The sequence below is a fragment of the Hyalella azteca genome, unplaced genomic scaffold, assembly GCF_000764305.2.
Source record: "Hyalella azteca isolate HAZT.00-mixed unplaced genomic scaffold, Hazt_2.0.2 contig3349, whole genome shotgun sequence".
Lineage (NCBI taxonomy): Eukaryota > Metazoa > Arthropoda > Malacostraca > Amphipoda > Hyalellidae > Hyalella > Hyalella azteca.
Window position 1 is genome coordinate 177836 of NW_025933600.1, and position 72089 is coordinate 249924.

Sequence of the window (72089 nt, forward strand, 5' to 3'; positions counted from 1 at the left end):
CAAAACCTACCTATTTACAATTTCAAGCGGGTAAGAGCTAAAAGCTAAATTCAAACTAGGCCTCTGTTTAAAAATATACAAAGATTCTAAAATACGCAAATCAGAAACACCGGAACTGGAAGCTGACACTTTGAAGTCACTGTCAGAAACTGAAACATCACACTGCTCGGCATGAGCCCGCACAGCCGAATGAGGTGGGCGCGACAGTAAGTTACCAGTTCTACAACTCCTGCCCCTATGTTCTGCGACCCTAGAATAAAGATTGCGAGACGTCATCCCGACGTACGCAGATGCACATCGCGCACAACTGATGATGGAGCTGGACTCCGAAACGTTTTCTTTAAAGATACTATGAATTTTTGTGGAGTTTTCCTTGCTTATAAGTTTTTAGTGAATTTGCGATTCAAGCAAACGAGTGACATTATTAGTAAAATTCTGTTTGGGTTGTGACCAATCAATTCCTGGTTTTTAGCATACGAAGCTTTACATGCAAATGATGTTATAGTTTTGAGTAGTCAGTGGTGAAAAACTTTTCTTCGTCTACAATTTAACTTGAAAGTTCACTACAAAGTTAATCTAATAAGATATTTGGTAATTGGGGTATTCTTGTTTATAAGTGTCCATTTTAAAATTACTCCACAGAAAATCAGCATAAATAAAAACAAAAATGTATGATATTACGCGTGATATTCTCCTAATTAAAATGATGGAAAAGCTGAATTCAAGTTCAAACAGATGTCCCCACTCCACATAACCCCTTCGAGTTTGAGTTATCCCATGAATCAATTTTAAAACACTTCTCTTTAACTTCACTTCTTGTTTGTTTGTTTGTCTGTGCTACAAATCTTATAATCGATATTTAGCACACTTCTAACTCTCCAATCGATCTGAAATTTTGCACACTTCTGTAAAGTTGGAGACAATGCCTTAATCAATCGACAAAATATCTAATTTTAAAATTAGTTTTTTTTGTAATTTAAAAAATTGAAAAATATTTTTTTTTCTTCTACAAATCTTATAATCGATATTCAACACACTTCTACCTGTCCAATCGATCTGAAATTTTGCACACTTGCGCAAAGTCGGAGACAATGCATGAATCAATTGACAGAATAAAGAATTTTGAAAATTTAAGTTTTTTCTTCCATAATTAGAAAAAAAAATTTAAAATTAATTTTTATTTATGTATGGAAATAAAATTAAAAATTCATTGTAGATATGTAACATCGGAGACAGTGTATTCTTTAGAAGTGTTGTCTTTAAAAAGTAATTTTTAAACGCATATTATTTAAACTTTAGCACACCAACTTCCAGATACGCAATGTCGCACTCAGAATACGTTACGGAGTTTTTTTATAGCTGAACTTAAGGCGTCTCCGGTATTTTATTTTTGGAATTGATGATACGAATTTGAATTAATTAATAGCTATTTAAAAATGTTAACAATAAGATATAAAAATGGTGTCTGCAAGTCTTGCACTCGGTCTTTTTTGGATAATTGCAAACATTTTTCAAAATTGTGTTTTGATGCCAATTAATGTGTTTAGATACCAATTAATGTTTGTTATGGTAGTAATAGAGCCAACGTGTAAAGGTCGTCAGACGTCAGGTTGATGAATTTTACATTTAGACATGACTTTGCATGAGAAAGTTGTCCAGTCCTTCGTTGAGCCAACAATTGGGCACTCACGGAAGGCGGCTCAGGTAACGGGCGAAAGGAAATAAAAAGCAAACGGACGAGTGATGATCTCACCTTTGACGTGACGTAACGTACCGCAACGTAATGGCGGTTTGTGAAGGAAGGCTATGAAAACTAGCAGGGATCATTTCAGGCCTTCTTTAGCGTCCCGATGCTTTGAGCCGATGGTGCTCATGAAGCTAGATTGACAGTTTGGCTGTTTTTTTTGTTCGCACTGCACAGTGTTTGCGCTGCAATCATCACTGCAAGTTTAGCTCCCAGAAAGCGATCGAAGGTCGTTAGTGTACTTTTTTGGCAGACTTTGATTCACTGCAGGAGTTTTTTTTACTTAGTGGCCTCTTCGTTTCTGCATAGGAGCCGGTCGACTCAATGACATTTTGCTTAAAAGTAGACATGAAGTGACCGAAATGGGATGGACGAGTGGGTTTCGCGCGTCTTTCCCCATGTGAAGTTAAAAGTTTCGGAAAAGAAGTGCAATGGGCCTGAAGAAAGCTGACAAGGAACTTCAAGGTGGGTAAGAATGCAAGGTCATGGTCGATAGCTCGATAGATGGGTGGTTGTCGGAGGTCATCTCTCGGTTGCGTGGTAATCTTGAGTGTCGAGGTTAGAATAATTTTACTCTCATTATTTATTTATTCATGAAAGATAAACATGAAAGTAAATTAGATAGGATATAAAAGTAATCTAAACAACTGAGTACAGGAGCGGCGGAAGAGGTACTGGTCTTCAACAAGAGAAGATCTTCACAAAAAAAGAAGTTATCCCGATGAGGTCCAATAGTAACTCTGAATTTGTATTTTTACACCTATCTCAATCATATTGTAGCAGAACAACAATACAGGACATCAAAACATTCTCGTCATATTACAGCAGAACAATATGTGAACTATACCTCTGCGGGTGCCAGCTTTTGTTACACAAAACCATGCAGTCAAGCCCAGAGCTAAGCAGCAGAACGACTAACGCTGATAGGGGATTATCAACTACACCACCAATACTGGAGTAATAACACTAGACAAGATGTTATACTTTCTTTTTCTTCTTCGTCTCATGAAAAAAAACACAATATTCTAACAATATTCAGACCATTCAGAGTTTTGAATGGTCTGTAGATCAATGACTGCGGTGTGAGAGGCGATTTGAAACTAGATGACCAGGTGTATAGTCTAGTATTGGGCATATGTGATGGTGCTGTTGGTGGCCGTTGCATCCTTTTTGAAGAAACTACAGTATTTTATGGCAAAACATTCAGCATGCTCAAGATTTCAGTTACCTTCATGGGTGTGGCTTTGATGTGATCTCCAACGAGATTACTCGAGCCTCGTTGGAGGGCAACGAAGAAATGCCCGATTGGAGTCCCGTATAGGATCTGACGAATACCTCACGCTCGTCATAGCCCTTCTAGAGTAGATTTATTCGGTTATGTCACCGGCACAATATCCACTTTCGGACTGTTTCTTTTTTTTTAATCATTTAAGTTTATCTTAGGATATTATCCATGCACTTTTTTAGGCTAAGCAAGTTCTCTTGACCTTATTGGCTTTCGGAGACCTCCGATTCTTTCTAGTATGGTTGATTATAAGCTTTATATAAGTCATCCTCGATTCAGAAGGATTTTTCCTTCTAAGCGGAGGAAATGTTTTTATGAGCTTGAACAAAATGATATACCCTAAGATAAGACAGCGGGTGAAAGAAAGCAGTCAAAAAATATAGCAAAATCTCCCCTATCTTCCAAGAAGTTATGCACTGGCCGTAGGCTGTGGCAACTGACGCCTTGGTCTCTTCCATGGTCCATGCTTTTAGGATTTGTCGATGCGCTTTGTTACAACACGACGACTAGGAGGCATGTAACATCGGTATGGGTACTAGCGTAAGAGAGCAATAAGTCACAGATTTTTTTAAATCAACAATGATATTAAATATTTTGAAATATTTTAGTCTGTAATTTACTATAATAATTTAATGGAGACAGACATTGGAATAAAACGAGATACTCAATCAAGCATTTTCAAACATTGCATCAAGCAATTCTGATAATACCAACAATGTCAGTTCAATGTCCACCTAACTTACCAGCGAGATTCTATTGTACCCCAAGAACTTCTCGACACCTGTGACTGCATGAATTCAAATTTGGACGACATTTGTCCTGGATGAATCACAATGGAAAATTTCTTTACCAGAATTTGCTGCATTTCTTATATTATCATATCAGTCACGGAATTGAAAATTATGATTATTGTAAATGCATTTTTCATTGGATGTAAAGCGAATTTTAAAAAGGAGGCAAACATGGGACAAGATTTTAAAAATAAACAAACTTATAATTCGATAGACCTAAGGTCCAAAAAATTATTACTACAGGATTCATTTATAACAGAAAACTAAGCAAACTTTCAACTATATATAAGTATAATTAAACATTACAAATGCTTTATTCTATACAAATTGTCCTGGTTGTCATAACTAAATAGTTGTTCTAAGTTTGTACGCGTCTGTTATTGCAGAGCATTGTTTTATTGAAACTGCGTGTTGCACGGAAAACAAATCAGTGTGGTGGACACGATTTAGAGAGATGATAAAATATCACTGGTTGTTAAATCTTGCCCTGCATCGTCCGTTTCGACTAATCTAGATTTGGACACGCGTTCACAGCTCGCTGCTGGCAGTTTCTTCGTAGAGCGGGAGCTCCATTTCCGCAACAGGAATTTTGTTGAGCTCATTGGTCTGTTGGATAGATAAAAATAATAATTAATTTTAGTTAATATACACAAGCACATAAAACTACACAATAATCATTACGCAGTTTATTTTAGCAGTTTTTTACTCGTAATGATTAGAATTTCCGAACAGAGCTGTTTAATATTACGTCGAAGTTGAAGGCCACCACGCTTGATGTTCGCAACTTCAAATCATTTAACGGTTGAACTCGAATTAATTCACTTCCTGTTTACCTTCAAGATGGTGATATTCTTTGTTCAGTCATGTGAGATACATATTCATAATATTAGCACCGACCTAGGGCGTTACAACATCAAGTAACTCCAGTTGTGATATTCATTTGCATATCTGCAATACAGTGTGTAATCTGATCTCCTAACCTAGTTTCAGTAAGGCTGGTTAACCCCTACCGTGTTTCATTCCCCAGTACGAAACACGATTGTACGACGCTAGCACAGTCTGGTCACTGACTTACAAAATGCTGTGCACGCTAAGGTTGTTTCATAGACGTGGCCTTCCTTGACACCATGCCCGGCGCAACGCTGAATCTCCTACCCTGACACTGGTCAGCCCAGCTGTTTCAACTGACTCGCACGCAGGACTGCTGGCAACCGATGTCCGACGCACCGTCTGTATCGGCAGTCGCACTGAAGCTTCCGCGAATATGGAGCCTTGGAGGCAGGGCCCGCTGTCCTGGTTTTCATACGCCATGACAAATTTCAGCCGACACGGCACCACACGAAGCCGTAGCATATATAACCATTTAGCGTCTGCTCTTCCGTACGAAGCAATAGCAGAAGTACATGATATTTTGTGCTCAACCGATGTTGAAGACCCGTATGGTTTAATAAAACAAGCCATAATCGATCGTACCGCGATTTCCGAACGAGAACGATTTCGGCAGCTCTTTTCTAAAGAAGACCTTGGCGATCGTAAGCCATCGCAGCTTCTACGTTATATGCAGAGCCTATTCCAGCATGACAGCAAAAATTTCGACAAGAAATCACTACGGGAGCTTTGTACACAGATGCTTTCCATCTCGATCCAGTCTGTTTTGCGATGATACCAACGGATACGGCACAGAAGACCTTGGCAAGAATCGCAGACCGCGTTATATAAGTCGACAAGCACTGCTAATGTAGTACAAACATCGCTTCATCCAAATCCATAACTACTCGACTTTGAGAAGAAAGTATTTGACCTCACGGATCATGTTCGAAATCACTCACCATAGTAAAGAAAAACGATGGCGGATCACGCTCCCCTTCAAGAGGAGGATCAGAGAGGGGATCAAGAGGGGATTCAATAGAGGGGATTTCGCTCCCCTACACTGCAGCCCACAGCGACTAAACAATTCTGCAGCCTCAGGTCAGCAGTGCTACTGCCGCAAGTGTTTCGGAACGGCAGCAAGAAAATACGTTTCTCCTTGCAACTATAAGAGGAATCGAGAGCCGGGAGTGATGACGACGACCACCACTCACAAACGCCGTGTTTTACGACTCCCTGATCGTCACACTAATTTAAACCTTTTGATTGACACCGGTGCAATGTTAGCATACTTACTTACAGCGTCTACGACCGACCGTCTGAAGCCACAAACGTAACAGCGATTGGATCAGCCATACCTGCCTTTGGAGAAAAGTCGCTCACCTTGGATTTTGGCTTAGGACGGAGATTTATAGGTTGGTATTTTTGATTGCAAATGTGAAACAACCATACAACCATAAGGTCATGAGGTAAGGTCATAAGTAGACGGTTCCATTAAGTTGGAAACGACCGGTCACCCTGTTAATAGTGTTCAATGTAGAATTTCGATTATTAACAGTACAAGTGTCAGTAATTGAGATAATATTGCAATTCCAACCTCTACATAAGCCTTTGAACGCCGATATTCACCTGAAACACTCAGTGTGACCCATATTGAAACTACCGATCCTCCAGTGCATAGCAAAGCACGCCCGTTTTCACCGGATCGCTTGCGAGCAGCAAAACAAAAATTTGAGCACATATGTGAGCGAGGCATAGTGAGACGTTCTACCTTTGCTGGTCGTCAGCCCTCCACATGGTTACCACGAGCAACGGGATTGGCGTCCATGGGGCGACTACAGAACACTTAACTCTTGAACTGTTCCTGACTGTTGCTCACTACCATTCATACAGGACATAGCATTGTCTCTCGCGGATAGCACGATCTTCAGAAAAATTGATCTATCATGTTTGATCTATCATGCATAGTGCGCGCCTACAATCGAATTCCGATTTACTAAGCGGAAATTCTGAAGACAGCAATCACAACTCCTTTCGGCCGTCTTGAATTTCTTCGTATGCCTTTCGGACTACGCAATGCCGCGCGTTTTGGCGTTTTACAGACGAAATACCAAGGGGCCTCCACTTAGCTTATCCGTACCTTGACGATGTATTGATTGCAAGTCTCAATGGAGAAGCTCACTACAAACACCTTAAAGCCGTTTTTGAGCTATTAGAGTCATTTGGCATTTCAATTAACAGAGACAGATGTATTTTAGGAAAATCATCCATAGATTTTCTTGGCTGTAATATTGGCATCTCCCCTGAAACAAAAATACGAGTTTATCAAGCTGTTCCCTCGGCCTGAAGACTAACAGTCACTTCGCTGTTACATGGGGATGATAAATTTTTACAGGCAATTTATCCCTAACTGTGCTGCTTTACTTGCATTTCTCCACGGGATGTTGACCCCTTGGAAGCGAGGATTGTCGATAAAACTTACCGGAACGGATGCTCAGCAAGAGACAATTGAGACATACGAACAATCCTTGTCGGGTGCTCAGGTGTTATCCCATCCTCGGCCTGACGCAGAATTGAACCTTGCAGTCGACGCATCTGATTTTGCAATCGGTGGAGTTCTACAACAGACGATCGATCGGCGATCACTGGCAACCTATTTCTTTCTACTCACGAAAACTCTCGGCACCAGAAAAAACTACAGTGCCTTTGGAAGAGAATTACTAGCAATTTTCGCAGCAATCAAACATTTCGAACACCTGATCGAAAGTCGATCATTCCACATTTTAAACTTGCATAAGCAATAATTATCGTTCGTTTTTAATGCCAATAAAACGTCTCGCCCACCTCGTGCGCTGCGCCAACTAGAGTTCATATCACAATTCACCATAGGCATTCGACAGTGCTATACCCTAGCTGATGCACTCTCCCGCATCCAGGCAGTGTCTACTCCTCAAATTCTCGAAGATATCGCAGCCGCGCAGTCTAAAATCTAGATGCGTCGAATTTGCTTCTGTGGAAAAAAGCACATCTCTGGTTCTCCGCCAAAACAGACTTTCAGGATTGCCGACTGAAATCTGGTGTGGAGTAAACGGTACTCGAATACGCCCTTTTGTGCCAATAGATCTGCGTTACCAGGTTTTATCGTCGCTCCGCAACCTCTCTCACCCGGGTATAAGGGCAACTCAACATTCGATATCTCAGAGATACGCCCGGCCTTCAATTAATTAGAACGTACGATCGTGAGCTCTTAACTGTTTACAATGCCAACGATCGAAAGTTCACCGACACACCCGATCTCCTCTAGGTACCTTTGCCCTTTCTTCGTGTTGTTTCGACCAAGTCCACGTCTATATTCACGTCGTTATCGTGGGTCCACGTCCGGTAAGCTAGGGATATCGATACCTATTGACATGTATAGACCGGTTCACACGATGGCCAGAAGTTATTCCCATCATCGACATTTCTGCCGCCACTGTAGCACAAGCTTTTCTTGACGGTTGGATTAGTCGATTCGGCGTGCCCTCCACGGTAACCACAGAGTGTGGACGCCAATTTGAGTCGTCCCTCTGGCGCGAACTGCAACAGTACCTTGAAACTCATAATATCCACACTATAGCATATCATCCGCAAGCTAACGGGGTTGTAGAACTCTTCCACATACAAATAAAAGCATCCATAATGGCTCACGTAACATCACCCAACTGGATGGTTTCTCTGCCACTTGTTCTGCTCGGTAAAAGTCGGTGTTTAAAAAGCAGATTTATCTTGCACTGCTGCATAATTGTTATACCGAACAAGTCTATCCCGGGCGAAATTTTCGTCACTACTTCTACACCTATCGATCATCAACAGCTCATTGGACAGCTCCGTGAACGAATGACAGAACTTCGGCCAACAGCTCCACGTAACGAACATCAACGAAACCCTTGGTATCGGATGATTTAAAAACTTGCACTCATATTTTCTGCGTCGCGATATGATTTGCTCACCATTGCAGCATCCTTTTAAAGGTCACTATAAAGTTTTATAGCGTCAATAAAACTTTTGTGATGATTGTAAAGGAAAGCATGAAACTTTATCCATCGATCGCTTGAAACCTGTATTTTTAGCCAACGAAACCAGATCTATTGGCTACCAAACGCGTTCAAATCGCTTTGTCAAACCTAGTCGTAAGGTAACGATCGAACCTGTTTCAATCTAGAGGGGGGGATATCTGTAGCGACCATGCATATACACATTTCCTCCATTTACCCCCGCAATTAATTTTCTAGGAATGTTGCTAGTCTATTATAATTTAGCGGCGTTACCCATCAACTCTAACTCATTATTATCATTAATATGTATTCATCATTTATATGTATCGTCATTAATATGTATCAACTGCAATTGGAATACTGTCATAAATAAGTTAGCTACATATTTGTAATATTATCACCGACCGAGGGCGTTACAACATCAAGTAACTCCATTGTGATATTCATTTGCATGTCTGTAATACAGTGTAATTTGGTCTCCAAACCTTGATTCAATAAGGCTGGAGAACTGCTACCGCGATTCATTCCCCAGTACAAAACACGTTTGTAAAATACAAGCACTGTTTGGTCGCTGACTAACAAGCTTTAGCCGAACCTATAAGGCGTTTTGTACAGCCCAACGTTTGACACGAGTTTGACCTTAAGGGATTCATACCGTGCTGCTGGCATTCCCACGTCTTACAAAGTCTTCGACTTCTTTAACATTTGCTCGCCATCTCGTGCAGTAAATGATCGTCGGAATGAGGATGAGCAGCAAGACCCCGGCCAACGCTCCAACGACGATGTAAACTGAAAAAAAAGTTAAGTGATTTTGGAAATTCTGGGGTAAAAATATTCGAGAGCCGTTGAATGGAATGCTAGAGTGTGAAAATACTACGATTATGTTCATTTGATAACAGCTATGTGCAAATTGAATGCGAGTTACGTGAACGACATCTGTATTTTAACTCATATGAAATTTCTTAATTTACGATCAAAGCTGAATCTAATGAAACAGTTTTTATAAATGCTCGTTAGTAAATTTATGTAAAATGATTTAATTAAATTACTTAATTAAAAATGTTATTTCATTGAATTAAATTTGAATTTATTAAAACTGATTAAATTTCAAGTTTGGAAGCGAACTGAACAGACACTGTCAAATCAAAATCAAAGAGTATCATGTTTGCGTAGTAGTAGAAAATATGCAGCATTTTCATAGAAAACATTTTCAATGGGAATATGGTAAATTTTCTATGCATTTTCATAGCCTTCGTTTTCTTACTTGATTTATAATATTTCCTTTTATTAAAAGCTTCCCTCTGCAATAATATATCCCAAGCCAGCATAAATATTGCGAACGTAATCGATATCAGATTATGTAATTTGCAATCGAACATATCAAGTAACAGTTTAAACTCACACATTATGTTATCGTCAGTACACCAGACGTCTTCATGAATGTAGTAGACCTCGTAGAATTCCGCTTCGTTTAAACGGACATACCAGAACTCTTTCTCACATTTCCCAGTGTCGTCTGTTGCTTTACACGAGCTTTTGTCTTTCAGTTCATTGATATCCTCGCCTACGGGAGCAAGGCATTGCATTAGTGATAAGAAAATTCAACAGCTGTTATAAGATCTTTTAGAGTGATTTACGAAGTGCGAGAAAAATATATCAGTATTGATGCAATAAGATTTTTTGTCCAATAGGTTATACAAGAGAAGTAAATGACATTTTTCTGTGACCTCGTTTCAAATATTTGATGACAACAAACAAATTTCACAACGTTTCAATTTAAATTTTATAGCTGGAGGAAAATATTTCTTTTTAATCAGAGCACATTACCAATGATGTTACTACATAAACGTTAGCAAATTTATGAAGGCGTAATCAACGATAACAAGACTGTACACTGGTATTGCCAGGACTGCCAACAACCTGCACTTAGCGCTGTAAAAAGCGAAAAAATGGTGGAAGCGAAGTGCTCATCTATGTTTTCTGTCTTTAACACGTTGACTAAGTATTGGTACATATGCGTACGACGAAATGTATTTCTCCAGGAGGTAGTGGTTAATAATTCAGGTTGCCTAAAATCGGCCAAATCCGAGAACAAAAAAGGCCGATAATTCAATGTATACTAGTTTATTTGTAGGTTCCGCTATAAAAATTCCATTTATTTTCTTTTTGCAGTATTTAAAATTTAATTAGGAAGTACCCCTATCATAAATTTTAGCCGGCCAACGCAATTGAGAAAAACTAAATCACGGAATTTGTCCGGAAAAAATGACCGTCTGGCAACCCTGCTTAAAAAAGTACAAAAAATGAAATAACCACAAGAAAGAGAACCACAAGAAAGAATTGAGCTTGTTGCGAAGCGAATTACACTCGTTACGTAACGAGCTGGTGGAAATGAAAGATCATCTGCACAAAACAGAAAATACCGATAACACAGAGGGTAAAGACTGCAAAGAGGTCATCTCTGATCTCACCAGCGAGAGCACTCGTGAACTGCTGGATAGAGAGAGAAGAAGACTCAATCTTGTTTGGTTTAACGTTCCCGAAAGCAATGCTCCGGATGTTGAGTTTATTACTGATTGTTGTGCCAAGGCACTTAACGTCATTGTGAATATAACGGCATGCAAGAGGCTGCGATCGAAAGACGCTACCGCATGTAGACCGCTGCTGGTAACTGTTCAGGATACAGCCCAGGTCGAACATGTGCTTAAGGCTGCGAGAAAAGTAAGTGAATTCCCAGGGGGGAAAATTGTACCTGATGAGTTTCAGTTGCCAGATTTTGATTGTTTTCTTAACTTAAATGAAGAGCAGTGCAGTAAAGGTGTAGCTTTGTGGAAAAGAACCTCTTATGGGGCCCAGCAAATCAAGTTATCTGCCGAGCATCAATCAGCTAGAGAATTAGTGTGGAGCGAACTTTCTCTCAAAGGCAAAGATAGCCTCCTCATAGGCGTCGTGTATACTGTATATCACCAAACAGTTCTTCTGATAACGATAAATTTCTAAACAGTCTTCTACCGAGCATCGCTTTCCGTAGGTCACACACGTTGATCGTTGGTGATTTTAATCATCCAGAGCTAGACTGGACATATGGATCCTCTCCAAAGGATGAGAATCACCCAGCATCCTCGTTCATGGAGTCTGTGAGAGACTCCTTCCTAGTCCAGCACGTCACTAAGCCAACCCATTATTGAAGTAAACAGACTTCCAATATTCTAGACCTGGTGTTTACTAGTTATGAATCAATGTTAGATGAGCTTCGTCACGAGGCTCCATTGGCAAAAGCCATCACCAATCATTGTTTTTCAGTCTAAAGTGCTGTACAGAAGAGACGCCTCGAAAGCGTGAGCGTTTGAATTTTGCGAAAGGCGACTATGATAAACTCCGTGAAGCAGTGAATATTTCGAAATGTATTAAGGACATGAATGTGGCTGAGTCATAGTCATTTCTCAAGGACACGGTTATGTCTGCAGTTGATGCGTGTGTACCTAAAATTAAGCTTGGTGGAGCCAAAAAAAATTCAGTGGATGAACAGTACAGTTCTAGCTAAGCTGAAAACAAAGAAGGAAGCCTACCAGCGTTATTTACAGACTCGTAGCGATGCTGACTATAACCTATACGCAAGAGCTCGAAATCAAGCTAAAGAAAGCTGTCGTACCGCAGTAAAAACGCCCGAAAAAAAATATTACTAAAAATGCAAAGAAGAACCCGAAAGCCTTCTTTTTGTATTTTAGCTCTAAGTGCAAAATAAAGGACGGTTTTTCTGATTCGAAAGTAGATAAACGAAAGATATCCTCTGATGAGGGCAAGGCTAAAGTTCCTAACCAGTTTTTCAGTAGCATATTCACTGAAGAGGACTTGAACAGTATTCCAGCTATTAAGGTGCGCCCGCCCAGTCAGCTCTAAATTAGGAAGTTTTGATATACAAGAAGAAGAGGTTCTCAAGCGCCTTATCGCTGTAAATCCAAACAAGTCATGTGGACCGGACGGCTTCCACCCCAGATTACTCAAAGAGTTAGCAACTGTCCTAGCCGGCTCTTTGACGTCATTTTTTCGAAAAACTTTGAACAAAGGGATCTTGCCGGCTGACTGGAAACAAGCTCAAGTGACACCATTATTCAAAAAAGGTGACAAAAGCTGCCCGGGCAACTATCACCCTGTTAGTTTGACAAGTGTCGTTTGCAAGGTAATGGAATCTGTTGTGAGGGATCGACTGATCATTCGACTGCTAATAATATCCTATCAGACTATCAACATGGCTTTATTGCCGGGAGATCCTGCACCACTAACCACTTGTCTACTCTGAACGAATGGACTCGCCTGCTGGACGACAGGGAGCCAGTAGATGCAGTGTGCCTTGATTTTGCCAAGGCATTTGACAGTGTCCCACATGAGCGGCTGTTGCGTAAATTGCAGTCTTTGGAAATTGACAGCAATGTACTCAAATGGATCAGAGATTTTCTAGTAGGGAGACGACAACGTGTCAGTATTAATGTGTCCGTATCAGACTGGGTTTCAGTGCGCAGCGTCGTGCCACAAGGAAGAGTTCTCGGGCCTGTTTTATTCGTTGCGTTTATAAACGATCTGCCAGAAGCTGTGTCTAGCGTGTGCTCGATGTATGCTGACGACACAAAAATTTATAATACAGCGAAGAATGCTTCGCAAAAAGTACAGTTACAAGGGGATCTTAACAGGCTGGTTGACTGGGCTGATAAGTGGCAGCTGCGTTTTAATGCTGACAAATGTAAAGTAATCCACCTTAGCAATAATAATAATGAATAGCAAGATTACAGTATGAGATTATGAGAAGACACGATTGCAACGACAGAGTGATGATGTCGAAGTCGACAATGGAAAAAGATTTAGGAGTTCAAATCGACAATGAGTTGAAATTTTCTAATCATATTGAAGGTCAAGCTAATAAAGTCAATAAACGACTTGGACTGATCAGACGCTCTTTCGAGTTCCTAGATGCAGAAGCGATGAAGCAGTTGTTTGTTGCTGTCGTGCGCCCGAACCTAGAGTTTGGAAACGTCGTGTGGTCACCAAAACTTGAAAAGGACAAAAATTTAATAGAGAGTGATCAAAGACGTGCAACAAGGATAATTCCGGGCTTGAAAGGCAAGTCCTATGAGGAAAGATTAAAGATTATGAAGCTTCCAAGCCTCAGTTATCAACGGAGAGCTAGAACGAAGTATCTGAGATAATGAGTAGTAGCAAAGATATTGTTGGTATATAAAGCATAAAGTCTTACAATCACAAACTCACATTAATGGTATGGAAATCATTTAAGGAAGTAGTTCGGCAAGCCTGATAGTTAGATACACAGTACACGCGATACATTTAATAACATGTAATATTAAATTATTTAAAGTTGTATTTAAAACAATCAAATGAAATATTTTCCACTCACGTGTGACTATGTTATATTTAGTGACCAGTTGGCATTTTCTCGACTTGCAATATTGCTCTTTGTTCGTTTCTTTCACTTTGAAATTCTTGTATTTGTTGAACCACTCGCATTGCATGCACGGCATCAGACTGTATTCTCCGGTGCAGAAGTCTCCACAGTCCTGAAATTTTTTTGCAATATGTCATTTCCATTTTAAATGATTTGAAACAAATTTACAGATTAAATGCAAATACAACAGTCTTTTTCATTGTATATTATTCAAAATGCCGAAATCTATCGCTTGTAGAACATCAAAGCCTTCATGTTCTCTTAAAAAACATATCTGAAGAGGACACTTCTAATAACGAAGATTATTCAGCCAGCTTAAATAACATGAGACAATATATTTCTAAGTTTATGCGTTAAAATTTAGAAAATCTTAATCAAGTCCCGTAATATTACAATAAAAATATTTTGTCTCAGAGCTCTAAAAATATCTGCATGGTATATGGTTTGAATGATTTTGCCGAGTGAATTCTGAATTAATTATGCGGAGATTGGTTATGAGAAATGATTGCTAACCTTGCAGTACTGGCAAGTGTCGCCAAAGAACCAAAAGTTGCCATCTTTTCTGTCGCACACGCACTCGTTGCACTCACAACGTCCTCTGCCAGAGCACATGTCTCCTGATCCACCTGAAAACATTCGAGCGACGCTCATTCATTTGGTTTAAAATGAAATGTATCAAAAGGAAATGAAAGGTTATCGATTAATTTTATAAACCATCTAAAATTTGATTAAATTTGATATTTTTAGAAAAAAAAATCAAAATAATATCACATTATGGCCGATGTATTATGAACGAATAGAGATGCATTGCATTCCAGAGAAATTGCAACAAAAATAAGAAACCTGATACGAACAAGTAAAACTGGATCTGACGACTTAAATCCGAAATAAGATCTCTGAAATAGATATTGTAATACATTTTCTGATTTAGTAAACGTATATACCTAGCTCTTATCAAGAACATCTAAAAAAATATGTTACAAAAGAATTTCAGAAGGTTCAAAAAGAATTTCTGTCGAGTTAACATTCGATAACACTAAAAAATGTCGGCAATGCAAAATTACAAACAATTAACAGTAATAGATTGTCCGAGCTAAATCAGGTATTGCAACGAATAAACTAGATCTAAAAGTAGTGGTTCCACTAATTGTCAAGTCAAGTGGCTTTTGAGAATGCTTTGCTCGTTGAAAAGTCGCCGTAGTAGTCTGGATGAGTCGCAAGTCTCGCAAGACTAATTGCATTAAACAAATGCATTGCTGACGATTCAATAAAATAATAAATTTAATGATTTAATGCCAATAAGACACGCCTATCCATAGATTTTGTATATTGCCATTTTTGCTGTAATTGGAACCTTGTTTGGCACCGATAATTCCTTTTTATTGCCTTAAGGTCGATTTTACTTGTTACATTCCTGGTTGTTTTCAGATGATGCATGTCATTTATCCGAGTTTTAACCTGGAATTACCCTAACAAAATTTAGAGGCGTGTGAGACCCTGCATTTAGGACGCCCAGGACTCGGGGAGCACACGAATCAGATTCAGGAGGTCGCCGGGGAGCTGAAGCATGTCCGCTTCAGCTCAGGGTTCGAAGGGCAGCATCTGGACAGCTGGCGAGCTCGGTATGACCCGGCGCGACCAACTTTTGTTTGTCCTACTCTCGGGCGACTATAAAGTACGATAGGAAATTCTGACTAGAAACTGATTTCAATCGGGTGGCCAAGCAGACCCAGATTAACGTTGCGCCGAGTGTAATGACAATTCAGCCGAAGATTAGGCGGTCCCCGAATTTTGTTAGGGCATGGGTTTCTCATCGTATGCTACGTGTTTGCCGTTCGTGGGAGTTTGGTAAAACATCTCATGCGAAATTTTCGAATGGCTTGCATGTTTTTGAGTGATTTTCTCACTTGGATCACATCTTTCCGTGGCTGTAGGACAGTCGCAAAACTCCCCCGTGTGCGTCGGGTGGCATATGCAGTTGCCGCACCGGCAGTCGCCGTGATTGTAGCACAAATTGTCATTCGTTGGGCCGCAAGAAAAGTCGCTCTCCGAGCACAAACTTTCGCTGCAGTACGAGTGCTGTCAGATAATTAAGAAATCAAAATGTTAATGCAACATTTCGAGTCCTTCAATTGATATTTCACTTCTAATATCGGGAAAATTTATGATGGAAAACTGAAAAGGAATGTTCTTATTTGTATCTTCGTCCTCTTCACATAAGTATTCAAAATTTGTCTCATTTTTCAATTTTAACCCACTCATCGCAAACTTTCACGTTTAGTGCTCTCTTGTACTCTACCGTGCTTCCGCTCTCTTCAAACTGATCACACAAGCACTCTCCGTTGACGCAGCTCCCCCTGCCGCTGCAGACAGCGCCGGAGCTGTCCGTTATGCACATCTCGTTGCTCTGCTCCGAGTCCATCGAGCAGCTGCAGTTCGCTCCGGAGAAGATCCCTTCGCAAGCACACGTTCCGCACTCCAGAGTACCACGACCGCTGCAGCGTGCAGAACTCGCTTGTGGCTCCTGGTAGAGATTTTATAGTTAAGTCGATTACACCTATAATTTCAGAATCTCACTTGTCCTTTCGTTAAGAGCTATATAACCTAGTCACGCAGAAGGCTAAAAATCTTTGTGATGTAGGCCTATAGCAAATATGATAACTAGATTATGATGAATAGTTGAATTTATGTTAGTATGGTTCATTACCAGAACAATACTAACTCGATAATAATAATAAAAATCTCCACTAATGTATATAGACATTTTAATTTATTTGTTCTCTTCTTTATCCTGGCCAGTTCGTTCACCGGATTATTTTGGTACTGGGTTTCTGCGCCGTGACAGGCTGGCTACCCGGGGCTGTAACGCCGGGCTACTTTGCTGTGCCCAGGGAAACTTGTCGCTTCGGTTTATCTTTATACAATTTATTATCCTGTTAATAAGTCTACTCTTATGCGCTGGCTTGCTTTCCTATGCCGGTTTAACAGGCCATTTTGACCAGTCACGCTTGGTTAACCAACCGTGCTAATTCGCTGACTTGTGGTACATAGCTCTCGAGCAGAGCAGAGTTTGCAAAAATTTTTTTAGAACATTCGTAAATATAATTTTACAATTACCAAGAAAATCTGGCTAGTGTTGTCATATAAACGACAATTAAGAGGCTAGTCACAAAGTTCTATCCCATTCAGTATAAGGAAGAAAATTTCTTCCCTGTGAGTCCACATTCTTCATCATAAAATATGCGGCAGATAAATTAGTTACCTCACACTGGCATGTACACAGGAAATTCACGGTGATGGTGGCGTTGATTTTGGCATTGTTCTTGGGGTGGATGGTCAACATTGTCTCCTTGGGTTTATCGGGAGGCGGACATCTCTTCAACTGCAATTATTAAAATCAAATTCTATGTATTAAAACTATCGGACACCGGACATTGCGTTGCTCGGCATGAACGCGTACTGCTGAACAAGGGGGATGCGCAAGCAGGTTTCCTGTTCTAAAACTCCTCCCTTTCTGCTCCGCCAGCCTAGTATAAAAATTGCGAGATGTCATACCGACATACGCAGATGCGCACAGCGCACAACTATGTTGATAAATTAGGGACGATCGCATAGGAAAAGGAACAACTTTTTACCTGAAACTCAGTAGTACTCACTGCAGTGAGTGACAGAAAGCGCATTTTCTCGTCGACGAAGACGTGAAGTCACGGACGGACAGACAGACGGACGGACGGACAGACGGACATGGCGAGAACAATAGTGCATTTTTTCATAAATGAGAAAAGGCGCTAAAAAGAACTGATTTTAAAATTATTCACCAACAATACATGAAGATTGGAGAACAACCTTTTAACTCCCTAGACATAGGCCCGTATGCTAAATAAGGCACTAGCACTACGAATTAGCACTACGCACTACAAGCCGTAGTGTCTACTATAGTGCGACATGGAACACTACGGTTGGCATGCTAAATAGGGCACTAGCACTATGAAGTAGCACTATACGCACTAAAAGCCATAGTGCGGCATAGAACACTACGGTTGGTATGCTAAATAGGGCCCAAAGCATAACGCGCACTACCATTTTTTGAATTTTTTTTTTTTTCTGGAATCATTTTGAATTCTTCTGCAAGAACTTTCCATGCTTCTCTCTTTTGTTCGATGTCTTTGGGAAGCGTGACCTTTGAATATATGATGGGAAAGGTGCGCAGACGCATTGCGAATTTCAGCTCACCATCACAATTTTCACTAGTACCATTATATACCATCACAATTAGACATTTTACATCAATCTTCTGCAAAGAATAAGAATTAATTAGAGATTAATTTATTATTTGAGCACTTAACTACCATTCTTCAATAGACTCATAGCGTAGTGCGCCACTATAAAGTACTCTGACTGCGAAGTAGCACTTCAAAGTCTTTCTGCATACGAATCAGTAGTGCGACACTAAGCGACACTAAACATTGTAGAGCTACTTCGAAGTGCTTAGTGTCTGTGACGTATTTAGCATACCAACAGGACACTTCGTAGTGCATAGTGCTACTTCGTAGTGCTAGTGCCCTATTTAGCATACGGGCCATAGACTCTTATAAGCGGGACCAAAGTAAGGAAATGAACAATAAACAGCATTCCTATTGTCACGTTCGGGAAACCTCAGAATATTGTTTAGACAAAAATTTCTTAACTTGAGTACATACCAATTGCAACGGAAACCCATTGAGTGAAAACGTACTGCATAAAAATTCAAATTCAGAGTGCATATAGTAGAGGAAGTAGAGCAAATATGAAAGCCACGGTTTAGTAACGTTTGAATCTCATTTAATATGTAAAGAAAAGAACAAAAGCTAAAAATGCTGGCACTTACGCTGGTAAACAGATGTCTGAAAACGGCCATTTGATTTTGTGACATTGCAATCAAGAAAAGATAGAATATTGTTGGATTCAAGCTCCATGGTAAATTTGATGGACTTGTGTTGGAGATTAAGATAATAAAGAAAAGGCCAACATGAGAGGGATGCTCGAAAATTAAAAAAGTGTCATCGACATATCTGTTATAGAATAGTGGCTTAAAATCAAGAGGACAACTGGCCAGCGATGTAGCTTCGTGAAAACACACGAAAATATTAGCAAAAGTAGAGCCGAGAGGAAGACCCATGCCAAACCATTAATTTGTCTATAAAATTTGCCAGCAATTGCAAAAAATAAGTTTAAAACTGATAATTCAAGGAGAGTTTTAAAAAAGTTGCGGTTCAAACCCTTGACACAGTCATTGACACTTTCCAACAAAGAATTGAGGCAGAAATGAATAGTTTCACGAAGGGGTATACATATTGGTAAACAAGTTTTCTACATCAAATGATGCCATGGTCAAGTCCTGAACATTAGTAAAATTCTTTAAACGACTCACAAACATGTAAGTATGGTTTACCAATACTAACATGTTACAGTAAGTATTGTATTGTTTGTTACAGTGAGTATTGTATTGTAAATTGATGGTTTGGGCATGGGTCTTCTCGGTCCTACTTTTGCTAACATTTTAATGTGTTTTCACGAGGCTACAATGCTTGCCAGTTGTCCTCTTGATTTTAAGCCTATATTTTCTATAACCGGTATGTCGATGATACTTTTTTAATTTTCAAGCATCCCTCTCATGTACGCATTTTCTTTGGCTACCTTATTCTTCAACACAAGTCCATCAAATTTACCACGGCGCTTGAATCCAAAAATTATAATTGATCTTTTGTTGATTGCAATTACACAAAATTGAAAGGCCGTTTTCAGACATCTGTTTACCTAAAATAGACGTTTACCTACTTAATTGCACCGCTTTTTAAGCTCTCGTTCTTTTCGTTTCAAATTAAATGGGATGCAAACATTAATAAACCGTGGCTTTCGTATTTGCTAAACCATCCATATTATGCACTCTGAATTTGAATTTTTACGCAGTACGTTTTCACTCAATGGGTTTTCGTCGTTATTAGTATATACTCAAATTAAGAAATTTTTATCTAAGCAATATTCTGAGGTTGTTCCCGAACGTGACAATAGGTATGCTGTTTATTGTCCATTTCCTTATTTTGGTCCCGCTTCTGAGGTTGAAACACCACATCGGTGTTTCTGATCTGCGAATTTTAGAGTCCCTGTATATTTTTAAACAAAAGCGTAGTTTAAATGCCGCCTACAGTTCATTTCTCTAGAAATTGTAAATAGATGAGTTTGTCGGCTAATATTTACATCATTTGTTTTCATTGGACGATTCAGGTTTCAAGATCTTCAATGTGAATTTAGTAATGGTAATGGTAAAGTTTTGTAATTGTTTGTACTTCTGTTTTAGGTTTTGAACTGACGATGGAGCTGGCCTCCAAAAAGTTTTCCTACATAAGAAATGGTGGATTTTTTGGCTGTTTTCTTTGCTTATAAATTTTTGATAATCTTGCGATTTAAGCAATCAAGTGATCTTAATAGAAAGAGAACATAACTGAGGGACAAGAAACCCAAATTGTTCTAAATAAAAGCTTTTGGGATTTTATTGTTGAATGAATATCATGTCTAATGATTGTATCGGTATTGACAGCCGTAACGGTATCGCTCACCTTGATGCTGACAGTAATGTCTCCAGAATCGCCAAGCTCCAATCCAGCGCAGGTAGACCCGCTGCCTTTAGGACACTCGGCGGTCAGAGTTACCTCCATGTCTTCCTCCGGGTACCCAGTCGCTACCATGTGGTAAGTAGTCGTGATTCCCTGAAAATTTAAAATTGTTTGCTGAATTAATATAAATTAAATAAATTCGTTAATAAATTACTTGTTTTAATTGGAACTGCGTATTTTGAAATATATTTTTTATCCTGTAAAATAATAGATTGCAAATATCTAAGTCGTTGAGATTAGATTTTAGCTCATTTTCCAATATTTTCAAACTATTCCATTCGAATTATTCATTTTTAAATAGAGTGATATTTATTTTTAGTGGTACAAAGAATTTAAACTTTATTATTCTCAAAACCTATAGGATTACCAATATTTCTTGGATGATGAGATCCACTATGTTGGATGAATCATCCTCAATAAGAACGGTGCTCGATAGCTCAATTTGCTTGCTCAGTGCATCGTACAGAGCTTTTGCCCTCTCAACTACAGCAAAAACCACGTGTACTTCGCTCGCGTTCGCGGCTCTCGAAATCTGGGTTGTGAGAAATTATTCGCACAATCACTCCAAATTCAAGTCATAAAATGTCTAGTCTAGTCTAATCTATTCATAAAATAAAATATGTACGCATACTTTGGTCTGATTTAGGATTGATTTAGAGTAGAGACAATCAAATGACAAAAATTCTTATTAATCAGAGCTTGTTCATAATATTGATTGGGATATTATCCAAAACAAATTATTCGCTAGCCTTCTTCCATTACATACAGTATATACAACCGAATAATGTAATAAAATAGTCGAAAACGAGTTAAAAATTCGGCATTTACTTGATTACTAAATGGAATTGATTTTGAAGATCTGGCTATCCTTTTTTCTCATTTAAATTCGTTCAGCATCTTATCTGCTAGAGTAGCTAGACCAATAAAGGAAAAAAATCCTCAAAACATCGCAATTGCAGTTTTAGTTCATAAGTAGCGGCAGCATCAAATTCGTCTAGACCGTACCAACACTTTTTGACTAACTCGGGATGAGTTTTGAGACGCATTGCGAATGACTAGGCGAAATGTACTCTTTCAATTCAGAACCATCCCGATGAAATAGAAACACTTCTCAGATCGTTGGAAGAAAACATAAATTACATATAAAAACAATAGAAACAGAAAAGAAAAAACAAAAACAGATCGAATAGAAACATGGCAACGTGCCGTGGCAAGCATAGTCAAAATTTTTATACATAGATCGTTTTCGATTCAAGCGAAATTTTCAAGTGGTTAGGTTAGTGCAGTGGTTCCCAAACTTTTTCAGGCTGGCGCCCCCTTTGGCTCCCTAGTGAATTTCTAGCGCCCCCCACAGACACATATAAAAACAAACGCCTCTTTCTTGAATTTAGTACGATGCAATTTTAAAGGATAAAGCTTAAACACAAATGTGTATTTCACAAATAGAACCGCATTTAGTGAACCAATATGTTTTTCAGCTGTTTTAACTGTTTCAGCACTAGAAACCTAGGACGTCTTGGGCAAATTACGGCCGGACTCGTGGCCGGTCTCACGACCAATCTCCAAATTCAATTATCAAGTAATATCTCCCTAACTAATGAACGCAGCTCAATGAAACTTGCAACATGTATTCATCGGAACATAACGGTGATATTTAGCACGTGAAATTTTTTTAAATTTCACCTTCTTTCGGGAGTTATATTGCGATACTGGCCGAAATTCGCAGTGATCAAAGAATTTCTTCCGACCTACTGAACAGATTTGAACGAAAATTTGAATATACATTCCAAACTACGAAACGGTGATTTTTTAGCTACTAAAAATTTTTTTATTTTACCTTCGTTTGCGAGTTTTTTTTCATTTCACCGTCATTCTTAATTTTACAATTCCTTATATTCGGCCCGTATCGCCGGGTAATTTGTTGCTTAAATTCGCGGGTATCAAAAAATTTCTTCTAAACTACTGAACAGATTTCAACGAAACTTTGTATATAAATACCTAACCTCCCATCGGTGATGTTTAGCTCGTGACAATTTTTCTATTTTGCTTTCGTTCGCGAGTTCACAGATGTTGGAGAAACGACCAGCTTTTCTACCGGCCGGTTTAGTTACGTATAGCCGTATAACTCGCAAACGAAGGTAAAATCGAAAAAATTGTAACGAGCTAAACATTACCGTTGCTGAGGTTTCTACTACTACTATTACTACTACATTTTCTACTACTAAATACTAAGTTTCGTTCACGAGCTAAACATTGTCGTTCGGTCCTAATAAATACGTGTACCATTCATCGTGTTAAGTCCATTAGTTTGAGAGATATTCCTTGATCATTGAATGTGGAAATTAGCTGTGAGACCGGCCGGGAGTCCGGCCGTTAAGTTGTCCGAAACATAAACCCAGTAGAGATGAAAAAAAAAACAGATCTGGGTAAAAAAACCATCCCTGGGAGTCATGTGCTGCACGTGTTGCGTACAAATCGCCAAACAAACGTCTGAACTTCTGACTTCTACTTCGGACTGTCGCCCCCCCCCCTACCGCCCCCCTACCGCCCTTTTTTTTCCTTACCGCCCCCAAAAATCTTTCCACCGCCCCTAGGGGGGCGACATCACCCACTTTGGGAACCACTGGGTAAGTGTTTGTTAGGTTATGAGTCTAGTTATTCAGTATCTAATTATTCGTTTGGGACTTGCGCAAAATTTTTGAGCCCGTAATTTTGAAAAAAAAAACTTGTCCCAAATTATGGCTAACAGATGTCGAGGAGGTGACCCAAATAATTAGTTAATATTGATCTAAATAATCCATAGAATTTTGTATAAGAAGCTCATTATACATTTTCCAGCAAAATTATACCAATCTGACCGAATTGTTTATCATCAATTTGTTTAAAATATTGGATTCATCATCAACATGAAATTTCAGTTATATTAAGCCAGCACAGTCTTATTGAAATTGAACTAGGATTAAGCTAGACTTGTGTTGATTATCTGCACAAATCCCGTAATTATAAAGTTTAATCTTGCATGTTTAATTTTTCCTTCGAGTAGCTGGGCAGCCAAACAACCCGGAAGAGGATATTTCTTTTGAAAAGCCACTTTATTTTGTTCTCAAGGATATTTTCATAAACTCAAAGTGCATCGCACAAAAACAAGCTGAATCTTGTATCTGATAATCACCTGATAAACGCTGGGGTAGTCCAATGTGAGCGCCTCCGTGTAGACTTTCCCTTCTCGGTCCATGTGACAAGCTCCGTCGTGAGGTGCCGCGATTCCGGCCAACTGAAGAAAAAGTTAATGTAATGTAATATTGATATTTTGAAAGAACCAAAACGAAATTTCGTCGTATATATAGATTCAACTTGAGACAAATTTTCACATTTTAACTTGAACCAAATTTCAACGTTTAACAAATTTTAACGTACTATTTAAGACGTTTTCATTTACGGTCTAATTTTGTACATCAATTGTCTTCCCGCGCAAATTCCTAAATTGTTTGGTAAATTTTAATTTAAGACGTTTATTTCATTCTGTCGATTTAATGTCGCATTTGTGTATTTTTAACATGAATCTTTTTACGAATTATGAAATAGTTTTGAAATCTTCTAATAATGAACGTTACAATCATTCCTATACAACGATTTTTTACGCAGGGCTGAAATAAGGCAGGCTTCCTTCTTGACAATCACAATCATGGCACACCTTGCTTGGAGTATAGGTATTGAAGGATGCACTGTCTGTCATCTTTCGTTATTAAGCTTTCCCTATAAATCAGTAACCCGTCACTGAATTTACGGGATAGGTGAGGGAGAGTTACCGTCACGACTTGAATACCAGGAAAGCCTATATTGATATACGAAAATTCTCCACCATGCAAATTATTGCGAGTTCTTCTTACCTCCTGATGATTTCAGTTCTGACACTGAGCAGTACGGGATTAAGTATAGACTAACTATCTCAAATGTTGCAGACTATAAAATTTATTAAACCTATAGCGGTAGGTTCTGCTTATACAGCCATGCCGCTCCCAACAGACGTCGGGAGATTATAGTTTATCAAATGGTTAGGTATAATTATGTCACTTGCGCTAAAAGGTATGAAATATATGATCCTATTTAACTGAATTTGAATACTTATTGAAATATTTGACAACCTTGCCATCACCAGCGTAGTGGAAAACAGCGTCGGTTGAGTAGAGGAGAATCTTGGCCGCCTCATCCCTCCATCGAATTTGTTCTTTGCATGCCAGGGCCTGCAGCAGAGCGTCGAAACCTCCCTCTGGCGAGTCGTCGTTCGCCAACACGTGAGTATCACCCACTACTGCCTGTCAAACACGCGGTTAAACATGCAAATCTTAGAACCATCAAGCAGCAGAAATGTTGTTAGAAAAATCTGAAAATTAACTGATTCTAACGTCATGTCCTAAATATTCAGGACTATCCGAACAAACATAAACGATAAAGTGAACCTTTTTAGGTGTATTTTCTCGAGCTTCCTACATCCAATCTCATATATTGAACTATAGCAATGCTATCAATAAAATTCTGGAAGTAGCACCTTTTTTGGTAGAATCAACGTAAAAAATCCAGCTTGAAATAACATTATACAGCTTACAGTTTGGAATTTTTACATCATATGAAATCCTTGTATTTTCTTATATGTATCAACCTCAATGTATTACGATTAAAAAGACTTAGAGTTCAAATATCTAGAAATAGCATTGGGAATCTATGCTCATTGAACAACCTGATGTAGTTCAAATCAAGGCCGACTGGACGAGTAACTTCAAAACATCGATTTGTATTGAATGGTGTCATGGTCAATCAGTGTTATTTTTAAATGAATACAGATCTCTCTCTGTCATTCCAATTTGAGGATTTAGAAACCATTGCATATTTCCAAAAAAACCTTGTCTAAACATCCTTGTGCGGTATCGTACATCAATGTTGTGTATTAGTGCCTTAAATGTAGCGGTATCGTACCTCAAATGTTGCAGTATCGGACGTCTGCAGCGCCATGGCGTTGCAGAAAGTCATGGAGCCCATGGACCCATTACAGTGTTTGTTGGTAGGGCTGTGATGGCTATGCCACCGAAATACAAATTTGTTCATTAAAACCATGTGCAGAAAAGTCAGAATATTTAATCAAATGAGCGTATACCGGTATACGTAATTTTCGGCAAAACGAAAGAAATATTTTGAAGTAGAGTGATTTAGATGATCAAAATGAATTCAGTATGGAGTCATTATAGTTAGCGAACAGTTGTAGTTAGATTAACAAGCAGTAAATACATCACCTAATGAAATACGTCAATCTCCTAAGTTTTAAATCCTTATATCAGTTTTAACGACTTTTGTTTTAAAGATTTTCGTATCGTTTTCAACAAATTTACCCACATAAAAGTGCACTTGCTTTACACACATTCTCGTATCACTTACCCTCTGATTGTTACCATTGCATCTATGTAAGGCAACGTGTCTTTGTCCACGAAAGTCCCGAAACCAACGTTGAAGCTGTAAAGATGTTTCGTATGACCTCTCATTAATAGTATGAAGAATCATTTTTTTTTGAAAAAATGATATACTTTACTTCATTTCAATTAATATTAATATTGGAATTAATATCTAAGTGCTTCAATAATCACTAGTGACAAAAATCAATATGGGCCCTGAATTTTATTTTTTTTTGGGCGCAATTATCAGCATAAAGGATTATCGGCAATGAAGATTATCTGCACAAATGATTTTCTACTCAAACAATTATCTGCTATCATCAGTTTAATTTGTGATGAACTTATCTGAAAAATATTTCAGTGTACGTTGATGGAGATGCATGTTCGTATGGAAGAATTTTTCACTGTAAGTGGCTTGCAGCCCGTCTGTCTGAAAATTATCTTACTCGCTCGTGTGATTTTTGATCTTCTCTCCTAGTGTGCTTGCCAGATTTTTGATACTTTCCAAATCATCTCTCATGCTCGAGGAGATGTCCATCAGGTAATATAAATCCACCTTAGGTTCCGAGGTCATAGTCAGGATCAGAGGAACCTCCACGGTGTCGCCTGCACGGAAACAGCGGGTTTAGGAAGAGGAGGATGGACAACTATAAATAAGGAAGGACTCTCATACAGGCGTCTGACGGCCAAAGAAGTACAATAATTTAAAGATACTTTGGAAATCAGTCGACTCTTGAACTTGTACAATGTAGAACTATGTATGTCTGTTGACTACATAGAATGTCAGTACAGAATGTTTTAAGTTTGGTTCAAATGGATTAAGACTAATGACTGGAAATTTCTGAAAAATCAAAATAAAGAAATAAATTGATTAGGTTTGACTAAATATAATAAATTTCCGTGTATTTATTTGACGCAACGGCAGGTCCCATTTGCAGGAACTTACTTGTCCAACACAGAGGCAAGCAGAATAAATTTATTTTAATATATAATAATACAAGAATAATTATAAAAAAAACTCTATTCGATCAACATCGAAAACAAGTTAAGTAGAGAATCACTCGTTTTAAGGCCGGAAAAATTCATGAACGATTGAAAAATATATTAAATTATTAAAATTAATGAATTGATCTCCACGTAATACGAGGACATCCTGTGCACTGGCGATTTCCTCACCGCTTCTGATGTCAACACTTGTACTGTGAGGCGTCAGCGTGGCTCGTACGTATTTGTTGGCCGGGATTAATTTTCTATCGCTCCGGTATCCGCTCTTTAGTTCTTGCAGTTTGCCATCCGTGCATTTGTGGAGCTCGTCAGGTCCGAGGCAAGCACTCTGCACCAGCGATAAAATAATTAAAAAAAATATAATCATACAACGAAATGACCGACATGGGAACTTGTTTATTGAATAAATAGAGAAATTACGCATATCAAATATGATACATTGACTAATTTTACAAAAATGATAGAAATACATAGCAATCCGACCATCTGATTATGTATATATATATACTCTAATTAACAGGGACAACTAAAACACCGGGCGAAAATACCCGTGAAAAAAAATGCTTAACAAGGCCAAATGATAAAGCTAAGAGCCGCTTTGGCAGTTCGACAGGGATGCAGAATTGAATTTTCGCGCGAAAGACAACGATAATTAAACTCTTATTGCATCAATAGAAGCAACGTTATATGCACCATAAAAATTATTTACTAGCTGTGGACAATAGTACGCAAGATAAATTATGTGTTTTCAACAAAATTTGCCGCTGTTATGGACTATTTTTTCTGCTTGCAGTGCATTGATCGAATTTATTGGGTAACTAACTGACAAATAAATGACCATATTCAGTTGCGAACGCTTTAATGGGCGTTATTATGGAAGAAATCTTTAAAATGACGATGTACTACATAAAAACAGTTTATAAAACCAAAATGGACAACTAAAGTTCTTACGTATACGACAACTATTACAAAACAACTTGAAAATGAGTTATCAACAGAACCTGGATATTCCCACCTTGGGCACAGCGTCTCTGAGGCACCAGTTACAGGTGGGAGCCTCGATGCACTTGTTGCAAGTCTCGTACTTGTTGCACACACTTGACGATTTGCTGGAATCAATCAACAACAACGAGCAAAAAACTAGAAAACTTATTCGATAGCCGTGCGAGCTTCTCTTGGTCACCATGGCACCACAGATTGTGCGTCGAATTATCAAATTGGAAATTTTTAGAATAAAGTTTTGATACAAATCTGAAAAGTGGGAAACTTAATACAAATAATGGTTTTCTCTCACGCTTTAGGCAATTGATTCTTCACTTTGAGCTGTAATTGACTCAAATCAATAATTTTGATTGAAGATAATTTATTAAAATTTATTAGATTTTGGGACTTGTTAGATTTTTGTAATTTTTTGGGTGAATTAAATGTTGTTAGTGAAATGAAACATCACAAGCAAATAACTTGCTTGAATGAAACAAAATTCACTTAATTCAAAGTAAGTTCGTTGTAGAGCGAAACAAATTCTTTGTGATATTGCAGTAGTTGAACATGAGGCAGATCACTCTCCAGCGAAACATTTTTCAACCTAAACCTAGAGACAACGACACGCGAGCCAACTCGATCTGTTTTATAAATGAAAATTGCTCCTGCAAACAAAACTTGTTTAAGAAGGAGACTGGAAATAATTGCAACTAACTTTCGTTGAAACGAAATTAAATTCTTCAGTAGAGACACCACGGCACTGTTTCTTGTGCGAATGAATGTTCCTTTTCAGTGGAAATCTAGGAGCTTTCTGACGGATGTATTCTTTTTAAGTTAAGGCTCTCAGTGTTATCAGGCTCTACGAGATAAGAAGTCAAGCTAACTGATTAAGATGTTGCGAGTTTGCAAGTTTATAGTTCCGTTTTCGCATCACAGACATATATTTTGATAATTTACATGCAAAAATTTTTTGATGATTTAATAATTATTTAATAATATTATAATAATCAATCATTTAATAATTTTATACAATTTTGATAATTAGACAATCTGAAAAATATTTTACACTAGATTTCCGTTACATAATGCAAATGCTGAATAATTTTAGTTTAGGTTGCGATCTATTCATTAGACTCTATTCTAAGTAAAGAAACCTCTATTTTCTGAAATTGATTGGAAAACCAGATGCCATTCATTGGATACGTCTGGCTGAGGAATATCAGTTCCTCAATCTGCTGGAAGCCTTCTTTGCAGCAGATACCGTCCTTTATTGTCCAATAGAATTGTAACTTAACATTCACACCTGGAATTTGCTCATAAAAACCCTGTTCTCAATTATTGCTTAGCAACCCTATTCCCTCTTTTATTTGGTGCAAAATCAGCAGAGCATTTTCTGCCTATGTTATATGCAGGTCAACTTTGCAGCGCCGGTTTACTCAACAACTCCGAATTAATTTGCCACGCCGTGTTGCCTTACGTCGCGGGATTACCATGCCACTCCTTTTTACCCTGCATAGTTAGTAGAACCTTATGGCACGCAGGATTACCTTGTTATGTCAGTGATACCTGCACGTTATCACATGAAACCTATAATGTAAAGCTGTGGTATCCAGGTAGTTGTTTATTATCGACTGCAGTTAACCTAGGCTCAACTTTCTTCGTTGTTACAAGCGCTTCAGAAGTGAAATTGAGGGCGCTCACTCCTCGGAGACGTTTTCTGCATGTTGGCGTATAGTGGCGTTAGCCCTGAATAGGCCAAATAAGGCCTTTCACAGATTCTAGCCATCGAAGTATTCCTTCAGATTGCTGCGGTTTTTAATCCGCAACTCACTGCTCTAATTTTGCTATTCCCAAACAACACTACCACCTTACCGATTTTGACAATAACGGTGACAAAATGCTGGGGTCGAACCAGCAACTCATTGCTCCAATCCTGCTATTATGATCTGAAACTGCTGGGTCGCCCTGCCATAAACGATGCTCGTAAATGGTCGTACAGTAAAATCGTGTAATATCAAAATTAGTGACCAATCGTTGCTATCAATTTCCCATATTTCACGATCAATTCTAATTTACAAAAGACATGTTAACTAAAACGACAGATCATCAAATTAAGATTACGTACCCATGTCGAATTCTAGTTTAAATTTGTTACGAATTGTAGCTCAAATACTCGGTAATAATATGACTTGTCGCCGATTCATGACATCGCCGAATTCTGGCAGTTGGCTGGGATCAAACCCGCAAATCGTTGCTTCAATCCATTCTCTGAACTTTAAACACTCGGTCACCCTGCCCAGTAAATGAAATTAATGCCGACAAAAATAATTATCTTCTACGCATCACAATTGTAAATGTTTAAATAAAAATATTATTATGGCAATAATATCAGCATTGGATTCGGACCAAATAACACAAACTCTTGTTGGCTCAAATACTTGCTATGAATTTATTTCCACTCACATTATCCCATTAATGGTAAATAGAATATACATCTGATCAATCTGATCCGCTCCTATACGTCTTGATGACGTTATGGTGGTCGATTCCAGATCAACATTTCAAACGATATGCTGTCAAAATCTTTCTACCTTGCTTCATCAAAATCAACCTTATTTTTGTGGAACCTTGTAGGCGCATCTCTGAGGCCAATAAGTGTAAGACTCTACAATTTATTATGCATGGAAGCTGCTCCAATTAAATAACATTGTAATAGCCGCAACGTGATTGATTGTTGAAAAAAATTCAAGTTTGTTTTCATTGGTTGGGAGGTTCGGCATGCAAGGAAGGTTCGGCATGTATTTGCACGTCGCAACTATTTCAAGATTATTCATCTTTTAGAAAAAATCAACATTTGAGCCAATAAATAATTCAACCCTACACTTTTCACGGGTAGAATATAAACAACCATCGAATAACGAAACTATTCCTGAGGCACTGTCTAGAAATGTCGTTTTTGAAACATTCGTTTCTGATAGTGCATCCAATTGCTGCAATTGAGAACGTTAAATTCGGAGCAAACGCGTTCACTGTTCGTCTGCTATCGTGAGGTTACGTTTTGAAAAGCTGGGCTTTTGCCCCCTTTTTACAACGCTTCTCTTTACCTTCACTTCTTGTTTGTTTGCTTGTTTGTCTGTCTGCTACAAATCTTATAATCATTATAATCAATTTTTAGCACACTTCTACCTTTCCAATCGATCTGAAATTGTGTAAAGTTGTAAAAATTGCCAATTTGCCAAGTTGTGTAATCACCAATTGTGTAAATCAAACTTGTGTAAAGTTGGAGACAATGCATGAATCAATTGACAGAATAAATAATTTTTAAAATTTAAAAAATTTTATTTTCTGATATTAAAAAGAAGTAAAAAAAATTATTTTGTCTGTTAAATAACTTATAATAAGTATTTAGCATACTTCTACCTGTCCAATCGATCTGACAATGCACGTATCAATTGACAGAATGAATAATTTTGAAAATTTTTATTTATTTTTAATTTTAAAAATAAAATTAAAAAATTAAGTTTTTAATATTTCATAATAAAATTAGAAATTCATTGTACATGTGTAACACCGGAGACACTGGATTCTTTGGAAGTGTTGTCTTTAAAAACTAATTTTTAAACGCGTATTATTTCATGTGTTTGGTAGACTTGGAAGTATTAATGAAGTAAGTAACCTTGGAAGTAATATTTTTTAACCTATATTGATTATCATTCAATTTAGTGATTCTTTCTAGGTGATTCGTTTGTGCTTTTGAATTCACTCACCTCATATGCTGATGTTACATTTCCTTTGTTACCCTAGCTTACTTAATTGATTTAAAAGGTTTCTCTACAATTTTTTTAGCTTTCCTTTTACCGCAGCCTCGGTAGCCCTCACCAAGGCCTTCTGTTTTCCGAGGTCTTACTGAAGGGCGCTCATACAAGAGGGAGCCCGTCCTGTGGTCGATCCTCTGGCGCTGAGTCTTGCTATTCAATGCTGGCCTCTTGCTGGGTCTCGAGTGCAGCTCTTTTATGAGCCTCTACGACCCTCTACGCAAGACTCGAGTCTTTGATGGAAACCCAAAGGCGTGGCGAACGTGATGTGCAGACTTTTAGAGTCGCCACAAAGCTACCCTTTTAATTATCAGATTTTTCAATTTATATAATGGGTAGAGAATGTGTTGTCGGCACTTGGGTAAGTGGAAATTATTAGTTATAAGGTAAGATGACAATAGTTTGAACCTTGATTACATAACTTAGTGTAAGGAATTTAATAATTTTATTGATGTTAGAATAATTGTGTGCCTCAAACACTGCTGCACGAAAATGTTTCAACTTTTTTGGGGTGTCTCGAGTGAGCGGTGTATCGAATTTTCTATTCAATCTGTTTAAGTTTGTGAAAATGAAAATAAGACCGTTCATGATCGATGGGGTAAAATCAAAGCCAGCTTCAACTTTGAAACCAAATATTTCCTAGCTATTTTAAGGGGGTTTCAAATGACCTTTTTCAAACGGATGTCCACGTACGAGAAAATAACGAATAATGGATCGGCCTTTTTTGGTATATTATGGAACTATTCCAGAGAGCTCATTCTCGAGCTATAAACGAATCATTTGAACTTTCAAAGCAGGAATATAATTTCTGTCTGTCAATCATCTGAGTTGACTTTCATCCCTCGAATGCATCTAATATCCACCCAGAAGCAGGGATCTTTCGATCATCCAATATGTTGAATCATCAGGGAATTTCTGTCAGTTCGGCTGCACATTTTTGAGTAGCTTGGTGCCTGTGGGGCGTTGCAATATTTAATCCGGAACGGTGGAGTGAGCGCTCGAACGACTATTGTACGGCAAATAAATTCCGATACGCAACGTATTTTTTCTTTGACGCGTGAAAATAGAGTTCTCATTGGAAAGACAACTTAAAATGCTCAAATTGTTCGGAATTGTTTCTGAGAAATGTTTGAGATAAAATTTTTCATTGTTATAGTCGTTAAATAAGGGACATAAAGTTTTTAAATTATTTGCAAAAGAAAGCTCGCAGTCGTTTCATGTCCTCGGGTTATCAAATTCGCAACCATTTTTAATTTTACATAAAATTTAATGAAAAAAAAATCGTTTTTTCTCGAAATTGAAATTTTTGTTCATCGAACTTGAGAAGTATTGTTGAATATATCAGCTGTGATAGCAACAATATAATATTACAGGTGACAATTTTATTATAGTGACAATTTTAACTCGAAGAGTCCACCTGAAGGAATTGCAGAACTCAATCTTGTAAATTAGCTTCCGCGACGATTCATTTCCTTCTTCTGACAAGATTCCCGACGGAGAAATTTCAGCGAGCTACTAGGACATTCATCTGGTTCAGTGGCGGTTAGAATTTCGCTTTTTGTCGCAGTCAAAGTTCCTTTTTCATAATAAACGGCTTATTTAAACATGTTTTCTGTTATACACTCACTTTTCGTGAATAAATTTTCATCAGCTTCATTAAAAGGATATTTATGTAATATTAACCCCTAGAAGTATTTTTCAATTTGTTCGAAGATCCGAAATTTTTTTTCACAATGCAGCTGGATTAATATGGCAATATGGGAATAACTTTCTTGGTAGCCAGTTTTTGTTAACAGTGGTGTGCATGTACGTGACAGGGAAATTTTTATGTTGGAGCTGAAGGACTTTTTCTGCAGTAGAAGATGTCCGGAAGAAAAATGGTCGGATGACAGTCATTTATCGCTGGCCATTGGAGGGTTCTTCGGTCCACTGCTCCAAATGCAAACCTTAAAAGATTCAGGAAAAGTTCGATGGGATTTTTTCGTGCTGAACTTGATCGTGTTTCGTGCAAACGGGTGAAGGGATTTTTCTATGAAATTTTTCAATTGAAGAAATTGCGTGAAAATCTGTGATCTCTCATGAACAAACTATACGATACCCTGATTTAAAACACTCATGAGCAAGCCGCTCATAATACTTCCGAAATATTTGTATAACATAACGTAGCGTGAGATCTAAACTATATAAAAGTAATAAAAATGCAATACATAATTACCTTATACGTTTTTGAACCCAAAATCGCATTTAAAACGCAAAATTGTCCTAAGCCAGCCGCAGCGTTGATTAAAGACCATTCCTTACTTCAACTAGACTGCACAATTTGCGCACTGACTTAAAATTCCCGTACAGCGTTTCCGCACACTCGCTGCCACCATACCAGTTGGAAGTTTTATTTGGCTCTGGCAGTTAATTCCAAAGAACCCCTAACAATAGCAGCTAAAAATCAGTCCCCCTCAGTTCCTTGGAAATAAAGATGGAAGTTTTGCATGGACAACTTGTAATTATTCTTCGTGTAAGTAGTTTATGTGCATGAGATTAATTGAGTTTTTGAGAAGCTTAGTTGCGCTCGAGGGAAGCGAATGCGAGGAACCCTTACAAAACTCTGTTCACTAGTTTAATGATCTTTAAAAGTGTTAACTTACCTTCCATGTTCTACGCAATAAACTTGCTGTTCAGTATCGAACGCATTTAATCACTGAGTCAGAATACGAATGATAAGCAGGACAAGAGTTAATTTAAAATAATTTATTCGGAATAACGTCGGGCTCAGTAGCACCCATTTTTGGGTGCTACATTTGAGTCAAATTACAACTGTTCAATTTACGCAATTCACGATGAATTTCTTTTGAGGTCAGGCTACTAATTCGCGACAGAAGACAAATTATGTTCAAGTAAAATACGGAGAATTAATGGTGAGCCCGACACCGTGGACCGGGATCTGCTGAATGATGATTTGGCCTTAGAGGAACTGAGGGATCCTGAATAAAGGCGGTATCAGTCGTTCTTGAATTGATAATGACCAGATATACGCAAATTATTCGTGACTAATATCATTCTCAATTGTGTTGCGACTGTGAATCCAATATTTTGATTAAAACTTTTTCCATTGTTCGGAAGCATTCGAGAGCTGCAATCCAGAAGCATTATTATTGAAGTTACTAGCAGAATTTAACTAACATCAATAACATTGTTATTTAAGTTTATGTTATTATGAAATATTCAAACTTTAAAGGGTATGTAAAGTTAACAAAGACAGGTCGAGTTTAAATATTATGAAAAAGTAGTGTTTAAGTTTTTCAATTACTTGAATGTACGGGCAGCCAAACTCTATCGCTGCTCGAGAATTGACTGATTGAGCTTAGTCATAAATATGAATTTAATGATATAAATAAGACTGAAATCACAATTCTTGACAAAATATTTTACAGTCGCTCCTTATCGAGTAATCTGTATTTCCAATTAAATTTAACCGTATCGCAGTATTCAAGTTACTCAGGAAGTTAATGTGTTGATTCGATGTTGAAAATTTTTCATCTACTGAATAAACGCATTCGAAATTCAAATATTGATGAGCAAGCTCGAATAATGCGGAAGGTAATCGCCTTTAATGGAAACTATTTATTACTTGAATTAATTGTAATTTTTTGACAAATTATAAATTTCAGAAGCAAAAATACTCTTAAGTGATCTTGAGAAGCAAAAATCTTTGCATGAATCAATTATGATCAAAATAGATTTCAGTCAAACAATTGTAGGATGTTACGCATGAGCAGTTTATTTCTGTTTATTATATTGCTACCAGGTAAATATAAAATAATGAAGTAAAGGTGAGCAAATGTTCCTTCTCGTTAAAATTTCGATAGAAACTATGAGTAAAAAAAATTAAATGTATGCAAAACAGAAATGCAAGATGAACTAATAAACTCCTATCAAATATTTATATTTTGAGCCTGAGCAAAAGTTTAGAGAATAACGGAGAGAAATTTGAAAATATCCTAATGAGTTCTCATTTTATTCGCTTAATTAGCATCGAGAAACTTTAATTGAGTCCCAGAGAAGCCATCACAGTTTTCCGAGGTCGGCAACTTTCAGTGGCTGCGCAACTTCCTGACGTCGCATTATCTACTCAAAATTTTGCTCCCATTTATCAACCAAGAAAAAATGATAACAAAGTTTCGTTTCATTTAAAAATGAAGAATAGATCTAAGAAAAATCTTCATTAGATTTACTTTTTTATGCCAAACTCTATTGTAGTTGATCCGTGTATCGAGGAATTGGAAGAAATGAAACTTATGACACGGCATAAATCATGTCAAATCTAGGATGAAACGACGATGAAATCATTTTAAATCTAGCTGTAGATGTGGCCAAGTTTTAGATTGAGTTTTACAATAATGATAATTTCGATTGACTTTCACCTAACTGCATATTCAAAAGTCTGTTTGCAATGTAGAAAATGTGACTGAATTTTCAGGAGTATTTCAGTATTGCACAAGCGCCACATTTAATGGGTACATGTGAGGCGAAGTTTAGAAGGTAAATAGAGCTCCAGCACTGCACCGTCAAGACAGTGCAGTCTAGTGCTCTGCCCAGAGAGTGTCTCATCGTCAAGTCAGTGCAGTTGAGTGCAGAGTCAAGAGAGTGTCTGTGTGGTCACCGTCAAGACAGTGCAGTCGAGTGCACAGTCCAGAGAGTGTCTGTGTCGTCACCGTCAAGACAGTGCAGTTGAGTGCTCAGTCCAGAGAGTGTCTGTGTCGTCACCGTCAAGACAGTGCAGTCGTGTGCACAGTCCAGAGAGTGTCTGTGTCGTCACCGTCAAGACAGTGCAGTTGAGTGCTCAGCCCAGAGAGTGTCCGTGTCGTCACCGTCAAGACAGTGCAGTCGTGTGCACAGTCCAGAGAGTGTCTGTGTCGTCACCGTCAAGACAGTGCAGTCGTGTGCACAGTACAGAGAGTGTCTATGTCGTCACCGTCAAGACAGTGCAGTCGTGTGCACAGTCCAGAGAGTGTCTGTGTCGTCACCGTCGACAGTGCAGTCGAGTGCACAGTCCAGAGAGTCTGTCAGTCAAGGGTCAATAAATCTCTTCTTCGAGCACAAGAATAAATCTTCGATGTTTCGGGAATTCTCCTCGTCTGCCGCCGCTCCCGCTGCCGATGCCCTATCGTGTTTTCTCAGCGAATAACTCAAGCAGCTCAGGTTCGGCTCTGCATTGAAAATTCTTAACTTTGCAGTGGAATCTTGACCACGGCAACACTTCATGGCATGTAATTCTTATGTTTTTGACTATTATTGTAAGGCTCTGAAAGATTATTGTTTGAAAATATTTATTTTATTTTCCACAAGGTTTCGGCTGTGGAAAGTTAGTGTTTTATGATACGTAAGAGAGAACTTTTATGCAACAACATTTTAGAAATAAATAACGAAGGACATGAATATCAATTTAAATTTATTCCCCAGCTGCTGCAAAATGTACGTATTTTAATAACATTCATGCAGAGCTCATCGAAGAGTATCCATCTTTAGCGTTTTCGGATAATGTCCTACGAAACGATATTGAAAAAAATCATCCGCCTATCTATTAATGAAAACTGCTACCATTCAAAAAAAATTTTTTTAATAAAGGCCTCCCACACTCACCATTCCAACAAAAAGGGAATTAATTTTATTAATTAAAAACAGGGAATGGTTTCATGTCAATGATCAGGGCCCCGACCTTAACGCCTCTGATGGTGGCCTACACCGACTCCGAGGGTCACTGAGCTGTGACGCGAGCGAGGAGCGGGCCCACGTCGAACTTTTCTCTGACTGCTGTTAGGATGCTAGCTGCATTGCCTCTCTGCACAGCCAAACCCAACCTTTGCTCCAACCATAGAGTCTCTCTACGTTCGCCGGACAATTCCGTAATGCGACGGCCAATCTCTGATATTAAAGGACCAGTCGTTTCACCATATGTGCCCTGTCTCTTATACACATCTAGATGTGTATAAGAGACAGGTCCTCAGGTGCCGGAGGATGCTTCTGCCGGAGCACTTCTCGGGTTCTATCGTCCCTCGGGGCAATATCATCCGATGATGCCAGCATACGCACAGTCCCCCTTATGTCACCATCGGCCAGCCTGCTGGCCACTCGCCTTCCGAGCTCTTGACTTCCGTTTCCCGACTCCCACCTCACTCTTTCTTCCGGAGCCACCATATGGTCAAATTCAATAAATGCTCGAATCTGCCTTTTGACTACTGTGGTTAGTGAGCGAGACGAACCGCTGCTCTCCGGCTGCCGCAGCGCGATCCACCTAAATGACAGCAATCTACCCCACACTAATGGGGTACTGTCTTCACTTAACGCCGCCTCCAGCAGTTTCTGCAGAGCATCTGCTGCGCAGACCACAGCTCCCCGGGGCACCCTTTTCAGTGCTCTACCATTGGCACAACACCGAGAAACATACCCCAAGAAGCCGAAATCTACGGGTCTTTCTGTTATACCGACACTGGCTCTACCCAAGCAGCCCGGGCACAGCCAACTGTCCTCTTCCTGTTGCTAACAGTCAAGCAACTCAGGCACCCGCGTCCTCTCCCCTCCATCCCTCGGCCGTTTCCATGAGGTTAGGCGAAAGCCAAGACGGAACGGCTGCTGTGGCTACAATCAAAATTACGCTTATGCTAGATCGAATACTACGTGCAACAAGTCAAGCAAGTGGCACGCCGCAAAAGAATAACGAGCACACTCAGTAGAAAAACGTGTCAATAATAAAATCGCCGCGTCAGCAAGAACGAGACGAGAGAATGGGAGCAACGTACGTGCAAGGCTACAGAGCAAACAACAAACAATCGAAGATCTCTTAGGCACCACACAACCTGCTCTCGTAGATGCTCAGTTAACACTCAAATTAAAATAATTAATTTTAAACAAGTATGGATGGAATGTTCATGTTTCTATTTTATCAAAGGGTAAGCAAAAAGTAGAAGTCTTAACTAGGTTAACAGCAATAATACCTTCATTAAGACTTTTAGAGGTTACAAACGAATTTCTGAAATTTATATCGAGCCGTCTAAAATTAACTGTGGATGGAATAATATGACAATTTATTTTTATTACTTTCCGCAGACAAGTACTGTATACCGTCAGGCTAGGCTCTAAATGATCCTCCAATGGTCTCAGTAGAATACAGATTAATTAATAACAGGCAATGCACCCACGACATATACAGCTGACCAGTTCAGAGCGATATATTGCACCTCTAACTAGTTATACGAGGGCAAATAAAGCTCGCAATATTCAACAAACACGGTGTGTTGAAGAATCTGACATGGTTCAAATTTGATGAATTCGATATTTTTGAACTCGAGAATTTATTTGGAGTGTGCCAGTTTTGCGATAATAAGCTTGCTTGCTTCTGAATCTATGCAAGATTCATTCATTTTAATTTGATGTTTGAGGATACATTAAAATTCATGTTCAAGGCTTTCTATACATATATTAAATTCAGCAGTACGATGAATTTACGAGCATTTAAGCTGATTTTATCCGTATTAGCTTTAACTTTTACTGCAATAAGAAATAATTTTTTTACCTTTTTGGCCGTTAAGGAGACACTCTTGGCAAAAGGAGTGTCAACACTTTTGATTTCTGGATTTGAAGCTTAATCTGACGATCTCATTTGCCGTTCGACCAAGATTTAGGTCTCAGATCCCATCATCCATCTATTAAAAAAGATATATCCTAAGTCATCTATTTAAAGGTATAAGCAGGTGCGTAGTGTATGCAATGTACCTGCGTCATGGATATATTTCGCACTGCAGTGGAATTAAGTTGATGTGAGCGAGTGAAATTGAAATGGATTATTTGAAAATTTGTATATGAATAAAGTCTACAAAAAATATAAAATAAATTATACAAATCTGGAACTCATGCGGTCCAGGATTTAATTATATATTTTTAAAAGTTTTATTTCCCAGTCCAAAATATATGTGAAATTCTTAGAAACCATCTAAAGGCTTCTTGGTTGCAGTCTTGTGATAAATATGCTTATACATACATACACAGGGTTGAAATCGACTCTTCGTTTTCAGTAAACAGTGCAAGAAAATGTTTTGTTTTTTTCGAAAGACTTGAAATAATAATTACCATTTATTTTAATAAAATCATCTTCAGCCCGGAATTGATCGTAACATTGACGAATCAGGTGCAGACGAACTTGCAGATGCCCCGTGCTCCTGCATTCATCATTCACAAGATGAATGCCGAGTCATGATGCCTAGCAAGGGAGGGCTTTTAGACGAAGCGCTTCTCTTCCCAAGCTACCCTGTACAAAATTAAAGCGGTCTCGAAAACTTCCGGCCAAATGCCGGCCATCGAAGAGACGTCTGTAGTTTGCAGTAAGGAAGCGAGACTTGGAACGTTGGTGGTGCAGTTATTGAGAGGACAGGAGAGCAGTCAGAAATGATAGAGTAGCTGCGCAGTAGTGAGATAGAGGCGCGGTGCAGTAGTGAGATAGAGGCGCGGTGCAGTAGCGAGATAGAGGCGAGGCGCAGTAGTGAGATGTAGTGGGATAAAGGCATGAATCAGTAGCACGATCGATGATTCGTATATGCTGTTCTATCAATGATGGGTATTTAATACGGCAGATTCAATGTTTTATCGGCAGGAAATGATTTGATTTTGTGTTGGTGCTTGCTAATTTTATATGCAGTTTCTTACTTCTCTTCTAAAAATTCAAACATGGCTCGACATTTATAAACTCTTGGATTCACGGCAACTTCATTTGTTATCATAATGCGACGAGTTAATATGATCATCTACAAATTTGTGTCGTTTATGGGCACCTAACTTTGAAAGTATACGGGCTTTGAAAATACACGGTGTTGACATACCGTATTCAACATGCCGAGATCTTCGGTGGGACTAATTTTGAGAAATATTCTGCTGATACCCACTAGAAAGTCTGTTTAGGGTGACATTTATTCATTCAATGAGCAGCTACAAATTCTTGATCAACATGTCACCCCTCAATGGTTGTGAACGATATTAATGACATGTTCATACAAAGTACAGTCAGTTATTTTAAAATCCTTAGCAGGGAAATGCAAGATTTATTATACAAGTTGATAGTATATATTTCCTAACCATCTCGTTTACTCTAGCTTCAACTCTTAAAAATACTAAAATTAATTTAAACTTACTGTTGTTTGAATTTACTTTAAAAAATCTCTCGTCGGATAAGCGTTATTATTTCATGTCAACAATTTTCCACAAAATTTTAAACGGGAAATATGCAATGTGACATTTTTTACTTCTCTCAATTAAACTTGAACGTCACGCTAAATTTTCTTTAAAAGATCCGTTATTTCACCGTCGTTCTTGTAATTTGATTTTTCTCGCTGCCGTAACTTAATGGCTCTAAGTTAGTGTGTTTAGTTGATGAATCATCTCTATAAAAACGCGGATTTAATGACGCATGAAATATGTCGCTTCGAGCGAACGGCTTGTTTACATCGCCTGTTGACGGCCTTTCATAAAGGCTTCAGAATTATTCCTTAACGAAGCATAACTGAAATCGATTAAAAAGGGAATCAACAAGCTGTCTGGGCTTGGTTTTACAGTTGCTGATGCTATCCAGATATCAATCATTAAATTTGAAATAAAAAAGATATATGGATTTAGTAGGCAATGTCACCTAAAGTGTAATAAGTTTATAGAATACAGATATATTTTCAACCCATGAAAGAGGAAAAAACTCATGAGAGTACAAGAATTTGTAATCACAAGCATCATTATTTTATAATTTCTAATGAAAGTAATTTAATAATTAAATTGTAAATAACGTTAAAAAAATTTTAGGTTCAAATAAAAGTACAAAATGTGCAGGTTTTGAACAATTGTGTTGTATCCCATGTATATTCTAGTACATGTATTGCAGGTGGTCATGTCATATCTCCAGGCTTATATAATACCTGCATTACTCATGGCAGATAAGTTCCCAAGGAATTAGAACAGCTTCCAAGTCATTAAATGTCATTAGGCAGATAGTGCGCCGTAATGGAACCGGCCTTACATTATGCAATGATACTGCCCGAATTCTGGTAGAGCTGAAACATAAACTTCGAAGGAAGATTATTTGAAGTCAACTATGTATATGATCTAATATTTGGTGATGTAGAGTTGTCAGAAAATGTTTTGAGATATTCTACTGGATGTTACTAAGGTTCATCTGACAAAAAATCTCTATTAATTTATAATATTACTGGCAGCATATACAATTTCATCGATTTCTTAGGGTCTGATTCAACATCAAGATGCGCGTTCATAAGCTTTCTGCTTCATAAATACAAGTTTATTGTTATCAAACTGGCAAAATAACAGATTGAAAAGGATGCACAGATCAGAATAAGAGAACTCTGCTGCCAGATTTTTTTACGCTTGTAACGCCTCACTCCTTTAATTTATTCATGTAGGGCGAATAGTAAATTAAATCTTTGTAGTAAATAACGTAGAATTTTAGTAATTTTCCAAAGCGGCTTAACTGAGCTCACATTTTGTCAGACATAATACAAACTGGAACTTGAAACAAGGAATCATTACATACAATATGTTACATTACATACAATATGTTAAAATTTCAATGGAATTCCACCATTATTTGAATATTATCATACACATAAAATTTATTGATACTATAATTGAGTAGGACCGGCTTACTTATCAGTGACTTGCACATATTAGGGTATGAATTAACTTTTCCAGTCGTAGTTAAAAAACAGTCATGTATAAATTTATTGAAGGCTAGCAATCATTTCAATTTACATTTTTTTATTTATGTTGGGAGAAATTTATTATCGTAAGGAAATAATCGTAACGTATTTAAGCGAGCAATGATTTTTAATATTTATAGCGAGCCTGAGTTCTACAGCGGAAAAACTGGAGGTTTTTGAAAATTAGACATTGATAGGAAAACATTAAGTGCAGATTGTTGAATTAATCACAGAATAATTAATGATTGGCTAAATCTTGAAAAATATGTATATTCATTGAAGAAAAGTATTCAAAGAAATTGTAAAATCCTGTTTACCTCTCCTGTGATGGCTCCGATGCCACAGCGGAGTTTGATTGAATGCAGCCCCATATGTTCATCATACGGCAGATCAGGAGCTATTGCAGGAAAACATGCTGAAGGCATTTATCAGTTTCTGTCGCAAACATTCAGCGCTCATAAATTATACTAACATTGATGGATTAATGCCAGTAACTAATATTCTCGAACAGCCTTTAGTGATATTAGTTAGAAATAGTTCCGAGCTATGATAGCAGCAGCGTTCGTATGGCCGATGAAGTGCCTACGAAGAACTTAGAAAGTAAAAATCATAATTAAAGATCCAAGACAAGAAAAAAATGAAATTTACTAAGTTAAATTTAAAAGGAACTTAACTTGAAACGGAATAAATTGGCGCATTTCCCATTAATAAAAAAATGAAGGCAGGAAGAATAACATATGCATAACGATGGAAGATAAGCGATGAATAACAAAAAATAAGGATATATGTGTGGTCCATTAAAATTAGAAAATTCTAACAACATGCTTGGCTTAAAAAATTAGAGAAGACGAGCGTTTCTGCTTTCATTTTTTTCAGTGAGGAGAACTCAAGCAGTTTAATACGAAGGTTTCTAGGTCTGTCACGTAGTCTTTAATGATGCAAACCACTTAGCATTCTGACCTTAGACTTAGGAGTTCTAATTAGCTCATTAAGAGACTTGGAATATGGCTGACGATAACAATTTCAACAACTTTTGCCACCCCATTTGCATTCTTGTAAAGTTCAAATCCTATGATCGAGTCATTAAAGATGGCAACCGAGGACGAGCATCTCAAAGCTACCAGGATTCTCGCATTATTTTCTTGTATTATTTGCCAAAATTTACAAGGAATTAATTGTTCGAACCTTTCAAAGAATTAAATTAAATTTCATGTCATATCTTGCCTCATCTCTTAAGTTGAAATTATTTGTAATTGAAAGTTTTTCGTGAATATTGAATATTGAAAGAGGGGGGCTGAAAGAATTTCCCTATTATTAACTGCGATTACTCTAAACTCAGGGAGAGAAATTGCGCAAGCTTATTAGGGTGATGTTGTCAATGCTGACAAATTTTGAGTGGGTTGACAATGGTTTAAAATTGATTAATTACTTGACTATTTGATTTAACCATTTCAGTTACTTTAGGTATTTGGAAATTCCAAATACCCTGAAGAAAATAAAGTCTAAATAATACAAAATTGGGAAAGTTCAAGACGTCGGTGGATTATATTCAATACATATTGGTAATTATAATAACAGAAATGATAGTCTGCATCTTCTTACAAGTCTTGAAATACGAACTTGTGCGACAGACCATCTCACAGGCTTGGCACAGAACTGCTGTGAACTTATAGATCCGGGATTATATCCATGCAATAGCTCGGGATCACGCGTCTACGTTTCTGAGGAGTTAATATAATATATATATAACTTCATGTAATATGTACATATGTAATATATAGAGTGCAAGCAACTTCATGGTATTTATTCAATATTTCAACTAAATAATTAATAAAATTTGTTATTTTAGCTAATAACGTTTATTTAGCTAATAAATATTACATTGGCAGTTGTGTATGAACACGTTAGTACATTTTAATTCACTCAAAATTAAATATGAATAAATGCAGCGCAAACCTGGAGAGGATAACAAAATTTCTAAGGTTTGGTATTTCTAACTTGCTTTCTATGTTGATTACGTTTTGTTTAATCTCCTGGAAAATTCAAAAGTCAAACCGGTGAATGAAGATCGATGGGAATTACGAAAGTGGCTACAACGAAGATTGCTCTGCCAGTCTCCCATTGCTCTTCCATTGCCAGTAATGAGTGCAATAATGGCAACTGACATTGCTGGAAGCACAAGTTAAATTTTGACAGATTAATGCTCTCTATCATACGTTTGGTTTTCGGTAACCTACAGCATTAAGCATTCAGACCATGTCATTTCTTATATTGACCGAATCAGTTCTACTGTGTACACTTAATCGAAGATTCCACTCCGCTCTCAGTTAACAGTGGCTGGCAATTTTCTAGAAGGTCTGGGTTTGGCCCACTGCTGCTTAGAGATATACGAGTACGACACAATCTTACTTTTTTCGTCTCTGCCATAACGATGAGCGACGTCACTGATTCAGTTTACCACTTCTGTAATCTAAAAGAACTACATATGAAAACCATACTTAAAATACTCGTTTATTAAAATACAATCTCTTTGCGCAGGTTCATATATATTTACTTCGCAAAAACTTTTTTGCACATATACGTAAATACATATACTTGATACTTATATGCTGTAAAAAGAAACATTGTCTCAAATTAATTGCTTGCTTTTCCAACGTGCCTTGTCACTTTACGACGCTCTGTGATTAACTCATTATAATTTTAATGATGAACGCTCTATTCTAGTAATTAGCTCCGTCTACAGTCACTGAACGTAAATTTTCATCATTTGCCATGTGAGAACATTCAGGGCTCACTTTAAATTATTAAATTAATTTTCGTACCATGCAAAATTGTATTCCCTGGTTTGAATCAAATATGGAAAATTAAGTTGTGCTCCCACTCTTCCCATATAATATTTACTCCAATCAAAGTGTAAAAACGTTTTGAAAATAAAGCTGCGTTGTCAGCTCAGTGTTGTTGTGCACCCTCGCCGTAAACTCTTCATGAATACCGATGTGCGCAAGAACTTTTCAATCTCCGCGACTAGTAAATTTGATTTATTTTTTAATTTTTCATGAATTTTTAAACAGTGATTTGAATACGAGTCAATATTGCGGCTCATCTCAAAGTTCTCTTTCTTGATCATTTCCCGTAGAGTTTTGTGCTCTCCATTAAGGATTACACGCTGTCCATTGGAGGGAGTGTGACGGGAACTACGCTACAATCTCGAGGGAACAAACATCATGCAAGTAAGAGGATTATTTTTCCTAATGAAACTTGTAGTGAAAAGGAAGCTTGAAATTTCTACTACTACGATTTGTCTACTATTTAAAAATGCAATGGCAATTTTTCTTTAGTCAGTCTTGTGCAGGTGCTTAAGTTCATTATTAAATTCTTAAGATTATATGCTTGTTAGAAATGTTAAAGGTTTATATGATTCGAGTAGAGAGAATCATTTTGCTTCCTAATACTCGAACTTCCGTTGATAAGTAGAAAAATATGAATTTGAGACGAATTCGCGTGACAGGAATTCCATTGCGGCAGATATAGCGCATTAAGCTTCGATCACAATATGTTCTAGAATCAATAAAGTTTAGGCTTGTATTTACCTCATGAGGTGGGTGGTATATATGCGGCGAACAGGAGAACTTAAAAGGAACACTCGACCGTATACAATTTTAAGGTAAAATTTGACTCCGTTCGATAGTTAAAAGATTTTTCACTTAACAGGAACGACGAATACTCGATCGACAATTCTGCGGACTCGCCTGCGGACTCGCGCAACTGGGCCGCTCATAATTCCTTCAATACTTAACGGATCTGCATGAATTTTGAAATGTAAGTATTAATTATCGATACGCTGCCGCAGGAATTATTACAGATTTTTAAAAAATACGTTTATTGGTTATAATTAAAAAATAATTCATGTAAAATTCTGTAATAATTCCTGCGGCAGCGTATCGATAATTAATAATTACATTCCAAAATTCATGCAGATCCGTTAAGTATTGAAGGAATTATGAGCGGCCCAGTTGCTCAAAAAATACGTTTATTGGTTTTAATTAAAAAATAATTAATGTAAAAATCTGTAATAATTCCTGCGGCAGCGTATCGACAATTAATACTTACATTCCAAAATTCATGCAGATCCGTTAAGTATTGAAGGAATTATGAGCGGCCCAGTTGCGCGAGTCCGCAGGCGAGTCCGCAGGCGGGTCCGTAAAATTGTCGATTGAGTACGACGAATATGGACAACTTAGCAGGTATTTGATGTAAGAAAGTTGCTGTAACTCCAGAATTTAGGATATCTTCACTCAATCAATGTGTATTGATAAAAAACATTCCTTTTGTAATTTTTTATCATCACAACAGATTTTGCTCCTAACTTGCCTAGATCTTTTGAGAAGCAAATTTTTGAGGGCAAACAAATTCAAAGTTGCTTGTCCAAACGATGACTTCAAGCAATGACATTCACACCCATAACGAGATTCATGACAGCTCTTGGTGGAATCGTTCCCAGGACGGCAATGCATGCAACGTGGTCCGGTTTATACGAGAACTTTGAAAAGGAACTTGACTGACATGTCATCTGTCAAAGTTGTCCCTCTCGACAACAGTTGTCGTTTCCATTTCTTTCCCTGGGTTGGTGCAGCCACCACCTAAACTTCTGTGCGAGTTTGAAACGTGACTCCTGGGAGCGCTTTGGACGCGCCAACGATAGCGACAGAGGCCCAAAGAGTTCCTTGGTCAATTTAGAATGAAATTTTACAGACTAGTTAAAATTTGGGAGTATTTTATCTTGAGCATCATAGATAACCGAAAGAAGCTAACAGTTCACGACTTGTTAGACAAGGTAATTTTTTATCATTTAGAAGGAAACTTATCAAGATGCTCCTAAAATATTTTCTGAGAATATTCATGGGCGATTCGAGCTTGAAATTCGGAATTTTCAAATAAATTAAAATATTTTATGTAGAGATCGAAAATAGATTATTACAAGAGTACATTTAACTCACAGCCATAATACAGCAAAAATGTATGAATATTTTCCATAATTTTCGTCTGATGATCTGTTTTCAAGCCAACGGAGTATTTTCGAAAACTTTCCTTTCTTCTCACCTTTGCCGTGCAAGACTCAGTAGCGCGCAGACTTCAATCAAGGGTGGGTGGTGCACCTGCCGCTGTTCTCGAGCACTGACTGAACAAAGAAATTTCTTTCTGAGAATTAGAACTGCCATTACACCGTTCTATTAAAGTTAGCAGTTGCCTAAAAAGTTCAGTGAAACCTTATTCACAATTGATGGATTGTGGTATTGAGGTATTGGTATTGAGAGTTAACTGATGTATTGAGAGTTAACTGATGATTATCAGATTTTATAAACAAGTTTCTTTCCGAGAACTTGAAAGTTTCATTTATATATTATTTACGGCTATTTACTACTCCAATCTCTTCGTGGGATCTGGTAAGTATTTCTATATCTATATATGTTGCTTTATTAATTTGATTTTGAAGTTTACTCGAAAAAACGTGAATTTTCCCTTGTTAAATTGTAATATTTGCAGCATTTTGTTCAATTCTCAAGCAGGTAATCCTATTCACCAACGAAACAAACTTATACGGACAATTTTGAAGTCGCCCAACAGCAAGTCAAACAAACTTAAGCCTTCTTATTTCCCTCAGTAAAACAGCTATTCTCTGACATTTGCATGACAAAGAGAATTAATTTTTTATTTTACTTCAATTAGGGCAAACGAATTTCCCACAGACGAGACCTTTTCGATGGCATTGTTGTGCTCAACTGCGGAGCCTTTATTTGCTGAGGTCTTTTATACCAGACTGCGTGACTTGCATGCGAGGGATCTTCCGCCTCGACTGCGTGAGTTGCATGTGAAAGATCTTCCGCCACGACTGCGTGACTTGCATGCGAGGGACCTTCCGACACGTCCGCCACGACTGCGTGACTTGCATGCGAGGGATCTTCCGCCACGACTGCGTGACTTGCATGCGAGGGATCTTCCGCCACGACTGCGTGACTTGCATGCGAGGGATCTTCCGACACGACTGCGTGACTTGCATACGATTGATATTCCGACACGACTGAGCGACTTGCTTGCGTGCCATATGTTTGACAGGAGGTTTGCTTGCACGCGTTGGATATTTTTGACCAGACAAATCTGAATTTTCGGCCTTAATTTGGAGCAGAAGGCTGCAGTGCAGAGCAACGGCGCAGGTTGGCAGCAGGATCGAGTATGACGACTGAATGCCTAAAGGTTTACAGAAGAGTTTGAGCGCGACGGAAGCGATAGCTTTGCATCATGAATTACTGTCATTGTGCATTAACTCCTTAAAACTCAACAAGTTTGCCCCATACCTGCTTCACCATAGCCATGTTAGACGCCGCCACGGCTCGAACACAGCTCCAATTTTTGGTTTGGGTTTTCTATGAGGGATAACTTAACACATGGATTTATACCGTTTGATCTGGGAGTCGATTAGAATCAGCCTAGCAACGGCGGGAGAAATTTTGCACGTGACTCAGCAAGATTCACAACAAACGCAGCACCTGACCAAACAGGTTAAAATTTTATTGTAATGCAATCAGATTAGCAGATTAGGAATATCTTGGTGTGTCACACATTTAGGTAGGGCGTAAAATAGAGAGGAATGACTGGGCGAGGCGGTCATGAGAAATACGCTGGAAAAAAACGGTCATTACGTAAAAATCGCTACTGCTCCTCAAAGTTAGTTTGATTTGATTCATTTATTTAGGACCTGAAATGAAAAAAAATCCTTAAATCCCATTCCAGTTATTTATTTCGAACTGAAATGAAAAAATAATTAAAAATGATTTCAGCCCGAAAGCTCAATTACTAAAAAAAGGTGAAAATTTTTTTCTGTGTGACTGGTGTGACTGGCTCCGGAATTATAATTTTTCGATCATGGACCTGATTTTACCTTACAATAGCAATTATGAGCGAATAGGTTATGACTGAACACAGTGATGAGGCGTCTTGAGGCCTAACTGGAAACATCACAGTAATCGCACTTGAAAACCTAAACCGGCAGACAAGGGCGCGTCATTATAAATTGTACAGTCGCTACAATCTGCAACATGTAGCCTGTGTAGAAAGTTGTAAATTAAATGTTGGAGGGCACCGATTGGAAATATTCGACATTAGACAAACGGTGCCCTAGACCAGTCGTTGCCGGACAGTCCTCCAGTGAGCAACCAATTTCTAGTCACCTTTGACTATACTACGACCCTTAACTACAGTGGTTCTGAGTCGAGAAACTCTGCCTGTTTTGGGTTGTGTTTCTGGAGAATGGGCTGGTCTCGAGATTGTACCGAGTTCCAAGTTCTTCACTGAAGAAGTCCTCGTGTCTGCTTCCGGGAATAGGGGTTGTGCCACGATCTCTGTTACGTGCCAGGATACGAACAGATCTTTCTTTCGTTTGAACTGTTAGATTTGGCAGTTAGTTAGTCAAATGGTTTCGTGTATAGTGTTGTCTCTTCTTCCTTCTTCTTGTTTAAATGAATGTTTTGCTTCTTGTTCTTGTTTAAATGAATTGTTGTTCGCTAAAGTTGAGGTATCCGGATAAGTTTGAACGAACTCTATGAACAGCTTTCGCTGCATTGTGTTATCTACTCTAATTTTTTTACATCTAATACATCTTAAACATCAGACATTACAAAAGCATTCCGTTATGATTTGCGGTTTAATTAATTTCTTATAGTGTCTGCTCAAACTTGGTAATTATGTAGGCAAAGTATTCTGATGGAGCAAAAATTTTGCATAATTATTTATTCGTTAATATCTAAAAATTATGCTGTATAGTGATTCTAAACCTCGTCTGAGGTAAATTTTATTGATAAATTTTTAACATGATGCATAATGAATTATATGCGACTATAAATAGAAATTTCGGTTGAAATAAAATTAAGACAATTTTTTAAATCTTGCAAAATTGAGGTTTAAGATTAGATGATTGAAAACGCTATTTATTTCCACTTTCTTCACTTCAGTTATTTCTGCTTTGGGGTTTACTGTTTCTTTCTTCAATACGTCTTACTTTAAATTGCGTTTCGTGCTCGGCTTTCAATTTAATTCTCAGGCATACATTTTAATTAAGATAAACAATCGCTGCAATATCTTCTGCCCCAATAATTTTTACTTCAATTCTATGGAGCTTAATTTTTTTATCCCAACTCTCCCTCAAAACGCTGGGTCATGACATTGCTTCTCCTCTGTAACTAGACCCTCTTTTTCCAGCCCAGCTTCTAGGTCATTCTCGACTGCTATTCCTTAGGTATGCTCTTGTAAAGCCAAGTTTTTCATATACCAGGGTCTCAGCAAACAGTCGATCTAATTACCGCCGTCTAATCTTTTGCCGACGTCGTCAATTCAAGCGACGATGCTGGTGGCATGCGTCTGGACATGGCATCCACTTGCTATTCATACGAGAGGCTAGACTTAGGTCTACAGTGAACGATATTTTACGAATTTTTAAGTCGCTCGCTTCGCTAATTGCAATCAGCGATTATGCAAACCGTGGCTCGTCCATTTTAGACCAGCGCCGCCAACTGCATTCATGAGGTTGCATGGCATCAAAAGCAACAGACGTGCGGCTCACACATAATTACTCCTGAACCTCCTGAAAAATTTCTCTTTGCTTAATCAAAGCCCCAGAGATTTGGCTACAGATTTCTGGAGTGCTGTTCCGTGGTCGTGATGGCAAGGCTCGTATTCATTTGGATGCCTCTGTTGCTCTTTGATTTTATTCACTGTAATGATGCAGAGAATAAATTCTGGATTCTGCTGCAAGAGTTCCCTTCAAGTCCGTGAATTACTGGCATCACAAGAACATATGAGCCACGCTACAGCATTCACTGTGTGTTACCTCAGGGAATAGATGACAATAGTACGTTGATATAGTATTAAATGAACTGAAATACTAAATATTTAGCTTCAGGTGTCAGTATTTATGAGAAATATTTAGGTGACACAAATAATATATATTGTAAGGATTATTTTTTATAGCAAGCATCAAATTTGTCCTAAGTACTAATTTGAAACTATGTTCTTCAGCTGGTACTAGTTGGTGTTCACTTATGTTAAAATCATGATAGATGTAGTTGGAACTTTCTTATTAATTGCTACTTTTGTCATTAAATATTAAATTTTTAATTTATGCTACCGTATCTTCGTTATTGAAAAATATTAAAAAAATTTCAATTTCGTTACAAAACACTTTAACTTTTATTAACCTTGCTAGTTTCCAAACGGTTAACTGCTTCCGATGAAGTTTGCGCAATCGAAGCTAAATTTTTTTTACTATTCAAAGCTCCTTGGTACTCCGCCTGTTATTGAGGCATTCTTTTTTTCCCAGGGAAATCTTTCACGCAGATTTTCTGGACGGCTGATTTTTTTGCCTGTGGTTTGTGAAGGGTAATCGCGGAAGCTTTGATGCTTCCGCCACGCATGACCGAGCTTTCTCTGCTTAGGACGGGCAAAATTTAAATGAAATCCGAAAACGATTCTCGAGAGAGGCTTTTTCCTCGATGTTTTGACCTGGAACTGAAATCGACGAAAAAATGAATGTAGAAATTCTTTGTTGCTTTTCCTTCAAAATTTTCCCCAAATGTTGAAAAGCAAGTTTTTTACTCGAAGAAGAATTTGGAATTTTAAGCATAAAGGGTAATTTTTGACCTTTTTAAGTTTATGACTATGTATAACATGAATTTGCCTTTAGGTCTATAAGCGATGCATCGCAAAATTTTAGTCTGAGGGCGACGATTATGTGAAACCGAAAATCTTATACCGTACGCCCAGGAATACGGAACGAGTTTGCTGTGCTTTTGAAAAGAATTTTTGTGGCAATGGTAAGCCGATGGCCTGTGGCCTCAATAATCTACGTACATGGTGCCTTGACTACGCAGGCTGAATTTTTTATTGTACCGGAAAGCGTGTCACTTAATCAATCGAAACTCAATAAATTTCATGACTTCAACGTAATTGCGTAAAATAACTTCCATCTATCATGAGAAAAATAACTTTCAAAAATGTTCAGAAGACTTTAGAAGATATTCATATGTTATTGTTAAGAATTACAGAGCCTTATAGAAATCCCATCTAGAGCCACACTGCACTGAAACTTTCTATCCTATTTGCGATTCTAAAAGTTTTCAAGGTTGAATGCTTGTTAATTGACAAGCGCAATATAGCGATGAACTTCTTAGACCTTTCTTTAAGCTTACTCTGTGTACATATTTGGATAATGTTAGCAAAACTTGTGTACTTTTCTATGAATATACTAATTTATGCAAGCTATAGATTTCTCTGATAAACAAAAACATTATTCGTCTGACTCAATACAGTGTGAGATAAGAACAATGTTGGTACATAGGATTTTTTGTTGACTTATAACTCTGAGTTGAGGTGCCATGCATTATGATGACATAAGGCAACGTTTCATGGAAGCCTTAAGAATTTTTACGAGCTGTCTTCGTTCCTTAAGCCGAAAGATTTGAAAAGTTCGCCGAGTCGCTGGAATTTCAAGCGAGGACTTGGAGAAGTCAGAGGAGTAAACAGATTCCAAGTCCTCCAGGTTACCAAAGCTGGCAATAACTCTTTTCATTGCAAATAAATTTTAACTGGACTGAAATAATATCAGAGGGTAAATATTTTTTTCTATTTGGAATATTTGGAAGGTCTTTTTATTGTCTTCTAAATGTAAGTTTCGTTCTTCTGATGATAATAACTGATAAATAATCACATATAAAATAGTTCTTCTGATTGCACAGTTGTTTATAATAATCAATACCACACGCTCACTCTACGTGAGTGTCACATGCAATAATAGCATCACCTTGATGGAATATAGTCAATATACGATATGGCCAGTATGGTCACACGCCTCACAACTGTTCGTCAATTGGAGATGACAAATTTCTCTTCTTATAACTTAATCCTAATCTGGCAAATGCTGTACGGCCTGAACTACAATTTTGCTTGCTTATCTTTAAAGATTTTCCCCAAGTTTTGTTCGTTTCTGTTCAGCGAGAAAGTGCGCGTTTCCTTGACATGTTTCCGCCAGGCTTTGCGGTTTGGACGCTTGCATTAAAACTTAAAAGCGCGCCCGACGAGCGTCGCGAACAGCAGTGTTCTTGTAACTATACTTTTTTCTTAACATAAATGCATCATTTAAATTTGTTGTATTAGTGATGAATTTTCATTTTTTCAAGAAAATTAGCCGTCACGGTAGGGAATGCGTTAACTCGTCGTTTAAAGTGATTTTTGTCGATGCCTAATTAAGTTATTAGATTACAATCTTTTGAGTGTTCTTATAGCCATGAGGATCTCAGGAAAGGGCTTAATATCCTTAGAATCTAATGTCATTATATGGGAAATTAAGGGAATGCCTACAGAGCATTATTATAATTACGGATATAATCGAAAGCTGTTATTATGAATTCTATAATATTTTCTATGGGACTTATGATTTCGTAATCAGTTTCAAACTTCTGCGATCAATAATTAAATTAAGCAAACATTATCCCCTACACCGATGAGTCATTCTTTTATTCTTACTAAGAATACAAGTACTAATCTTAGTGAAACTTATTTTATTCATGTGTAGAGAATGGAATAAGTCCGTCACTAGATTTGGCTCCTGCTAACGAATTGAATTTGGCGGTAAATAATCGCGTGATTCCGACCCTGGCCAGGATATTGCTGGCATTATGAGCATTCCAGGCCTCGTTCTCTGTCTCCAAAAGTCTTGGAAATTCCATATTCTCATTGAAGTTCTTTAAAAGATATTTTAATTACACGCGACAGTTCTGGCCGGACCTGCGACTACTATGAAGACGTTTTTTTTTTTGTAGATGTTTATTAAACTCCTTTGAAATCAAAGTCGTTCACTTCACAGTATCAATACAATAAAAGGATTTATGAAGTTCTTTTATGAGTCAGAAAATTTATGAAGTGACCCGCATTGCATGAAAAAATATTATTCCGTATTCACTGCAGTCGAGTGACAGAGAGCGCATTTTCTCGTCGACGAAAACGTGAAGTCACGGACGGACGGACAGACAGACGGGCGGACGGACATGGCGAGCACAATAGCGCCTTTTTTCCACACAAATGAGAAAATGCGCTAAAAAGTTAAGGAATTCGTCGAATATAAAGTTCTTTGTTAGGAGTAGGTATTTTTGGGAACCGATGACATATTCAACCGGGTTCACACCTCACTGCCAGTCACGGTCCGTTCCTGTCAGGTGCATCCAGATGTTCGGTCCGGTCACTGTCCGTCCTCACTTCAGTTCATTTCGTATCGTGGGCCATGTTAGTTACACAGCATTGCCAAGTGATATATTTTATTACCAGATTTGAGAAATCTCAATGTTGAGATGGTGTCTGTTATGGATATTTTTTATCTGGTAAATTTGCTAAAATCAGGTATGTTCAGCTGGCAAACTGATATACTCGGTAAAAAAAACAGTTGGCTACGCTGCAGTCACGTCTCTGTCAAAATATCTTTTGCTTCGAACATGACTGAGGAGTGCCTGTCATGACAGGTGCCTTGCACGGCTGGTGTGAATGCTTCTACAGAAATGCATTAAAGAATACTGGACTGGACCAAGACAGTCATATGCCTGGCACGTCGCTTGCAGGATGGCGTGAACCCGGCCTAAGTGAATTTATGCTTGCCTACATTTAAAATTGGTCGATTTTATTACCGCTTTAGTTAAGGCTTTTAATATTAGAATACGCGATAGTGCTTGTAATGTACTTACTTCACTATTGTTGATGAACCACTATTGTTATGCTCCACGCATCACAGTCCTGCTTCCTACAACTGCCTACTTGCACCAAAAATTTCTTAGGGCTCATATTTGGTTCAGTTTGAACGGTTTTATGTTCCAATCCCATTATTCGAAGCGACTCAATTGAAACCTTAATTATTCAGTTTGAAGGCCGTGCTCCAAAACGATTAATTTAAAGCCTTTTTATTTGTTAGCGTTAATAATCAATCACACCTTTCAGTTCATCAAATTTTACTTGTTTCTTTTGTTATATTACACTTTTTCTCTCCAGGACCTATGGAAATTCGATTTAATCAAATCCGAGACGCGAACATTTTTCATTTGCCTTATTTATATCCGATATCATTCTAAACTTGCCAAACGTACACGTCGAAAACATTTTTCATTTGTTTTATTCCCTTTTTAGAAAATGTGTTTTTGCTGTATATTGTGCGGAAATTCCTAAACTACTCAATACCGTACCGATCAATAACTCCATACCTGCTCTATTTCGTACCAGGAATACAAAGCTTATATTTCGCGCCTAAAAAGTAAGCCGAGGAGGAAACTTGTACCGAGAACTTTCTATACCTGCTCGTACCGAAAACTCTATACCTGCTCGTACCGAAAACTCTATACCTGCTCGTACCGAAAACTCTATACCTGCTCGTGCCGAGAACTCTATACCTGCTCGTACAGAGAACTCTATATATGCTCGTGCCGAGAACTCTATACCTGCTCGTACCGAAAACTCTATACCTGCTCGTGCCGAGAACTCTATACCTGCTCGTACAGAGAACTCTATATATGCTCGTGCCGAGAACTCTATACCTGCTCGTACAGAGAACTCTATACCTGCTCGTACAGAGAACTCTATATATGCTCGTGCCGAGAACTCTATACCTGGCCGTACCGAGAACTCTATACCTGCTCGTACAGAGAACTCTATATATGCTCGTGCCGAGAACTCTATACCTGGCCGTACCGAGAACTCTATACATGCTAGTACCGAGAACTCTATACCTGGCCGTACCGAGAACTCTACAGCTGCTCGTACCGAAAACTATATATACCTGCTCGTACCGACAACATTGTCTCTGGCTGTGTTGCGTGTCAAGCGTGTGCCGCGGATCACAGGCGAGGCAATAAGCCCCGTCAATGTGGCAATGTTCGGCAATAAGTTATCGGCGACGCTCTGCATTGCCTCGCTCCCTGACGGACGCGTAACAAAATTAGTCGTAAATTTGCCACTCTCACTCTGACAAGAACATTGATAAATTCGTTCAAGTGCATATGGTACTCTCTACTAAGCAGAGAATTCAGAATTCGAAATTGGAAATGAAGACTTCAAAGGTTTCTCGTATTACAGCTCGGGATCAATTACTCGTGTGTAGTATACTTCTGGCAGAAATCAAATTGATTTATACTTCGAGCTTCAATATATTGTTGCTGGAAAGCGTCGCTACGCATTACCTAGATAAATACAATTTAATTTTCATAGAAAGGTTTAATTTACCAAAAAAAGGTACTAAGCAAAAATGAAACGCACGTGTATCTTTTAATGAATAAACAGTAAATTAACATAAATACTATGAAGGATCTTCGGAAAGCTGAGCTGGAAATGAAACTTCGAACTTCTATATAAACATGAAGACGAATTTACAATTCGGCTAGTCCATCCGTATATAATTAGTTTTACCGCTGTGAGGTAGTCACATGTGGTAGAATTTAAACTAGGTAAAAATCAGGTCTAAATGCAGGAACCTCGTGGAGTAGCGCAGTGCTGGGGCTGGATATGCCGGAACTCGTTTTATCCGACGTTCACAAGTTGCAGCTTCCTTCTATGAGGTTTACAGAGAGGAAAGACGAAATTGACTTGACGACGGAGTCTAAGAGAAGCGTGGCTCCGGAAGTAGCTTCATCTTCGAGGTTGGTTTTCTTGGTCACTACTCGGCATCCGCTACCGTTCTTGGTCGTCGACAGATGTGAGACAAAGTAATAAATTATTGGTTCAAAATTGATGGTGGACAACAGCTTATGCGATGAATCAATGGGAAACAAGCCTGCCTAAATGGGTGGCTCAATCGAGTGAGAATTGAGCAGATGTTGTCTTCCATTGCATATTCGAGTAATGCGTTGGAAGAAGAAAAGCGTTACCGAAATTTCACAGAAAGTCCGAGTGTGACACAAGAACTTGGACACAAGAACTTGGACACAAGACACAAGCTGCAGTACCGTATGATGAAATTTCTAAATAATATCTGCATTTTTTTCACAAATATTCCAGCACAACTTAGTTTTTTTCTATTGTTTTTTTAGCAACTGAGGAATTTTTAAAGTCAAGAATGGGAAAAGCGAAATAAATAATAGTATCGTATAAAAGCGAGTTGTCTGTTTCACGAGCATGGAGGGGAGTGTTTGTTAATCCCCCTGTGACGACTTTTAGCCGTTAATTAAAACAAGAGTACGAAAATATTAATTGAGATCTGCGTAACTGCGGCTTTCTATAGGTTAAGCTAGTGCAGGGGGCTATTGGTTACGGCTTCTAAGGTTGAGCTTGTTTATTGCTACGTGGACAACATCAACTGCGTTGTGCCTTGACTAAAGGTCGCTTCCATGATAATAAATTCTTTATTTCCGAGGACGGTCGGAAACATGCAACTTTCCTGCTATTATGAAGCATAAGTTTAATTTGCTATTCGCTTATTTTTGTCGAATTTAAACGAGTAAACAAAACCTTTTCCATTCAAATTTGTAACTTTTACAAATTCATTAAATTCATTAATAGCTATTTGCTTAGACTATGTTCAGTAAACTCTGCCATTGTGCGATTTGGAAACAATCGATTCCTGAAGATGTTGTCAATATTATTGCTCTCATCGAAATTTCGAGAGCCGTGTGGATGGAACCAGCGCTACGCTACACATTGTCTGGATACCTAAAAGGCCAACTGATTTACTCTTAGGTATAATTACGACGATTACATGACCTATTTACGATTTTATTCAAATTAAACATAGCATGTTTTCCAAATTGATTTTTCTTGTTACTTACATTTCTGAATTTTTCGTTCCATCTTAATCACAAACTGAACCGAAATCGTTACTTGTGTTGCTTGAAAATCATTACGATGGAATAAATTATTCCATTCCTTGTAAAATTATGCAACTTTGCCGGCTAGGCTCCTTCTTTCTTCTATTCTTTCTTTATATTCTCTAGATCTCATGGGAACTCTGGCTTAGCAGGCCGTACTTATGCCTTGCGGTAAGCCAGGCTGTATTTTGGTAGAGCACTCACTACATTTTAGGGTAAGATGGACATTACTCAGAAACACGATATTTTAGAGCAAGTGTGCTCCCGCGGCTAAATTTTCAAGATCTTTGCTAAAAAGGAAACCTTATGTGGTCATCCAGATATTTGGAAGTACTAAAACTGCAAGATGTTTCTTCGAATATATTTTTGCGGAGTTTTATTAAAGAATGCTTGCCAAGCTCTCAAAGCTCTCAAAGGTAGCTTGCCAAGACTTATTCTTGCAAACACAGCAACATCTCTCGACAATTTAATGAGTGCTTTTTCTCAAGACAAAGCAGATTTTGAATGATGAAAACAGTGATAAAGTAATACAGGAGAATATTAGGAGCAAGTCAGGCGAGCTGTGCTCTGATGCTGATTAGAATTGCATCCCTGCAATGCTTGTATTGTAAACAACGATTTCATGAATATTGAGAGATCATCACCACATGGTCCGAATCACAACAATGATTTACAACAATTTAAGAATCAAATAAAATAGCAATTGAATTAAATTGAAATAGCATGAATTAGCTGTTCATTCATTGTATATTTAATGAGCTGGTAGAGGTGCGTGAAGGAACTTTCTAGATTTGCTGAGTCACCCGCTCTCGAATTCTAACAAAATCGGAATCGAAAATTTAATCATCTGCCGTAGATGATTTCGATTCCGTCTCGTATATGTACTATTTTTGTCATTTTAAATAAAAAAATGTGATTCCCTGCTATTGTGTGAATATTACCAAGGCACTGAACCTTCGAATGAATCAATAGTTTTTATTCTGAAATTTCAAATAAATACTTCTAAAAAACTATTTTGATTGTTGCGGAAAACTGCGTGCCCTATCATTTACGAAAGTGAAATGACTGTCCGTAAACAATTGATGAGTATTTCCTTATTCAGGAAATGGGTTTGAAAAGTCTTCAAACTGTTACTCACCAAAACAGTTAGGTACCATGTTTGAGTCAAATCATTTGCGTGAAAAATGAGCATCCTATGTGCGTTACAGAGAAATTTACTTCGATAAAATTCTTCTTTGTGATTGCCGAACACGGATCGAGTGATGAGTAGCGATGGTGTGTGCGCCTGATCAAATGCAAGACGCGGAGCACTCCAATCGTCCATAAAGATACCATAACGCAAGCCGGTAACGACGTCGGTCTCCCATTACCGCTGACGAGCTCCAGGAGAAGAAGGGGCTCCGGCTGTGAGTAATGAGAATATCCTGCGAGAAGAAGCTGCCCACAGTGCTGGATGTGCCCTGCCTGCTGGACGCAACTGTGCGAAACGCAAGTTCGGCTCTGGGTGTGCTCTGCCTGCTGGACGCGATTGTACGGAACGCAAGTTGGGTGCTGGATGTGCGCTGCCTGCTGGACGAGACTGTGTGGAACGCAAGTTGGGCGTTGGATGTGCGCTGCCTACTGGACGCGACAGTGTGGAACGCTAGTTGGGCGCTAAATGTGCACTGGTTGCTGGACGCGACTGTGTGTGGAACACGTATTGGGTGGTTAATGAACGAGCACTGGTTTTTGAATATGATTTGAGTGCGAGCGGTGCAAATTTCCTGAGTGGTGAAGTTGCCCTGAGTAGCGAAGGTGACCTGCATGGTGAAGATTTATAGTGGGGTTGTTGCTCAGGCAATCTCGCTATTTAAGCCTTTAGTTTGGCGGTGTGGTCGCGTGCTGATCTGATGGAATTACCGTGAACGTGAAACTGACCAATTTAAAATGAATCGGTCGAAATGCCACTCTACTTTGCTTCCAAATATTTAGCAATCAATCAGTTGATCTGTGATAGCTTAACAGCCACATTTTTATTTTTCAAACTTTTATTGTTAACATATTACAGAACAAAAAAATCTTCAATATGAACAATTTCTGAAGTGGTAGCTGCCCATGCATGTTGTTCCTGGGCTGAACTCATCATTGGCTTTAACAATCAATGAACAATTTGGAATTAATTGAGCACAAGAAAGGCAGCATTTCATCAACGAATGGGCAATTTGCGACCAATTTAGCCCATACGACACAGCTTTGTGCCCATGAATGAACAAACAACTTGCACCCATGCAATTGAGCAAACACAACACAGCTTTGTATCAATGTAAGGAGAAACAGTTCCTGTGTATCCTAGTCCCCACCCTCGACACGCATGACATAAGGTGTTGAGGCCTTAACAGCTTGCAGGCAAATACGCTGCTAGTCTCCGCGTGAAGCTTGGCCTGGGCAGCGAGCCATTCCATTAAGCTCACAACGGCTATCATTTCAATGGGCACGATTTATTCTGTTTGGATACGGTATCAAGCTGGTACGTATGCTGGAGATCCCAGCGTTTGAAATAGAATTATGCTATCAGCCCGAGCTTGGTAGCACATGCATGAAACTTCTCCATTTAAATCATGATGGGGAAATCAATGGCCGTCTTTTGGCCGATGGTTGACCACCCTGGATCCGCCGAAAAATTTAGGTGAGGCTACAGCAATATCTGCGACGCTCTCTGTGACAATAACGCTGCCTAGCGTGGATCGATTATCGGGCGGCGAAAGAATTTTTGCAGATACTCGATAGGACGAGAGGCGCGCCAGCCTTTCCTTCCTTCCGAGAAAACAAATCTCTGTCGTGAATGCTGAGCAACTGTCGCTGGATTCGATGGTACGGCGCTCGATGGAGGCTCTGGGTGATTTTGCGTCGTGGTTTACCGGATTTCTTCGAAACGGTTTGCGTTTTATGATCTAAGTCTTTATCTTGCAGTCAATTTCGCTGTCCTGATTAAGTTTACATCGTTTCTAATTATTTTGTATGATATATTTTATTTATATTATCATAATAATTTATCATTATTATCATGTGCTTATTTAATCGATTGGAAGGAAATAGCGGAATTGTTAATATTCTTCTTCGTCAACCTTCGCTTCTTTGCTATTTCCCGCAATTTTCTCACTTCATCCTTCCGCATATATAAAATCCTTTGAATTTCTTCTATTTCAACAATGTCATCGTTCCTCAGGCTTCCGTGGAACTCTTAGCAGGATTAGTCGAGTTCTTGAAAACTGAGTCTTCATTAATGACAATGAAGCCGATGAGATCACATTGAATATGAAGGAACATTTTAAACGAATTTCGTTGAAGTTGCGCATCAGAGTTCATGAAAAAAGTCATCTAAATGGACTGAGGCTTGATCCCATGTACAAGTTTTAACCTAATCTGAAAGTAGCTTACCTCCTTGTTATCTTGAGTTGCCATTTATTGTTTTCCATTTATGCTCAAAGTTTGCTTCCTCGCTAATCATGAGATAAATTAATTTCCTTTTTACTTTATTATTATAACCGGCATTGAACATACGCGTTGACGGGGCATTAAGACAGAGGTAATTAAGACAGAGGCGTGGACTAAGCCCCCAGGATGTAAGCGAAAGTTTTATTTCACAAACAGAATATTTAGTCGTACAACCGTACTTTAGTACTGTGACGACAAACTTAGAAATTACTGTATATTTACAGAATTGAATTTGTCACAAAAATTTCATATAATATGATAATAATAATTTAAATAAATAAACATAAAATTATTTGAGGAGCTTCTGAATAAGGCCTGATAACGACACTGCTCTCTGATAAATTCTAGGATTATGAACATGAGCAAATTGTATAGGAAAATATAGTTCCCTGATGCAAGGAATTTGGTTCATAATCATTCAAACAACAATTGTGTTTTCGGTAAAGAACGAAATCAGATATAGCTTCAGGGAGAAGACCGTTCAATCTTAAAAAGACTTGCTATACGCTATACAAACCATGGTAAGAACATGAACCAGATATTCGCAAAACTAATTTCTATGCATGCCAAAGTATTGTGTTCGCTGTACAAAAATTATATGCGTGTCAGCACCAAATTATTTTCATTTTTCCTAAAAGTTAAAAACATAAAAATTTTCTTAGTGCTCCTTAAAATAAATAAGAATAAAAGAATAAATGCAAGCGGGTTATTTTTTCATTCACAAGCAATGATAAAAAAATGCGCTAAAAAGCATTAACTCTTTCTGGAGTGAAGCGACATCTTTTTGAGGCAACAAACTTAAACATTTTCGAGCGTAAGAGTCAGCCGTTTCAGCAATAACAACTGCAACAATACGTCATTTCTTATCAAGCAGCTTTTCATTTCCTGTTAGTAATGAACTTTCTCGTCCAGACTTTCATTTTTCTGTCATAGTAAGAAGCTATTATTTACTCTCGCTTTCTCTCATTGGAACCCACGTTTCGAATCAACCACATGTGTTAATTGTTACAGTAATTTTACTAGCGGTGTCAGCGTTTATCGCTGACACATATATATATATAATTTGACCCAATCTAGCCTGTCGCCTTTTGCAGACATCACAAATTTATTACAGCATACATGCATTGGCGTTGAACCTGCAACTCAACGCTCCAGTCTTGGCTCTTTATTCGCCCGGCCGTACTCGCCGATATTGACTAGAACTATTACAGGAAGCGGGGATCGAATCTACAGCTCACTGCTACAATCTTGGTACTCTGAACTTTGGCCACAATTGTGAATAAAATAATTGTCATAGACTAAGCAGCAAACTCGCGAACAACAAAAGTTCTGATTGCACCTGTAAATATGTTATCCTTCAACTCGAACAAAGCTACTTCAATTTATTATGAAATAACCTATTTATCGGATGTATTTGTCACGTTCTTCGTTTATTTCCTGCTTTGGAGCACAAATAATAAGTGCATACTTCGAATTTGAGAATTTCCAAGTGATAAAAAACAATTGTCTAAAACGTTTTTCTTCTGAATCAAAGCTAGCCATAGCCATAGCTAGGAACTTATTTTCCGCTGTGTAAGGGTTTTGGAATCCAACCGTTTTGTATTGACCTTTTCTTCTCCCTAAAAATACATCCATGGCTGCACTTTTCCTTCGTTTAACCTTCAAGAACTTTTTCTCCGACCAGTGGTACTTACGGCGGACTTCTCGAGTTTCAAAGTAGGTAAGAAAGCACTCAGGTTTTTTTCCAGCTTCTCGACGTCAAAGGAAATTCCACTCGGCGCAAATTAACCCGGTGAGTGTCATTGAAGTCATCCTGAACTGCTCCTTGGGCTTAATGAACGACCTCGCGGCCATGAAATGTCTTCCCGCCACGGCCACACTGACGGACGACGACAGCGCGCGGGGCAGCGACATTTTATAATAGATCATCACTATAATGAAGTAAATAGTTCAACAGCTCGTAATAATGTAATTCTGATTCAATATAACGCAATTAGAAATTTTGAGTACGTACATTATTTATTAAATGAAAGAAGCGGGGAAAAATTTTGTTGGGCGGTCACAATTATTAATTCTGGGAAGTCTCTTTTCAAAATATTGTTTGAAAAATCAGAATCAACCAATTCAATTAAAAAGCGGTGCAAGCGAATTATTCCGTTTGCCCCGAGATGTGTCAAGCAATTAAACTATTTCTCTGCATTATGATTTGCATTGTAAATTCGTTGGTTTAGCGTTGGTAACGTCCCTTGAAGTGATCGGTCTTTGCGAATTTATTTTCACACATTTTTAGACCAAGGATCTAAACGCTTATTATTATTTGTTTGCTTGAATAATTGGATTGTTAGCAAGAACCTCGTCACATAAATTATTTGGTTTTGATTCTCCGCCATGAAGGATATTAATGTTGAAATTTAACAACATATTCTTTATTTTTTCGTTCAAGAGTCCTTGTTTGCAGAGTCTGACGTCGGTGCTGTTGTGCATTTCTTTATCGAATCTGCAAGCCTCCACGTTACACGTTCATTTAAGTCGCTTCGTTTCTCTACCTCCAAACTATCACAAGTTATGTAACCGTTGGTGTGTTCCTTCATATAATATTCATACCTTGCAACCGTGCACGAATTTACCTCAATTAAATGCATGCTCTATATTCATATATTAAATTCAGAATGGATTTACACCCAAGCTCCGAGAGCATCAATTAGCACCAGCACTTGCGGAGCTGCCGCTCTACATTGCTACCTTGAATGCATGCCTCCGCCTTGGAGTGTCAAAGCCTTTGATGTGACGAGACCAAGTCCCAGTCGTTTCAGGTTCGAATAAGAAACTGAATCAAATATATCGAGGCATAGTATTGCTTGATTCGTATTGCTCGAGCATTTAAAGTTGATTCATGTTGTTCGAGCATTTAGAGTTGATTTATGTTGCTCGAGCATTTCAAGTTGATTTATGTTGCTCGAGCATTTCAAGTTGATTCATGTTGTTCGAGCATTTAGAGTTGATTTATGTTGCTCGACCATTTAGAGTTGATTCAGCTCTAAAAGCTCATGTTATTAAATACGAGATTCGGAACTCTCGAACTTGCACGACGAGGTACACGTGGAAATTTTCTTTTCTGTCCGGAGAAGAAATCAAACAAAATATGTAGATTAATACGAATGGTATTGATGCTGTCACATACATAGGGTTATTTGGCGCGCCGAAAGAGCATGCTTATTCCAAAGCCAATAATTCCTTTTCTCGAGTGTCCCAGTAGGCGGCGCATCAGCGTGACCTTGGACTACGACGTCCTAAACTCATCATAAGGTCATAAGGTAAGGAGTGCCAAAGCGTTTGAAGTACTGAGACGAATTCTACACTGCATGTTTGGACTCTTCATGTGCAAGCATTGCAATTGTAAACTAAACATACGGCGCACGGTTCTTGAACTTGATCATTGTGCGTATCGTATAATTTTCGTAATGTATACTTGCAGGTCTGTTAATAGTGTAAGCAGCACCACCCTAATTGCCCATACGTGCTTCAATTACGTAATAATTCAATTTCTTGCTCAATAACAGTAGTCTCACTAGCGAATATTTTCTACTTTGTAGTTATCGAATGATTGATTAGAGATTTTACTTTTCCGTTCGGTCTCTAGCTACTAGAAATTCTTAATATGAATTCCAGAATTTCTTAACATAAGAAAAAAAGGTTTAGATATTACTAACATAAATTTTCAACTACAAAATTCCCAAAATTATAATTTCATTGTGGCCTGGAAATTAAAAAGAAAAAACAATAAATATCCAATTGAATTTTAGATAAGTTGAAATTGGAATCGTCTGAAGGTGGATCGGAGGACAAAAAAATGCACGAAATTTGAAAAAATTGAGGATTTTGTGCATTTTTGGCCGCAATTAACTCAACTTTTTAAACCCACTTCATTTGACAAACTGAGGACCAAGAGTTATATTCAAGTCATTTTTTCTTCTGGGGAGCCACCTTAATTCTACTCAAGTTTCTTAGCTAGATTACAACTTTTTAAATTGCCCCCAAAACAATTCACTGAACAAACCAAGTCCCAAGTCCAATAAAAAACTTGAAAAGCTCACAATCCGACTGTGCGATGAGACTTCTTAACTTGTTCCGCTTATCAGAACTTCTCCAGTTTTTATATAGCTAAGACTTCCAACAGAACATTGTAAATTCCTCCGAGAATAAAAAATAAATCATGGAAAATGGTCACTCGTCGTCCAAAATAGATTAAAAGAGTTCATACCGCGGAAAATCGGACTGAAAGTAAACCTAAGATTTGAAGAGAGCAGCAGGGATTCCTAACTAAATATTTATTCTAAGTTCTCAGTTACTGCAGATCCAAGTAATTATTTGGCTGGGAAATATAAATAAATTAGTTTGAAATAACATATATCGAGGGTGCACTTCGTAATTGATGGAAAATTTTTTCTTAAGTCTTCGGAAATTGGTTAGGTGTAAGAATATTTGAAAACCTAAGGTACAATTGTAAAATTTGCGATTTTCTCACTTCAGCAGTAGTTAAATTAAACTGTCTGCTTTATTTTCCTGTACGGCCGCTCAACAAACGATTTTGAGGGATTTTTCTTTGCGAAAACATTCACTTGAGGATTTAGGAATTTTCTTTAAGCTCGTCGACCTCGTTGGACTGAAGGCCTCCGTTAGGAGTAATTGCGTCGTTGGCTGTAATGGTGCTGCCAATTATGACGCTTCCTTTTGCAGTGCCTCAATGACGCCTGCCCAACAACCTCTATTGTTTACAACCACCCACAGTATCGGCAACATTTTAAAATGGATGTAGTAGCGAATAATTTTATTAAATTGCTAATAAAAATGATTTATATCGGAATTTTCGGAAAACCTCTTTAGTTCTGAAAAATCAATTGTTTACAAAGATATATCGTGTTCCACACACTTTTGAATCTTGAAATTATGTCTAACGGTTATTGATTTTTCATGACCGTGCAGGTCAAACTAGTCTGAATATTTTCTAGCGAATATTTTTTTAAATAAAAAAGGATGTACTAAAAGTTGAAATTACAACTTAAGAGATAATTTGATTCAAATGAATTTATAGAGAGTATTTATATTTAAGGAAATATGACTGTGCCGCTGCTAGCCAAAACCAATGGGCACCCCTCATCCCACATGTCGTTGTGAGTTATGAACTTGTGGGGCCAATGCAATTCTGCACTCGACTGGCCGGCTCCCAGTCGCTATTGGTGATACCTGAACTCCTGCATTGTCAGAGGCTTGGGGAGCTCACGGTCGTGTGACCAAAGGAGGTTTTCGTTTGAGATTTTCACTTTTTAGATCTGAGGAACCATTTACGCATTTTATGCTGTGCTGATGAGGTTGGCATTAGGGCTCTGATTATCTTTTATCCAAGAGACCTTGGTGCAGTGATGAATGAAAGATGAAATGTAATTTTCAGTAATAGCTTCCTGTAGCTATATTTTTCTCTAATGACTTTGTTGGCTGTGGTGGTAGATAATGTAAAAATATGGCCTATGAATGAATAATCATACTTAATTATTATTTTATGCCTAATTTTGTTTGTCACTGTAATATCGCACAATAATCAAATTTCATCTACGTAATTAATAATATATTATTTCTGAACCGTAAAACCATGACATTTCGTAACTAATTTTAGTAATTTTCATATTTATATCCATTAGACAGAATTATAGCATAGTACAATTAGTCAATATGTTTTGCATCAGAATGTACGTTCATTGGTGCTTGTATGATGCCCACTTAGATCCTGTGACGCAAGTGACATCAAATGTCTACAGCCTTGATGCTTTATTTTCTAGGTCTCTTTTTTAGATCGTAATTTGACTAGGAGTGTCAATTGGGCCCATTAACTCATATTATAATGAATTGAATATCCGTAAAAATTAATTCTCATAAACGTAAATGGTCAAAATATCCCCGACCATTAGGCGCTCTATTCTTACTCGTGGTTATGGTGGTGAAAAATTTTCTGTCCACACGTACCCGACTGCTATGAAAGTTATAAAGTTACTTCATTAATTTCATACTAATTTTTATTTATTAGACATTTTCGCTTCAGTGCGAGCCATTGATAATACCTACTGGAAAAGAAACGTTCAAATGTTAGAATACGTTAAAGGTGTATATAAAATTATCTTTAAATCTTGTATGGCTGAGTTTCCAACAGAGCGTTCGGATCATCGTTCCTTCTCATCAAATAATTGTTCAGCTAGACTGACGGCTGAACGATTAGTGTTTGACGTGGAATAATAGTGAGGTAGCGGAAAATTAAATGGTGTTCGTGTTGCGTCTAAATTTAATCTATGACAAATTTGACGACTGAAGTTCTTACTTTCTGGACTTATGCCAACAAATTTATGCTCATTTAAAAAAACTTAAAAATTGGTATGCTAGAAGCGTACTTCATGCCGCTAATCAAACAATCTTCAAGCTCTGCCTGCGATATCGTTCTTCTTGAAGCTAATATTCACGCAGTAGTAATATTTTATTTGGTTTTAATATCTTGAGGCCTTAGTACACACAATTAAGGCATCGCTTCACACGGGATCCAACGTATATCAAAATTTTTGCCGAAATGTTTTCTCTTGATTTGTTTCAATGATTGTCTTTATTCGGCTATATTTTTGGGGGGTTCCGCAATTAATATTTATCATGAGCGATGTGGATACAACGCATCGTAGACTATCAGTCACACGCATGCTGCCATTGCATGACTGACGGTTTAATTGCCTCAGTCAAACCGTCAGTTTGTCGGACGCAATCAAGCCACGCATCTGATCGACGGCTCTCGTATCCAAAAAACGTGGAGGGCGGAAGACCGCGGCTCAGTTATGGAGAGCGACTGTTGCACCAGCCTTGATAGCTCATGATTAGAAAAACTTGATTAAATGATAAAATTGCACAATTCCTGAACTTTCTTAACGAAAGCACCAAGGAATACCTTTTATTTTTATTGCTAAAATGTCAATAAATTTTTCTATAAGAGTTCATCTGGAAATATTTTAAAGTACGAAACAATACTCGGCGCGTTTTATCCAGTTATTTCGTGCTTGATTTTCCTCTTTACATAAAGACTTAACAGGAATACTGAACAGGGAATGAAATTTGAGTATTTCCTTCAATTTAAATACTTCATCTATGAACGTGGTAAACAGATTCATGTAAAAACAATGCATGAAGCGTTAATCTAATAACTGATTGCAATGCTAAGCGCCAGCAGCTCTAAATTGAATTAATGTACATCAATGCTAGAAAGTTTTACAAGCTGTCGGTCGCGCGTCGTGGCCCTGACACTCGGGCAGCTCGTAAGGCATTTACTGTATTCCGGCAACCAGGCGATAATTCTAACAAAGTTTATAGCGTTAATAAACAACAAAGAATGATGGCTGCTGCCGGCAAGTCCATTGTTGTTCATGAGCTTTGCCTGTTATCCAGTTGAAAATCATGCCTCTGCTAAAGGCAATGCCGAGGATTAAAAGCGAAGAATGTTTTGAGATTTATTTACGTATTTTTTCGCACGAGCTCATGTTAAAATGAATGTAATTATTCAATTTTTTATGTTATAATTGTACTTTTCAACATCTGTACACGGTTACCGCGCCGCAGAGAATGTTTCACAGAAGCACTGATAGAGGAGATCGCGCACATGCAATCAACCTTAATTGCCAGTATGCTAGAGTGGAATGAAATAATGCTAGTCTAACATTGCGATACTCCTATATCCACTATTATTATTTGTAAATGGGAAAAGTTGATAAAAAAACATGATAAGACCTATTTAAAATTTATTATTCTGAGGCTTAGCGCTACGCTTTATATTTTTTCTTCTATTTCGAGAACCGGCTAAAACAAACTGCTGCTACAAAGCGCTAGTCATCTCTAGTTTATATTTACCGAATTTAAACATTAAACGTACATTAACCGAAAATTTCAGCCTTGACTGAGGAAGTCAACTCGATTTCAAGTGAAACTTTACACCCCTCAAAATCAACAAGCGAGATCTTTGCTTTTTACCTCAAGACTACACCTGTGAATTAATCTTGTCATTTATAGCTCGTAGCGACAGGAGTGAAAAGCCAAATATGGAGCCCTGAAAGTCAAGTGTGAATAATTGCCAGCTACTAAATGACCACCAATCGAATAATATACCTTAAGATCCGCGGTGGCTAATGCGTTAACTTGTCTACGTGGGTCCATCATCAACTGAGGGAGCCTACAAAGATCCCAGAGGGTATTTGCAGTCGGTTACACGCAATTTTCATCCATCTCACTCACTTGGTCCCTCCAGATATGTACCAGCATCTAGCCATTAACATTGTGTAGATAGATCCTTGGTATATTTGGTGATCTCGCTTAGTCCAAACTGTGCATTAAAAAAATGTGTATTGCTACGCAAGGATCACAATATCTGTAGCAATCATATTAAGTGAGTTTAGTGTGTGGGCAGACATTTATATTTTGTAGTAAAATGATAGACAATTTCGCAAAGTTAATATTTAGCGTTCATTTTAAGTGGCGCTTAGAAGTGAATGATCGTTTAGAGTTGTTTTATTAAAATAAAATTAATTAGGCTGATGGCCTTAACAAAAGAGAGGGCAAGAATGTTAATTAAACTGTAAATAATGCACCAAATATGGCAGCAGGATTCTCGTTGTACTCAATTCATTGCTAGCAATGAACGTCGCTCACAATGATCAAATTCAGATCAAGTGATAACTTGTTATTCAGTCCAAGTTTCTAATCAAATGGCTCGATATTGAATTACTATAACAGCTTTATAGAGCTTCCGAGCATATCCCTTTTGTATATTAATTAAATTAAACTTTTCGCCCACGCACTGAGTTCCGCAATTCTCTAAATTGAGTTCTATAATAAATCACTGATTCCCTGTTTATAGGATGTTATCGCACGCAAATATTTGAAATTGTACTTCAAAATAGGTGTAAAGTTAATGTGTTCCTTAATGAGGCTTACTGCTGATTGCAGATGCATCTCATTCATGTTAGGAGGCTAATTTAAAAATGAATTCAACATGTGCAAGCATTCAATTACATTGTAAATGAAATATTTGAAATCTTTATGAAATTCCTGTGGGTGAACTGTATGCACGGCTTGTGGTGCATTATTCCGCATAATAAAAACCAGTAAAATTTTCAAAATTTATGTATGGTCTTTTATACCAAGAAGTTCTAGCGGATATAAATCGCTCTCTATGTGGTTCATGGTCCATGATTCACGAATTTACAATCTTGAAAATTCACTGTGTGCTTGGTTTGTGACCTAACATTAGAAACATCAGAACCGGCTATTCTATCCTTCTATAATGATAGAAATTTCCAGCTAGCTTTGATACTGTTTTGTCTTCTGAAAATTATACTCTCCATTGCACGATTCTCGGCAAATTTCTTAAATAATATAACTGTAAATTCCAAATGAATAGTGCGTGGTGTTGGGAGAGAGGCATGAAATTTGCCGTGCATGGAACACAAGGACTTCATTAGCTCTATGCCGCTCTGAAGACGCACCCGGACTTCCGGCACAGAAGCAGCCCATCTAAATTGCTATACTAAATTAGTCTTTGCTCTCTTGAAGCTTGCACACGTACAATTTCACCTGCATTCCGGGCCAACGCCTCGTGTCGAGTTACTGCATGTTGAGTCATTTGAAATTATTCTCGTACATTCGTTGAAGGCATGTTACGTCATTTGAATTTATGCTCGTACATTCGTTGAAGATTTTTTATATGTACACTTTCCATAGAGATTTTCTGAAGGAGATCTATATATTTATGAAAATAATGCATGATCTGTTAGAAAAACTGTAAAAATCTTTATATTTTTGGCACCAACTACCTCAAAATGTAGAGATTTACTTAGTAAA

General features: G+C 38.0%; 1 protein-coding gene across 1 annotated transcript; it reads right to left on the reverse strand.

Moving 5' to 3' along the window:
* Positions 1 to 2366: 2366 nt before the first annotated feature.
* LOC108667782 (integrin beta-6) lies at positions 2367 to 28530 on the reverse strand. Its single transcript, XM_018154852.2, has 17 exons — positions 28294 to 28530; positions 27450 to 27606; positions 26720 to 26879; positions 26260 to 26334; positions 25804 to 25903; positions 24975 to 25145; positions 24002 to 24103; positions 21197 to 21361; positions 20773 to 20922; positions 17439 to 17558; positions 16476 to 16700; positions 16084 to 16255; positions 14690 to 14802; positions 14129 to 14288; positions 10124 to 10285; positions 9377 to 9510; positions 2367 to 4426 (listed from the first exon to the last, which is right to left on the reverse strand). Exons 1-17 carry the CDS (start codon positions 28462 to 28464, stop codon positions 4349 to 4351), a joined length of 2415 nt encoding a protein of 804 aa, XP_018010341.1. The 5' UTR covers positions 28465 to 28530; the 3' UTR covers positions 2367 to 4348.
* Between the last annotated feature and the right edge of the window lie 43559 nt (positions 28531 to 72089).

Bases quoted from the DNA above. Each gene is read 5' to 3' on its own strand.
- LOC108667782 (XM_018154852.2), bottom strand. From the start codon at position 28,464: ATGGTGACCAAGAGAAGCTCGCACGGCTATCGAATAAGTTTTCTAGTT. The intron at 20,923-21,196 runs GTAATCCTATAG...TTAAATTTTCAG, and splicing joins TCATCATCCAAGAAATATTG to GGAATCACGACTACTTACCA. The intron at 4,427-9,376 runs GTATGAATCCCT...TCTATCCAACAG, and splicing joins GTGGGAATGCCAGCAGCACG to ACCAATGAGCTCAACAAAAT.